The sequence below is a fragment of the Elephas maximus genome, chromosome 7, assembly GCF_024166365.1.
Source record: "Elephas maximus indicus isolate mEleMax1 chromosome 7, mEleMax1 primary haplotype, whole genome shotgun sequence".
Classification (NCBI taxonomy): Eukaryota; Metazoa; Chordata; class Mammalia; order Proboscidea; family Elephantidae; genus Elephas; species Elephas maximus.
The window spans coordinates 136,099,093-136,169,798 of record NC_064825.1 but is presented as its reverse complement, the minus strand read 5'-3'; the positions used below and the strand labels follow the sequence as shown (position 1 = coordinate 136,169,798).

General features: G+C 51.6%; 2 protein-coding genes across 2 annotated transcripts; both read right to left on the bottom strand.

The window, feature by feature from the left end:
- Positions 1–24,789: 24,789 nt before the first annotated feature.
- On the bottom strand, positions 24,790–44,767 carry IFITM10 (interferon induced transmembrane protein 10). The gene is made up of 4 exons (XM_049891882.1): positions 44,644–44,767; positions 44,291–44,526; positions 43,090–43,542; positions 24,790–25,166 (listed from the first exon to the last, which is right to left on the bottom strand). Exons 1-4 carry the CDS (start codon positions 44,765–44,767, stop codon positions 25,017–25,019), a joined length of 963 nt encoding a protein of 320 aa, XP_049747839.1. The 3' UTR covers positions 24,790–25,016.
- Positions 44,768–49,556: 4,789 nt separating this feature from the next.
- Positions 49,557–59,983, bottom strand: CTSD (cathepsin D). Its single transcript, XM_049892881.1, has 9 exons — positions 59,822–59,983; positions 57,230–57,389; positions 55,443–55,566; positions 54,865–54,983; positions 53,189–53,418; positions 51,340–51,462; positions 50,808–50,952; positions 50,520–50,618; positions 49,557–50,342 (listed from the first exon to the last, which is right to left on the bottom strand). Exons 1-9 carry the CDS (start codon positions 59,887–59,889, stop codon positions 50,175–50,177), a joined length of 1,236 nt encoding a protein of 411 aa, XP_049748838.1. The 5' UTR covers positions 59,890–59,983; the 3' UTR covers positions 49,557–50,174.
- Between the last annotated feature and the right edge of the window lie 10,723 nt (positions 59,984–70,706).

Below are 70,706 nucleotides of genomic sequence, written 5' to 3'. Positions count from 1 at the left end.
GTCCCAGAGCAGGCTCTGCAGACCCCTGGGCCCCCGGGGTGGGGGCCGACGCAGATGTTTACCTGATGTCCCGGCTGGAGTCTGGTTTGCGTTGGGAAATCAGACTGTTTACAGGACACACATCTCCCCCCACCCCCTGCACTCTCGGGTGACGCTCCGCAGGTCCCCTCAGATCCCTGTGGGACATCTGCCACGTCACGCGAGCCACGCCACCCCCAGCCCCATCTGGGGGACATGCCAACTCAGGGCTGACCACCTGGGGGGATGTGGAGGGTCTGGAGTCCCTGGGCGGGTAGCTGGGAAACACCCAGGCCCTGGTGCAGGGCAGGCGGCCCTCCATGCCTGAAAATGGATGCAGGGCCCATTTTGTGGAAGTTTCTGGAAGCAGAGGCTGAGTGTGAGCTCTGCGGACAGGAGTGTCTGTGGTTGCCCAGAAGCCCCATTTGCACAGACCCTCCCGCCCGCCTCAGTGCAGAGGCCCAATGTAGGGGGACAGTGAGAGCTGGAGGGGGTTGGGGGTGGGCAAAGCCATGGTTTGGGCAGGGACAGGAACACACGGGGGGCCGCAGCTGGACACCCCCCCCCCACTACCTGCTCCTCTGACCTAACCTACCCTTAACCCTACAGAATCAGGGGCTAAGCCCTTGCAATGGGGCTGTTCTGGAGCCTGGAGGGTCTGCTGCTCCCACAGAAGAACTTTACCCGGGCCAAGGGGAGGTGGCCCCCGTCTCTGCCGTGGCTCTGAGCTGGTTCTGTCGGGTTCCTTCCAGCTCATGCTTGGCAGCCTCACAGACCCAGGGTTTTTACTGGTGGAAACCTGTCCCGGGGTCAGGAGCTCCCCCACTTGAGGTGCCCCCTCACAGGCGCATCCTAGCTTACCTCTGACCTGGCCACAGCCCCTCCCACCATCTGGTAGTGTCAGGGAGCACAGCGGGCGGGAGTAGGGTCACCTGCAGAAGGAAAATAGAGGGAAAACAAGCGGGGGAGCTAGCTCTTCCAGCCTCCAGGAGAAGGTCATCTCTGTGGCCTGGCCCCAGTGACCCGGTCCCAGTGACTGAGCTCTGGCCTGACCCCACTGCACAGCCACCTTCAGCTCCAGCCCCCCACCCCATGTACTCTGCAGCCCCCACATTGGGCCCAGGATTCCTGGGACAGGCGCTCCCCTCTTGTTCTTGCCTGCACCCGTTCCTCCCAGGCTCTGCATACAACAGGTACTACATAATGGTGGATGGAAGAAGGGATGAGCCCTGGGGGTGAGCAAGGTGCCTGTGGTTCTCGGGGCTCCAAAGGGGGATCCCTGCAGGCCACATGCGTCACCACAGTTACCGCTGCCGAGGTCAGGAACTGGGGTGCCTGCCCTGGACGCCTTGATGCCACATCCCTGCCCAGGGCCCCTAAACTCGCTGCGGCTTCACCCCTCAGCCCTGGGGCCCTGCAACTGCTGCTGAAGGACATATGGGGTCCCCAGTCTTCCTGGACCCCAGAGGTCGTGGGGCCATAGTGGGGGGAGTAGGGAGGACGTCGGGTATCCCCAGGAACTGCCCAGGAGGTGGGGCAGAGGTGTGGGACACCTGGCCTCTAGCCAGCTCTGTTTCTAGGACGCGAGTGGGGTGCCTGGCCTACCTCGGGGTGCCCGCACTGCTCTGGGCTGATGGGGCGGGGGCGGGGGAGTCCTATGGGTTTGTTCTGCCCCTACTGGTGTGCTTGGAGCAAGTGCTCAGGGAGAGTGTGGCCAGACCCTGAGCCCAGACAGAGACCCCAGGAGAGGAGGCAGAGGCGCTGAGGGAGCCCCGTGGAGAGCTGGGGTGGGGGGTGGAGCTTGGAATCTGTCCACAGAGAATGTGTGCTGCCTTCACCACGGACCTGCTGGGTGCCGGCTCTCACCTCCCAAAAGAAGGAAGCGTAAACCCCACTCACCCAACAGGAACGTGACACCAGGGGCCCAGGCCACTTGCTGGGTGTCACCTGAACTCTGTCATCTGGGTTCTTCTCTGTCCTTGGGTGTGGCCAGAAGCTTCCAGGGGGACTAACTTGGGGGTCAAGTCCTCAGTGCCCTGAACAGTCTGGACAGATCGGGGAGTGTCCTTCCTCCCCAGTGCCTCTCCCAGATCCTGCCCCAAGGAGGGGGCTTCTGAGAGGACTCTCGGAAGAGCCCCAAGCAGGCATTTAGAAGGGGCCAGAGGAAAACTCCCCCATGGTGCTCAGACCAGCAGTCAGAGCCACAAGGCAGATACAGGGTGCCCGGGGCAGGCAGCAGGCTGAAGCCCTAGGGGCAGGGGCGGGGGCTGGGGCTGAAGGGCCAGGGGCTGGGGCTGAAGGGCCAGGGGCTGGGGCTGAAGGGCCAGGGGCTGAGGGTTCCCCTGGGAATGCCGTGGCTTTGGCCAGCCTCCCTGATGGAGACCCCCACGCTAAATGCTCTCCTGATACCCACTTCCCAAGACCCCCATTCTGCATGCTCTACCTCTCTGAGGGGCTCGTGGGGTACCAGGCTCAGCGTGCAGCCCTGACGCCCTGAGGCCCTCCCTGCTGCTCTACAGGCCAAGGCCTGGGAAGGTGGGGGCAGAGGTCTCCACCCTTGTCACCACAGGGTCTGAAGCTAATCGCTGTCTTACGGAAGAAAGGTGAGGGCCAGAGCCATCCTAAGGAATACCAGTCATACAACAGAATATAAGCCAGGATTCTGTCTAGGGGGTGGGGATATAGGTGCTGCCAGAAGAAATTCTAGCTGAGCCGAAGCTGGAATTCAGAATTCACCCCCTCTGCTCCAGTCGTGGGCTGGCAGCTGACCCTCACCCCAGGTACCTAGTGGCACGTGTGGCAGGTTGGGGGTCAGTGCTGGGGGAACAGACAGGGTGAAACCTACTCTGCACCCCAGGAAGAGGAGCCCACAAACACAAAGTTTTGAGGACGTATCGTCTTGTCTTTTTAAAGAGCTGCAAGGTAATCAGGACCGAGAGACAGGAACCTCAGTGTATATGTTTGACTCGTGGCTCCCCATTGTTAGGATGCCTTGGAGAGGAGAACCCTGATCTCTTCAGGGCTTCCAGGTGTTTTAGTGGACTTCCAGGAGTCTGACCAGCTTGGGACAAGGACCCCGGAGAGCCAGCGGGCTCCTGCAGACCACGGAGCCTGGGGCAGCTTGTGGGCTTTGGGGCTTAGGAAAACCTTTTCCTTTCTGCCCTCAGGCCTCCGCTGTGCACGTTTGCTGCCACCAGGTGGCGCCCTCTCCATGTGAGCCCATCTGCTGCTGCGCTGATGCCAGGGGCCGAGCCCGGGGTGCACTTTGCCCACACAGTTGTCTCATTAATGGCGTGCGGGGGCGGGGGGTTATTATTGTGACACCCACTTTACAGGTGAGGACTGAAGTAACCTGGCAAACTTCATGGTGTGGGTCAGGGCCTAATCAGGACACAGAAACTCAGGTTCAGAAACAGGAACAGGGACCTTAGCACTGGGACTCGGGAAGTACCCAGACTCCAGGGAGCTGGACCTAGGTCCCAGGATCAGGACGGGACCCAGGATCAGGACGGGAGCCAGGACCGGGACAGACCCAGGTCAGGGCAGGCCCAGGTCAGGACAGGACTTAGGGAACAGTGAGGCCACTAGACAGCAGAAATGTCAGGGCCTCAGGGTGAGTTCCATTACTGCTCAGAGCCTGGTGAACCTGTGTGCCACTGGCCAGGAGCTGGGGCTACAGGGAAGGGGGGCTGACTGATGCGGGGATGCCTGTGGGGAGGCCCAGAGGGAAGGGCACGGGCCTGAGGCCAACAGGTCTTGCACCCACTGACGGGGGTCCGATTCCAAGGCCCTTGCTCTTACCCCGAACCCTGCCGCGTTTCATTACTTCCTTCCTACAGAGAGGGTCCTGTATTGAGGGGAGGAGAGGGAGAGGCCGTCCCATAGGAGGCCAGGCCAAGAGGGGATTCTTGGAGCACCCAGTCCCGAAGAGGTCACTCTGCTGCCCTTTCCTCTGTGGGGAGCACGCAGCCCAGGTTCCTGCAGCACCCCAGATCTTGGCTTTGGCCCTGGAAAAGCGCGTTTCCTTTTCCTGCCACCAGGTGGCGGCCAAGACATTCCCAGCGGGTGTGCGGCCCCAGCACCGGGTTTCTCCCTGCTCAGCCTGCTCTTCAGGGATTTCTTCCCTGGGCCCTTAGGCCTGAAGCATGGCCCTGATGGGAGCCATGGCCTGATTGGTAAAGGACTGTGCCTGAAATAATCGAGGAGCAGCTGGGAGACCACCTGAGGGAGAGCCCCAGGCCCAGGGGCTGAGAACAAAGCATGAAAAGGACAGCTCTGCTCTCCCGGAGCCCATCGAGGCCAGCTGCTTCATTCTCAGGACCTGATCTTAGAGGTAGCCCATTTTATAGATGAAGGAACTGAGGGCCAGTGCACCATGTCACACCACTGGGGGAGGAGAGCTGGGTGGGCAACCAGCAGTCGTTCTAGAAAAGACTGCCCTCTGTCACCCCTGAGGCAGGTGGAAGAAGGAGCAGGCAAGCCAGGCAGCTGCTGGCCCATCCTCAGAGGACAGGGACAAGGACAGTCACTGTGGCTTTGCCTGTGGAGGCAGGGCTGGGAGGCAGCCTGAGTGTCTATCACAGGGTGGGGGGGGGGAGGAATCAATGAATGTGGGTCCTGTCCTCATCCTGGGTCCTGTCCTGCTCCTAGGCCTGTCCTAGCCCTGGGTCCTGTCCTGTTCCTGAGTCCTGTCCTCTTCCTTTGGCCCATCCTAGTCCCGAGTCATGTTCTTTGGGTCCTGTCCAGGTCAGAGAGGATGGTTCAGGATGGAATGGCTGGTTCTAGAGTATCTGGTGTGCCTTCTGTGAACACCCCCAGTGCTTTAAGATCTGGGTAGGTTCAGAAGAGGCATCAGGAATGGGATAAGGCAACAAAGACCAGCATGGTCTCAAGGCCGAGGCCCTGCCCCATCTCCTCTGACTGGCAGAAACTTAGACACTCTATTCCTTAGCAGCCAGCATGTGAACAGAGTCATGGACTAAATGGAAAAGTGAAAACTGTGACAACAGCACAGTTATTCTAAGTCAAACAAGTGAACAAACAACATCTCCCTGGGAAAATGGCACAAATAGGAACCAGGAAGAGACCACATGCTCGGTGTGACTTCTGAGTGGAGGATCCAATGCTCCTGCCCCAGGGCCAGAATGCTCACTGGACAGCTCTGCAGGGCGTTCTCTGTTGGCTCGGCACCTAGAGACCCAAAATCTTCAGGGGAAGCAGTTTTCTTCCCCGAGCCCCCAGGTTGCACTCCGTCTCCTGTGGCCTCGGATGGCCTGGGATGCCCTGCTGTGCTCTGCCCAACTGAGGCTCCCGGAGGCTGCTGGTGTCTTGAGGCGGGGTCCAGACTTCTGCTGCGCGCTGTGGGCCAGTGTGGAGCAACGCTCAGGAGGCCCTGGACTGTGGCTAGAACGCTGACCTGGTCATGGCCATAGCTGATCCAACTTGTCATGGATTGAATTGTGTCCCCCCAAAATGGGTGTCAACTTGGCTAGGTCATGAATCCCAGTATTGTGTGGTTGTCCACCACTTTCTCATCTGATGTGATTTTCCTATGTGTTGTAAATCCTACCTCTATGATGTTAATGATATTTGCAATGAAAAAGTTGTTGGTCTTGCAAAATTCAATCATGCAATCTTCAGCATAGTTTCTATCACCAAGGCCATATTTTCCAACTACTGATCCTCCTTTGTTTTCAACTTTCGCATTCCAATCACCAGTAATTATCAATGCATCTTGATCGCATGTTCGATTAATTTCAGACTGCAGAAGTTGGTAAAAATCTTCAGTTTCTTCGTCTTTGGCCTTAGTGGTTGGTGGGTAAATTTGAATAATAGTCGTATTAACTGGTCTTCCTTGTAGGCATTGTACTTCAGGATAGATCTTGAAATGTTCTTTTTTGACAATGAACGCAACACCATTCCTCTTCAAGTTGTCATTCCCGGCATAGTAGACCATAAGGTTGTCTGATTCAAAATGGCCAATAACAGCCCATTTCAGCCCATTAATGCCTAGGATACCAATCTTTATTCATTCCATTTCATTTTTGATGATTTCCAATTTTCCTAGATTCATACGTCATACATTCTAGGTTCTGATTCCATGGACCTCACCAGATGAAATACACAGGAATCAAGCCGACAACATTTGTGGAAAGAGACAATGCAGAAGCTCAATATCATCAGTCTGAACAAGGCCAGGGGCTGACTGCAGATCAGACTATCTATTACTCATATGAAAGTTCAAGTTAAAACTGAAGAAAATTAGAACAAGTCCGCAAGAGCCAAAGTACGACCTTGAGTACATTCCACCCGAATTTAGAGATCTTTGCAAGAATAGATTTGATGTGTTGAACACTTATGAACAAAGACCAGACTAGTTGTGGAATGACATCAAGGGTATCGTACATGAAGAAAGCAAGAGGTCATTAAAAAGACAGGAAAGAAAGAAAAGACCTAACCGGCTGTCAGAAGAGACTCTGAAACTTGCTCTTGAACATCAAGTAGCTAAAGCAAAAGAGAAAAAATGATGACGGTAAAGAGCTGAACGGAAGATTTCAATGGGTGGCTCAAGAAGACAAAGTAAAGTATTACGATAACATGTGCAAAGACCTGGAGACGGAAAACCAAAAGGGAGGAACACACTTAGCATTTCTCAAGTTGAAAGAACTGAAGAAATAACTCAAGCCTTGGGTTGCAATAGTGAAGGATTCTACAGCGAAAATATTAAACAATGCAGAAAGCATCAAAAGAAGATGGAAGGAATATACACACCTCCTATAACAAAAAGAACTGGTCGATGTTCAACCATTTCAGGAGGTGACATATGATCAGGAACTGATGGCACCGAAGGAAGAGGTCCAAGCTGCTCTGAAGGCATTGGCAAAAAACAGATCTCTAGGAACCGACAGAATACCATTGAGATGTTTCAACAAATGGATGCAGCGCTCGAAGCGCTCACCTGTGTATGCCCAGACATTTGGAAAAGAGGTACCTGGCCAACCAACTGGAAGAGATCCATATTTATGCCTATTCTCAAGAAAGGTGATCCAACTGAATGTGGAAATTATTGGACAATATCATGAATATCACATGCAAGCAAAATTTTGCTGAAGATCACTCAAAAGTGCTGCAACAGTATATTGACAGGGAACTGCCAGAAATTCAGGCTGGTTTCAGAAGAGGACGTGGAACCAGCCATATCATTGCTGATGTCAGATGGATCCTGGCTGAAAGCAGAGAATACCAGAAAGATGTTTACCTGTGTTTTATTGACTATGCAAAGGCATTTGACTGTGTGGATCATAACAAATTAAGGATAACATTGCAAAGAATGGGAATTCCAGAGCACTTCATTGTGCTCATGAGGAATCTGTACATAGATCAAGAGGCAGCTGTTTGAACAGAACAGGGGGATATTGATTGGTTTTAAGTCAGGAAAGGTGTGCGTCAGGGTTGTATTCTTTCACCACACCAATTCAATCTGTATGCTGAAAAAATAATCCTAGGAGCTGGACTATATGAAGAAGAACAGGGCATCAGGATTGGAGGAAGACTCATTGACAACCTGCACTATGCAGATGACACAACCTTGCTTGCTGAAAGTATAGAGGACTTGAAGTACTTACTAATGAGGATCAAACATCACAGCCTTCAGTATGGATTGCACCTCAACAAAAAGAAAGCAAAAATCTTCACAACTGGACCAATAAGCAGCATCATGATAAACGGAGAGGAAATTGAGGTTGTCAAGGATTTCATTTTACTTGGATCCACAATCAACACCCATGGAAGCAGCAGTCAAGACACCAAAAGGCGCACTGCATTGCACGAATTGGCTGCAAGAGATCTCTTTGAAGTGTTCAAAGAAAAAGATGTCATCCTGAGGGCTAAGGTGCCCCGACACAAGCCACGGTGTTTTCAATCACCGCATGTGCATGTGAGAGCTGAATAATGAATAAGGAAGACCGAGGGATTGACACCTCTGAATTGTGGAGCTGGTGGAGAATATTGAATATACCATGGACTGCCAAAAGAATGAAAAAATCTGTCTTGGAAGAAGTACAGCCAGAGTGCTCCTTGGAAGGAAAGATGGTGAGACTACATCTTACATACTTTGGACGTGTTGTCAGAAGAGATCAGTCCCTGGAGAAGGACATCATGCTTGGTAAAGTAGAGGGTCAGCAAAAAAGAGGAAGACCCTCAATGAGGTAGATTGACACAGTGGCTGCAACAATGGGCTCAAGCATAACAACGATTGTAAGGATGGCTCAGGACTGGTCAGTGTTTCTTTCTGTTGTACATAGGGTCGGTATGATTTGGAACATATTCGATGGCACCTAACAACTAAAACAACATGATGTTAATGAGTCAGGATTACAGGCAGTTATGTTAATGAGTCAGGACTCGGTTGACAGGATTGGATTTTATCTTGAGCCAATCTCTTTTGAGATATAAAATAGAGAAAGCAAGCAAAAAGGAAGGACTTCATACCACCAAGAAAGAAGAGCCAGAAGCAGAGCACATTGTTTTGACCTGGGGTCCTTGTGTTGAGAAGCTCCTAGACCAGGGGAAGATTGATGACAAGGCCCTTCCTCCAGAGCCCTGATCTCTGACCTGCCTATCTTGGGCTCGCCAGCCTCTGTGGCTGCATGAATCAGGAGAAGCTTCTCTCCTGACCCACCGACTTGGGATGTTCCATTCTCTACAGCTATGTGAGTCATTTCCTTGATAGAAATCTTTCTCTATATATATTTATAAGCTTTACTGGTTTTGCTTCTGTAGAGAACCCAGCCTAAGATAATTAGTATGTTAAAGAAGAATCACATAAAAACATCAATCAATGATGAAAAAATATTTGACAAAATTCCACTCCCATTCATAATCGAAATTCTCAGGAAAAAAATAGGAACAGAGAGGAACTTCTTCAAATTGATAAAATGAATCTTCAAAAGCCTGATAGCTAAAGTTATACTTAATGGCAAATGGCTGAATGTCCTCCCCCTAAGACTGAGAACAAAGCAAGGATGTCCATCCTCACCACTCTTATTTGGCATAGTACTGGGATTTCTAGTTAGTGCAATAAGGCAAGATTACAAGATAAAAGACATACAGATCATAAAGGAAGAAATAAAAATGTCCCTATTTACAAAACAGGAATTCCAGAACACTTAACTGTGCTCATGAGGAGCCTGTACATAGATCAAGAGGCAGTTGTTCGGACAGAACAAGGGGATACTGATTGGTTTAAAGTCAGGAAGGGTGTGCATCAGGGTTGTATCCTTTCACCATACCTATTGAATCTGTATGCTGAGCAAATAATACTAGAAGCTGGACTATATGAAGAAGAACGGGGCATCAGGATTAGAGGAAGACTCATTAACAACCTGCGTTATGCAGATGACACAACATTTCTTGCTGAAAGTGAAGAGGACTTGAAGCGCTTACTAATGAAGATCCAAGACCACAGCCTTCAGTATGGATTGCACCTCAACATAAAGAAAACAAAAATCCTCACAACTGGACCAATGAGTAACATCATGATAAACAGAGAAAAGATTGAAGTTGTCAAGGATTTCATTTTACTTGGATCCACAATCAACAGCCATGGAAGCAGCAGTCAAGAAATCAGAAGATGCATTGCATTGGGCAAATCTGCTGCAAAGGACCTCTTTAAAGTGTTGAAAAGCAAAGATGTCACCCTGAAGACTAAGGTGCGCCTGATCAAAGCCATGGTATTTTTAATAGCATCATATGCATGTGAAAGCTGGACAACAAATAAGGAAGACTGAAGAATTGACGCCTTTGAATTACAGTGCTGGCAAAGAATATTGAATATACCATGGACTGGGAAAAGAATGAACAAATCTGCCTTGGAAGAAGTACAACCAAAATGCTCCTTAGAAGCAAGGATGGCGAGACTGCATCTTACATACTTTGGACATGTTGTCAGGAGGGATCAGTCCCTGGAGAAGGACATCATGCTTGGCAGAGTACAGGGTCAGAGGAAAAGAGGAAGACCCTCAACGAGGTGGACTGACACAGTGGCTGCAACAATGAGCTCAAGCATAACAACGATTGTAAGGATGGCTCAGGACTGGGCAGTGTTTCGTTCTGTTGTGCACAGGGTCGCTATGAGTCGGAACCGACTCAACGGCACCTAACAACAACAACATTTACAGGTAACAGTGTTGTCTACGCAAACAAACAAACAAAAAAACCACAGAATCTACAAAAAAAACTTCTGGCCATTGAAAAGCTTATAAATCACAACTGAGCATTGTCCAACTCGTTTGCTTTGGACATCAGGAGGGATCAATCTCTAGAGGAAGACATCGTGTTTGGTGAAGTAGAGAACCAACAAAAGCAAGGGAGACCTTTGGTGAGATGGATTGGCACAGCAGATGCAATAAAGGGCTCAAACATGCTACTGATTGTGAGGATGACGCAGGACTGGACAGCACTGGATTTTGTTGGACATCGGGTCTCCGTGAGTTGGAGGTGAGTTGATGGCAGCTAACAACAGCAACAATTCTGAATTAACTATGGTGAAAAAACACACACACACAGGATTGAACATGGAAAACATTTTGAACTGAACTCTTAGGCTGGACTATATGAAATGTTTTTTTTTTTTTTACCTGTAAATCAGCAATTTCAAATGGTTTAACCAAATCTAATGGGAAAAAAAAACACATTTGCCGTCCAGTCGATTCCGACTTATAGCAACCCTATAGGACAGACTAGATCTGTTCCCGTAGGGTATCCAGGGTTGTAATCTTGGATATAGACGGCTACATATTTCCGCCATGGAGTGGCTGATAGATTTGAACTGCTGGCTTTTTGGTTAGTAGCCAAACACTCAACCACTGCGCCTAAACACTGCACCAGGGCTCCTAAACAAACAAACAAGAAAAAGAAAAACCCATTGCCATCGAGTCTATTCCGACTCATAGCAATGCTATAGAACAGAGTAGAACTGCCAAGGAAGAGCTGGTGGATTCAAACTGCTGACCTTTTGGTTAGCAGCCAAGCTCTTAACCAGTGCACCACCAGGGCTTCACTAGGGCTCCTGTTGTTGTTGTTAGGTGCCATTGAGTCGGTTTCGACTCATACAACACTATGCACAACAGAACCAAACGCTGTCCAGTCCTGCGCCATCCTCATAACTGTTGTTATGCTTGAGCTAGGGCCGCTAAAACCAAAAAACCCAAACCCATAGCTGTTTAGTTGATTCCAATTCATTGTGAACCTACAGACCCCCCAAAAGCAGAAAAAACAACATTTAGAGCAGCAAGTAATGAAACAAAAAACACGCACTAACTAGAAAGAATTGACAAAACCAAATGTTGTTTGAGATGGCAATGATATTTATAAAAGTTTGGCAAAACTGATCATGAGAAAAATGGAGAAGACACAAATACCCGACATCAGGATTAAAGGATGCAGGTGTCAGCGAAAACTCAGTGGTCCTTAAAAAAGAGAATTGTTGTTGTTAGGTGCCATCTGGTCGGTTCTGACTCATACCGACCCTGTGCACAATAGAACGAAACACTGCCCAGTCCTGCGCCATCCTTACAATCGTTGTTATGCTTGAGCTCATTGTTGCAGCCACTGTGTCAATCCACCTCGTTGAGGGTCTTCCTCTTTTCCTCTGACCCTGTACTCTGCCAAGCATGATGTCCTTCTCCAGGGACTGATCCCTCCTGACAACATGTCCAAAGTATGTAAGACACAGTCTCGCCATCCTTGCTTCCAAGGAGCATTCTGGCTGTACTTCTTCCAAGACAGATTTGTTCATTCTTTTGGCAGTCCAAGGCATATTCAATACTCTTCGCCAACACTACAATTCAAAAATGTGAATTCTTCTTCAGTCTTCCTTATTTACTGTCCAGTTTTTGCATACATATGAGGTGATTGTAAACATCATGGCTTGAGTCAGGTGCACCTTAGTCCTCAGGATGACATCCTTGCTTTTTGACACTTTAAAGAGATCTCTTGCAGCCAATTTGCCCCATGCAACACATTTCTGGATTTCTTGACTGCTGCTTCCATGGGTGTTGATTGTGGATCCAAGTAAAATGAAATCCTTGACAACCTCAATTTCCTTTCCATGTATCATGATGTTGCTTATTGGTCCAGTTGTGAAGATTTTTGTTTTCTTTATGTTGAGGTGTAATCCATATCGAAGGCTGTGGTCTTTGATCTTCATCAGTAAGTGTTTCAAGTCCTCTTCACGTTCAGCAAGCAAGGTTGAGTCATCTGCATAAGGCAGGTTGTTAATGAGTCTTCTTCCAATCCTGATGCCCCGTTCTTCTTCACATAGTCTAGCTTCTCGGATTATTTGCTCAGCGTACAGATTGAATACGTATGGTGAAAAGATAAAACCCTGACGAATACCTTTCCTGACTTTAAACCACACAGTATCCTTTGTTTTGTTCGAACGACTGCCTCTTGATCCATTCATAGATTTCTCATGAGCACAATTAAGTGTTCTGGAATTCCCATTCTTGGCAATGTTATCCATAATTTGTTATGATCCACACAGTCCAATGCCTTTACATGGTCAATAAAACACAGGTAAACATCTTTCTGGTATTCTCTGTTTTCCACCAGGATCCAACTGACATCAGCAATGAAATCCGTGGTTCCACGTCCTCTTCTAAATTTGGCTTGAATTTTTGGCAGTTCCCTCTTGATATATTGTTGCAGCCACTTTTGAATCATATTCGGTAAAATTTTGCCTGCATGTGATAGTAATGATATTGTTTGATAATTTCTGCACTCAGTTGGATCACCTTTCTTGGGAATAGGCATAAATGTGGATCTCTTCCAGTCAGTTGGCCTGGTAACTGTCTTACAAATTTCTTGTCATAGACAAGTGAGCACCTCCAGTGTTGCATCTGTTTGTTGAAACATCTCAGTTGATATTCTATCAGTTCCTGGGCCCTTATTTTTCACCAATGCCTTCAGAGCAGCTTGGACTTCTTCCTTCAGTACCATCGGTTCCTGATCATATGCTACCTCCTGAAATGGTTGAACATCAACTAATTCTTTTTGGTATAATGACTCTGTGTATTCCCTCCATCTTCTTTTGATGCTTCCTGCATCGTTTAATATTTTCCCCATAGAATCCTTCACTATTGCACCTCAAGGCTTGAATTTTTTTTTCAATTCTTTCAGCTTGAGAAATGCTGACCGTGTTCTTCCCTTTTGGTTTTCCGTCTCCAGGTCTCTGCACATGTCATTATAATACTTTACTTTGTCTTCTCGGGCAGCCCTTTGAAATCTTCTGTTCAGCTCTTTTACTTCATCGTTTTTTCCTTTCACTTTAGCTATTTGATGTTCAAGAGCAAGTTTCAGAGTCTCTTCTGATATCCAGTTAGGTCTTTTCTTTCTCTTCTATTTTTTTTAATGATCTCTTGCTTTCTTCCTGTATGATGTCCTTCCACAACTGGTCTTTGGTCATTAGTATTCAATGCATCAAATCTATTCTTGAGACGGTCTCTAAATTCAGATGGAATATACTCAAGCCTGTACTTTGGCTCTCATGGACTTGCTCTAATTTTCTTCAGTTTCAGCTTGAACTTGCATATGAGCAATTGATGGTCTGTTCCACAGTCGGCCCCTGGCCTTGTTCTGACTGATGATATTGAGCTTTTCCATTGTCTTTTTCCACAGATGTAGTTGATTTGATTCCTGTGTATTCCATCTGGCAAGGTCCACGTGTATAGTTGCCGTTTATGTTGGTGAAAAAAATGTATTTGCAATGAAGAAGTTGTTGGTCTTACAAAATTCAATCATGTGATCTCTGGCCTCATTTCTATTCCCAAGGCCATATTTTCCAACTACCAATACTTCTTCCTAGTCTGTCTTAGTCTGGAAGCTCAGCTGAAACCTGTCCATCATGGGTGACCCTGCTGGTATTTGAATACCAGCGGCATAGCTTTCAGCATCACAGCAACACACAAGCCCCCACAGTATGACAAACTGACAGACGTGTGGCAAGGGTGGAGGGGGGAAAAGAATTAGAGAACATTAGGGAAAAAAAACCAGAAACCAAACCCACTGCCGTCAAGTTGATTCTAACCCATAGTGACCATATAAGACAGAGTAGAACTCCCCTAGAGAGTTTCCAAGGAGCAGCTGGTAGATTCGGACTGCCGACCTTTTGGTTAGCAGCCAAGCTCTTAACCACTGCGCCACCAGAGCTCCTAGAAAACATTAGGAACAACTTTAAGCCAATAATCTAACAATGTAGATGAATTCCTAGAAAAATATGTACCAAAACAAAAACAAGAATTAGAAATCTGAATAATTCTGTAACTATGAAAGGAATAGAAGCTAAAATTAAAAACCTTTCTATAAAGAAAACTTTAGGCCCACGTGGCTTCACCAACAGTTATACCAAACATAAAGTAGAAATTAGCACGAATACAAAAACTTTTCTAAATAACATAAGACTAACATAACCTTGATACCAACACCCAAGAACAATGGTGTGACAACGGAATATTACAAGTCTATCACAGTCCTGAATACAGATGCAAAAAAAAAAAAAACGCAGCAAACAGAGCAATGTTTTTAAATATTAACATAAAGTTAACATTTATTAGTAATAGATTTATTCCAGGAGTGCAAGGTTGCTGTAATATTAGAAAAACAATCAAAGAATACCCTTTGATGCATTAATTTATTAATGGAGGAAAATCATATAAACCAAAAGATGCAGAATAAACGAAAACCCACTGCAGCTGAGATGATTCCAACTCATAGCGACCCTATTAGGACAGAGTAGAGCTGCCCCATAGAGTTTCCAAGGAGCGCCTGGCAGATTCGAACTGCTGACCTCATGGTTAGCAGCCATTGCACTTAACCACTACGCCACCAGGGTTTCCAAGATGAGGAATACTCCGTATCACATTCAGTATCAATTTATTAAAATGGAGCCAATTCTGCTACAACGCACACTCATGAATTAGCTTAAATGCAATTGGAAGAAATGAGGAAATATCAGCATTTCAAAATAATTATGCTTATTTAGAAACATTTTTCCTAGCATATTAATGATTTGAAATGATTGAGGTAAGTGTTTCCAAAATTAAATAGAAAGTCATGGATTGAATTGTGTCTCCCCAAAATATCTGTCAACTTGGCTGGGCCATGATTCCCAGTATTGTGTGATTGTTCACCATTTTGTCATCTGATGTGATTTTCCTGTGTGTTGTAAATCCTAACCTCTACGATGTTAATGAGGTGGGATTAGTGGCAGTTATGTTAATGAGACAGGGCTCAATCTATAAGATTAGGTTGTGATTTAAGTCAATCTCTTTTGAGATATGAAAGAGAGAAGTGAGCAGAGAGACATGGGGACCTCATACTACTAAGAAGCAAGAGCTGGGGGAACAGGGTCCCTGTGCTGAGAAGCTCCTAGACCAGGGGAAGATTGATAACAAGGACCTGTCCCCAGAGTGGATGGAGAAAGAAGGCCTTCTCGTGGAGCTGGTGCCCTAGATTGTGAGAGAATAAATTTCTCTTTGTTAAAGCCATCCACTTGTGGTTTTTGTGTTATAATATCACTAGATAACTAAGGCAGTAAATATGAAGACCTTACAGAAAGGCACAAAATGCGGAGGAGGAAACAGCTTTTAACTCAAGAGCATCCAGTCAAGTGCCTTCAAGACTGGTACAATGTCCATCATGTTGAGCTATCTGGGCAAGCTAAGAGTACAAATGAAAAAGCTAGGAAGACATTTTCCTCTGTGTTAAAAAAAAAAAAAAGTGAAAATGCCTATACTCAAGATTAGATGTTTAATGTGATGAAGTTTGAGGTGACAGGTTCTAAGGATCTGCTAGCTGGAACGAGAAGCTCAAGCCAGGGTTGGCTGGGATGCTGGGTGAGAGCGGAGTGGAGGCTGGACTTTGCTGTTGTTTATTATCTGCTCCAGGCACGAAGTTCTACAGGCTGCGAATAGCCTGCCTCCAAAACCAATTTTCCCATTAGCCCTGTAATTTTTAGAATGCTCCTTAGAAGCAAGGGTGGGAGACTGTGTCTCACATACTTTGGACATGTTATCAGAAGGAATCAGCCCCTGGAGAAGGACATCATGCTTGGTAAAGTCCAGCATAGAGGGAGACCCTCAAGGAGATGGATGGACACGGTGGCTGCAAACGGGCTCAAGCATAATAGCGATTACGAGGATTGTGCAGGCCTGGGCGCTGTATCGTTCTGTAGTATGTGGGGTCACTATGAGTCAGAGCCAACTCGACAGCACCTAGCAAAAATGATGCATATTATAAAGGAGCCTTGGTGGCACAGTGGTTAAGTGCTTGGCTGCTAACTGGAATGTTGGCGGCTTAAACTCACTAGGTGCTCCATGGGAGGAAGATGTAGCAATCTACTTCCGTATAGATCATTGTTGCTTGTAGGTGCCATCGGGTTGGTTCTGACTCATAGCCACCCTATGTGTAATAGAACAAAACATTGCCTGGTCCTGCACCGTCCTCGCAATCATCGTTATGCCTGAGTCCATTGTTGCAGCCTTGCATTACAGCCTTGGAAACCCTACGGGGCAGTTCTACCCTGTCTTATAGGGTTGCTATGAGCCAGAATCAACTCGGCAGCAGCAGGTTTTATACCCAGCATAGGGAAGCTGCAAAATACCAAACACAAAGAGGGAAAACAACAGACAAACAAACAAACAGACAAACAGAGCAGCCAGGAAAGAGGGAGGTACCTTCAAAGCAGCAACAGTCAGACTGACAGAGGACTTTTCACCAAAAATTATTGAATATCTTCATGATCAGTGGGAAATAAAAGCTTTCTTAGAAATAAAACTTTTAAATGTAAAATGTAACACTCAAGAAAGCGCCAAACAACAACAACAAAAGTACAGTTCAATGGATTGTCACAAAGCCAACACCCATAAAACTACCACCAGCGTCAAGACGGAGCGCTCTGTCGATACGCCCGAAGTCCCCGAGCGGCCCCTTCCATCGCACTCTCCTCTCCTGAGAGGAGCCCCCCATCTTGACCAACCTGAGGATCACATCCGTGTTTTCCTGTACGTTTTTAGCACCTAAGCACGCACCCTCTGTTGCTGTTCTTAGCTGGCACCAAGTCAGCTCTGGATCCTGGCCATGTTACGTACAACAGAACGAAACATTACCTGGTCCTGTGTCACCCTCACAATCACCAGCTTGTTCTAGTCCATCATTTCGGCTATTGTGCCAATTCGTCTCGCCAAGGGTCTCCCATGCCCTTGCTGGCCGTCTACTTTATCCAACGTGATGTCCTCCTCCATCGACCAATCCCTCCTGATGACATGACCAAAGCAAGTGAGTTGGATAATGTTTTATTGTGATTTGCAAGGTTTTCATTAGCTGATTTTTGGAAGTTGATTGCCAGGCTTTTCTTCCTAGTCTGCCTTAGTCTGGAAGCTCTGTTGAAACCTGTCTGCCACGCGTGACCCTGCCAGTGTTTGAAATACCAGTGGCATAGCTTCCAGCATCACAGCAATGTGCAAGCCACCAGAGTATGACAGACCCACAGATGAGTGATGGATGCCTTCCTTAGCACCATCATATAGCATGTAATCACGTATGCCTGGCTTCTTTTACTGTGAGATTTGTCCATATTGTTGTGTGTAGACATGGTTCATGGAATTTCATTGCATGAATATATCTCAATTTATTTATTCTTTTTACTGTTAACAGGCATTGGGGTAGTTTTCTGCTTTTTGTATTTATGGATGATATTTCTATGAACATTCTTTTCATGTCTCTTGGAGTGCGTGTGCACTTGTTTCTCTTGGGCATATACTTAGGAGTGGAATTGCTGGAGAATAAGGTCCACAAATCTTTTGCTTCAGTAAGGAATGCCAAAGAGTTTTCCAAAGTGGCTGTACTGTCCCTCCTATCAACAACGTGTATTTACCCACGTATTTATCCTTTTTAGTGGTCCACATCCTTTTCTGTTGTTCCAGGTTCCATCCCCACACATCTGTCAGTTTGTCCTACTGTACAGGCTTTCATCTTTCATGTTGCTGTGATGCTGGAAGCTATGCCACCCGTATTCAGATACCAACAGGGTCACCCATGGAGGACAGGTTTCAGCTGAGCTTCTAGACTAAGACAGACTAGGAAGAAGGACCCGGCAGTCTACTTCTGAAAAGCATTAGCCAGTGAAAACCTTATGAATAGCAGCGGAACATTGTCTGATATAGTGCTGGAAGATGAGCACCCCAGGTTGGAAGGCACTCAAAAGATGACTGGGGAAGAGCTGCCTCCTCAAAGTAGAGTCGACCTTAATGACGTGGATGGAGTAAAGCTTTCGGGACCCTCATTCGGTGATGTGGCATGACTCAAAATGAGAAGAAACAGCTGCAAACATCCATTAATAACCGGAACCTGGAATGTACGAAGTATGGATCTAGGAAAATTGGAAATTGTCAAAAATGGAACACATAAACATCGATATCCTAGGCATTAGTGGGCTAAAATGAACTGGTATTGGTCATTCTGAATTGGACAATCATATAGTCTACTGTGCCAGGAATGACAAATTGAAGTGGAATGGTGTTGCATTCATTGCCAAAATGAACGTTTCAAGATCTATCCTGAAGTACAGCGCTGTCAATGATAGGATAATATCCATATGCCTACAAGGAAGACCAGTTAATACGACTATTATTCAAAATCTACCCACCAACCACTAGGGCCAAAGATGAAGAAACTGAAGATTTTTACCAACTCCTGCAGTTTGAAATTGATCAAACATGTAATCAAGATGCATTGATAATTACTGGCAATTGGAATGCAAAGTTGGAAACAAAGAAGAAAGATCAGTAGTTGGAAAATACGGCCTTGGTGATAGAAACAATGCCGGAGATCGAATGATAGAATTTTGCAAGACCAACAACTTCTTCCTTGCAGATACTGTTTTTCACCAACATAAACGTTGACTATACACATGGACCTCTCCAGATACAACACACAGGAATCAAACTGACTACATCTGTGGAAAGAGACGGTGGAGAAGCTCAATATCATCAGTCAGAACAAGGCCAGGGCTGACTGAGAAACAGACCATCAGTTGCTCATATCGTTGTTTATTTATCGTTCCTTCTATTGTTTGGACATATTTGTCTTCTTGAGTTTGTGGACTGATGTGTTCCACCGGTGGTGGGAACTTGTCAAACATTATCTATACCCATCACTTCTGCTGCTTCTATTCTTAGCCTTTCTGGAGAATACATTTTCTGTTCTGGTTATAAACCATCACTCTGGAACCTACAAGGGACGAGAGAAGATGCTTGCCCTTTTTCTGTCTCAGAGAAGTGTCTTCTCCTCCCCAGTTCCTCTTACTCTGACATAAAGCGGAATCAGGAAAGCGTCAGTGGGCCCTGTGATTTGCTGGGTGTCAGGGACGTGCCCCCACCCATCTGCGCTAGTTGTCTCAACTCTGTGAGGACAGAAGGACTCCAGGGAGCACAAGTCCCAGACCTCTGCACCCCTTGGTGCAGCTGAGAACACACAATTAAGGGGGATCGTTTCCAATGCCTGGAGAAGGGGCACCAGGCTCCATTACTTGGCTGGAGTGGACAGTGGGTTTGGCAAATGTATGGGTTTTTGATTGAGGCTTAATTCTCTGGAGAACTCTGGGCCTCTATGGGCAAGGTAAGAGAGGCTAGGGGCTAAATCTATAGCAACCCGACTCCCCAACAACACATTCACACACACCCCCCACACCACTCATTCCCTCACACTCACACAAATGACTCACACATACACACTTATGATCACACTCACACACACCACCACACTCTCACACTCACAATCACACACACACACAATCTTACCCACACTCACACACTCACAGCCACTCTCAGCCTTTAGCCCCACTTGGCTTCACTCCTTCTAAACTGGACCATGGACTGGAGGCCAAACTAGCAGTGGCCAGGGCCCACCCGGACATGGCAAAGGGGATGAAAAACCCCCAAACCCACCTCTGTCAAGTCGATTCCGACTCATAGTGACCCCATAGGGTTTCCGAGGCTATAAATCTTCATGGAAGCAGACTGCCACATCTTTCTCCCACGGAGCTGCTGGTGGTTTCGAATCGCTGACCTTTCTCTTAGCAGCTGAGCGATTTAACCACTGTGCCACTGAGGGGTGAGGACAGGGAACATCATCTGACCCCAAAAAGAGACAGAGGAATGCACGCAGAGAAAAGGACAGAAAGACAGCGAGCAGGGCCATCCATTCATTCCTTCATACTAGTATTTATTGAACCCCAAACACGTGCCAGGCACCGTGCAAAAAAAAAAAAAATGGCGTGTGGGGTGCACAGTGAGCCCAGAGAGGCAAAGACGGAGCGTGAAGCTGCCACCTGCTGAGCATGAGAGCCGGGGGATGCCAGTCTGACCCCACCAGGGACACCGCCCATCTGGGGCTGGTCTCTCTGCTTCCGGATGCTGTGGAAGCTGGGGGCCCCCATGTCCCACGCTGCTCAGGATTAGAGACAAACATCTCCACGGCTGAGGTGCCTTTCCCAGCTGGAAGGTGACGGCACCATTTTTCTCACAGCGGCCCAGACAGCTTTGGCCAGGTACAGGCACGTCCCAGGGAAGTGGAGGGGCTTGCTTAATGACAGAACCGGTCCTCCTGACCCCGTCCCAGGCTGTGGGCATTGAAGCTTTAAGGAAAACAAGCAAAGACATCATTCTCCCCTCTACTTTCTTTCCCCCCTACCCAAAAACAAAAAACCAAACCCATTGCCATGGAGTCGATTCTGACTCATAGCGACCCTATAGGACTGAGTAGAACTGCCCCATAGAGTTTCCAAGGAGCGCCTGGTAGATTTGAACTGCTGACCTTTTGGTTAGTGGCTGTAGCACTTAACCACTGTGCCACCAGAGTCCTGCTTGAACGCATCATGGCCTGCGCAGGCCTCCTGCCCCGGACACTGGGGGCCGGAAGTCAGGCCCCTCCTCCGAAGCCCGGCAGCCCCTCCCCATCTAATCTTTTTGTTCTGTTTTTGACGTCTGATTTGCCAGGCCTTTCTTTTGAGGTGTTTCTCGATGGACTCGAACCTCCAGCCTTTGGGTTAGTAGCCAAGTGCTTAACATTTTGTGCCACCCAGGGCCCTCCTATATTCCAACTCTGGCTCCTCCAGGAAGCCTCTGGGTGCCCGGGCCCTGGGAAGACGCGGGGTGGTGCGAGCCCCCCGGGCCTGAACCTCTGGCTCCAGGCCTCAGCAGACATGAGGCACCCCCGTTCCTCCTCTCCTGTCAGCTCTCCTGGCCCCAGGTCTCCAGGGGGCGGTGGCCCCTGGGAAAGCTCGCGGCTCCCCTCCGTGAGACGGTGAGGATGCGGCCAGCTCCCGGCAACCTTGCAGCAGCCCCCTCCCCATGCCTGCCTGCCTTGCATGCCCCCCCGCCACCCAGTGTCAGCTCTCCAGCTTCCTTCACACCCAGCCCTGGGCTCTGTGCTTCTGCTCCTGCTGCCCTGACTCCCAGCCCTCCTGCCTCGGCGGAAACCCTGCTCTCCTTTGCAGAGGTCTGGGGCCACGCCGCCGGCATCCCGGGGTCCCAAAGCATAGCCCCTGTCCCACTCTTGTCGCCAAAGCCCTGGGGATGCAGCAGTGAAGAGCTCAGCTGCTGGTCAAAAGGTCGGCAGCTCGCACCCACCAGCCGCCCCTTGGGAGCCCACGGGGCAGCTCCACTGTCCTACGGGGTCCCCGTGAGTTGGCATTGACTGCATAGCAACGGGTGTGGGTTTACCCTTTTCACCACTGTGTCCCCAGCCACCAGGCCCTTCCTGGCATTCAAGGCAAGTTTTGGTACCCAGCCCGAGGTTTCCCTCTCCACTCCAAACCCTGGGTCAGTGTCCACATGGGTGGCACCCAACATCTCGTTTCTTGACACTCTCCTCTTAAAAGCACTTTCCCAGGCTTCCCCCAAAAAACCAAATTTGTTGCCGCCAAGTCGATTCTGACTCATGGCGACCCCGTGTGTTATAGAGCAGAACTGTCTGATAGGGTATTCTAGGCTGTAATCTTTATGGAAGCAAATTGCCAGGCCTTTCGTCCGCAGCACCAACAGGTGGGTTAGAACCACTGACCTTTGGGTTGGTAGTTGTGTACACACTGTTTGTGCCACCCAGGAACCTTTTCCAGACCCAGGGGTCCACAGTCACCCAGCTCCACTGCCTGTGAAATCCCTGACTGCCCTCACCCACTCCCACATAGGTCACTCCAGGTCCTCACCACACAGCGTGTGTGGCCCCCTGGACCCCAGTCCCTGGGCCCCTCTGCTTTCTTCAGACCGCTCAGCCTCCTCCTGTCTGTCTCCAGTGCCCACCCCCTGGCTGACCAGTCTCCTTGGCTCCTTTGCCCAGCCTCCACACAGATTTCCCGCCACCAAACGCCTACAGGCAGCTGAGTGCAGCTTGAGAGAACCACGCACTGCTAGAGAATCACAGCCACCCAGCTCGGTAGGCGCTGCGCACCACCCCAGATCCGCCTGCATGGCCCCAATAACACATGTTCGTTCCCGCTCTCCCCAGGGGTGACCAAGCATCTCACGCTCCCGGTGCCTCTCAGCACAGCCCTGCCTCCTGTTCCCAGGACGCTGCACAAGAGCTCGGAGCGGATCCCCTAGCTCCTGACCCGCAGCCACATACCTCCCTCACCTGCGCCTGCTTCTCTTCTCCTCCATCCCAGGCAGTGGAAGAGGCTCCTCCCCTCCTGCTGAGCCTGACCGTCTCCTCCTGCTCCCCCAAACCTTACTTCATTGTCACCACTTCTCTGTTCTCTGTCTTCACCATTCCCCCATCTGCTTCTTGAGCCCCACAAAACCAGCTGCTGTTAAGTGAAGTCTGACTCCTGGTGACCAGTAGGACCAGGCTCTATGGGGTTTTCTATGGTTGAGTTTTTGGAAGTAGAGTGCCAGGCCTTTCTTCCAATGCACCCCAGATGGACTTGAACCTCCAACCTTGTGGTTAGCAGCTGAGCCCATCCACCGTCTGCACCATGCAGGGGCTCCTGGTTCTTCCCATCACCCCTGAAATACACACTCTACACTTAACACTCTTCTGCGACTATTTCCTGGCTCGTCTCTCTTCACAATCAGCTTTAACACTCACTTCGTTTCCTCCGTCCCCACCTCTTCATCCGCCTATGGCATCTTCCACGCACACCTCTCCCCCAGATTACTTCCACGTGGGCACCAGGCACCTCCACCTCCCCAGGTCCAGCGGGTACTTCTGGCCATGCCCTCTCCAAGCATGACTCCCACGAGCCCTCCATCCCTGGCTCTCCTCCTCCTCCTCCCCTGGGACCTCATTGCATCTCAGGCCTTCCCATCACAGGATGTCCTCTGGTTCCTGGGCAGTCCCCTGTGCTCAGGCCACTCGGCTCCCTGGGGAGCCTGCAAAGCCAGGGCTCTTCTCAGACGTCCCCTCATCTTCTCAGACGTCCACTCAGGGGCCTGGGAGGATCCCACACTCAAAGTCTTCTCCTTCCTGTTTCCATCTCAGCACGTGGCCCTGGCTACCTCCCAGGTGTTCCAGGTGGGGAAGCAGGAGTCTTTTAAACCCATGACACCATCTCTCCCTGCTAAGCATGCTGCGACCCTCAGGTGGTAAAGCTTGTGTGCCTTGATTGGGTTACACTGGGGCTGCTCACAATTTCCTGTCTCCCAGGCAAGCCTCGCAGCCGGCTGTTTGCACAGGCTATCTCTCCTCCCTGACACACTCTGCCCCTCACCTTTGACCGGCATCCTTAGCTGACTTCCCTGACTCCAGCTGAATCAGGACTGCCCACCTGTGTCCCCATGATGCCTGACCACCGCCCCCCCACCTCCCTGCTCTGCGAGCTCCATGGGGTCAGCTCGTCCCTGCTCCCGGGGGCTGGTACTGCCACCACATGTCCATACAAGACTCAGGGCCAGACAGTGGCGTTTTTCCTCCTTGGTCTTCATAGCAACTACGAGGACTGGGAAGGTTGTCTCCCCACTTTCTAGATCAGGAATGGGCTTGAGGGAGATGAGGGAAGCCGCCCCAGGTTCCAAGGGCGCTCCAGGATAGGCAGAAACCGGGCAGGGGCTCTGCCCTCACTGCCTCGGCTCCCCCTGCCCCGACCGGGATGAATCTGGTCTGCTGGCTCTAACTTCCAGCCCAGGTCGGGGCTGGGCTCACGCTGCCCACCCCTACAACCCTCCAAGGAAGCTGCCAGCTGCTTTGGGCACTTGTGTTTGGGACACCCTCTCCCAGCCCCTCCCTTTTACACCTTCCTCCAGCAGCCTCCCAGCCCCTCCCTTGTACAGCAGTCAGAAGACCCCTGGGGCTACAGGGTCAGCTCTCCTCTGTCAAGTTAGCCACGATGCAGCCCTGAGTCCTGGCCCACCAGGCAGTGCCTGAGGAAGGCTTCCATAGCTCTGAATTTCCCTCCGTGCTCTGCCCGGGGCAGGAGACAGAGGCTGGGCTGGATCTGGGCAGGAAGTTTATTGAAAGTTCACAGATACAAGGGCTCTGAGCAAGATCACAGCTTGGGAGGAGACGGGAGGGGTGGGGGGGACACACCGAGTCCCCAGACGCTGGCAGCCCCCCATACTGGGAATCTCCCACATAAGGCCTTCTTACTGGGTGTCAGGGGTTTGGGGGCCCTGGGGGCCTGAGAAGGGGGATGGGGGCAGGGGCAGCCATTGGAAGCCGGGGTCGGGGGGCAGCACAAGAACAGGCCCAAGGACAAGGGACAGAACTAGGAACCCAGGAACAGGCAGGGGCAGAGGGCCAGGGGCAGAGAGGGCAGGCGGGGGAACACTCACTGCCCCCTCGTTGGACTTAGCTTCTGATGGTCTCTCTGTCTGCTTCATAACCTTGGGTTGGCCCCAGAGAGACGCCTGCTCAGTCCCAGCCTCGCTGTATCCTGTGCCTCCTGGGCCCTGAAAACCATCATCTCTCAGGGCTCCGTCTCCATGGCCAGCGGTGCTCCCAGGGCCTCAGTAGTCGGTGAGCGGGTACCGCAGGAAGATGAAGACAAGGATGATGCAGGAGGCGGCCAGGGCGGAGCTGGTGATGTTGAACAGCCGGGCGGTCTTGGCGTCCTCCACAGCCCCATTCAGGTCGTTGAGAAGCTTCTTGTCCCGAACCTGCAGCCGGAGCGGAGGGGTGTGCAAAGGGAGCGGTCGGGAGGGTGCGAGAGCAGAGAGGGTGTTAGATGGCAGTGCCAACCTCCTGAGTGTTTACAGCAGCACTGTGATTCTGCCAGAGAACCCCTTTACCCTGGGGAGATACTCACTGAAATACGCAGGAGCCTGGGGCATTGTGTCTGCTACTGACTCTCAAACAGCTCAGGAAATAAATAACAGGTATTCACAGAGCAAGAAGGAGAAGCAAATATGGTAAACTGTGAACATTTGGGGACATCTAGGTGAAGGTGGGAGTCTCTGGGTGGAGCAAACTGTTAATGCACTCGGCTGCTGACCATAAGGTTGGTGCCTCAGAAGAAAGGCCTGGCAACCTACTTCCAAAAAAGATTCACGGAAAACCCTATGGAGCACAGTTCTACTCTGACCATGAATTGGAGTTGACTTGACGGGAACTAGTGGTAGTGGTGGGTGAAGGGTAGATAGGGATTCTTTGGGTTTTTTTTCTTTTTTTGCAATTTTTCTGTAAGTCAGAAATTATTTAATAAAAAGAAGTTAGCTCTTGGGGTCTTTATGTGATTGGAGGGTGGGGCAACACAAATATGTCCTAATTATGATTAATCCTACCTAGTTTAAAATTTCAAGGGGTGGCTTGAGAAGACAAAGTAAACTATTATAGTGACATGTGCAAAGACCTGGAGAAAGAAAACCAAAAGGGAAGAACACGTTTAGCATTTCTCAAGCTGAAACAACTGAAGAAAAAATTCAAGCCTGGAGTTGCAATACTGAAGGGTTATATGACGGAATACTGAGCAATGCAGGAAGCATCAAAACAAGATGGAAGGAATGCACAGAATCACTGTGTTGTTGTTGTTGTTAGGTGCCGTCGAGTCGGTTCCGACTCATAACGACCCTATGTACAACAGAACGAAACACTGCCCAGTCCTGCGCCATCCTTACAATCGTTGTTATGCTTGAGCCCATTGTTGCAGCCACTGTGTCAATCCACCTCGTTAAGGGTCTTCCTCTTTTCTGCTGACCCTGTACTCTGCCAAGCATGATGTCCTTCTCCAGGGACTGATCCCTCCTGACAACATGTCCAAAGTACGTAAGACACAGTCTCGCCATCCTTGCTTCTAAGGAGCATTCTGGTTGTACTTCTTTGCTTGAAGAGCAAAGATGTCACCTTGAAAACTAAGGTGCGCCTGACCCAAGCTATAGTATTTTCAATCGCATCATATGCATGTGAAAGCTGGACAATGAATAAGGAAGACCGAAGAAGAGTTGACGCCTTTGAATTGCGGTGTTGGTGAAGAATATTGAATATACCATGGAGTGCCAAAGGAACGAACAAATCTGTCTTAGAAGAAGTACAACCAGAGTCACTGTACCAAAAATAATTGGCCGACATTTAACCATTTCAGGAGGTAGCATATGATCAAGAACCAGTAGTTCTAAAGGAAGAAGTCCAAGCTGCACTGAAGACACGGGCGAAAAACAAGGCTCCAGGAATTCATGGAATACCAGTTGAGATGTTTCAACGAACAGATGCAGCACTGGAGGTGCTCACTCGTTATGCCAAGAAATATGGAAGACAGCTTCCTGGCCAAGTGACTGGAAGAGATCCGTATTTATGCCTATTCCCAAGAAAGGTGATCCCACCAAATGTGGAAATTATAGAACAATATCATTCATATCACACGCAAGCAAAATTTTGCTGAAGATCATTCAAAAACGGCTGTAGCAGTATATCGACAGGGAACTGCCAGAAATTCAGGCTGGTTTCAGAAGAGGACGTGGAACCAGGGATATCATTGCTGATGTCAAACGGATCCTGGCTGAAAGCAGAGAATACCAGAAAGATGTTTACCTGTATTTTATTGACTATGCAAAGGCATCTGACTGGGTAGATCATAACAAATCATGGATAACATTGCGAAGAATGGGAATTTCAGGACACTTAACTGTGCTCATGAAGAACCTGTACATAGACCAAGAGACAGTTGTTCGAACAGAACAAGGTGATACTGCATGGTTTAAAGTAAGGAAAGGCATGGGTCAGGGTTGTATCCTTTCACCATACTTATTCAATCTGTTTGCTGAGCAAATAATCTGAAAAGATGGACTATGTGAAGAAAAACGGGCATCAGGATTGGAGGAAAACTCATTAGCAACCTGCATTATGCAGATGACACAAGCTTGCTTGCTGAAAGTGAAGAGGACTTGAAGCACTTACTGATGAAGATCAAAGACTACAGTCTTCAGCATGGATTACACCTCACATAAAGAAAAAAATCCTTACAACTGGACCAATAAAGTGACATCATGGTAAACGGAAAAAATATTGAAGTTGTCGAGGATTTCGTTTTACTTGGATCCACAATTAATGCCCATGGAAGCAGGAGTTAAAATCAAATGACATATTGCATTGGGAAAATCTGCTGCAAAAGATCTCTTTAAAATGTTAAAAAGCAAAGATGTCACTTTGGGAACTAAGATGAGCCTGACTCAAGCCATGGTGTTTTCAATTACCTCATACACATGGGCAAAGCTGTGTGATGAATAAGGAAGACCGAAGAAGAATTGACTCCTTTGAATCATGTTGTTGGCAAAGAATATTGAAGATAACTTGGACTGCCAGAAGCACGAACAAATCTGTCTTGGAAGAAGTAAAGCCAGAATGCTCCTTAGAGGCAAGATTGATGAGACTTTGTTTCACAGAGTTTGGATGTGTTATCAGGAGGGTTCAGTCCCCGGAAAAGGACATCATGCTTGGTAAAGCAGAGGATCAGTGAAAGAGAGGAAGAATCTCAACAAGATGGATTGACACAGTGGGTACAACAATGGGCTCAAGCATAACAATGATTGTGAGGATGGTGCAGGACCAGGCAGCATTTTGGTCTGTTGTACACGGGTCGCTACAAATTGGAACTGACTCAATGGCACCTAACAACAACAGTTTAAAATTACCTGGGGTTCCTTGAGAATGGACAGCTATGAACAAACAGGCCAGGTGGTGGTCTCTGGGGTCTCTGAGAAGGAATATTAAGGTGAAGGGAGTGAGTTGGAGCCCCTGAAGTCGTGGGAAGACAGTGGGCAGTGCTGGATGAGTTTCCCAGCTCCTCTGGTTGCAAAGAGAGGTCCCTGAGGAGCATGCTACCCTCTATCCAGGATGTCTTGGGTTTCCCCTCTCCTCAACCTTTTCCCCTTCCACAAAATCCAAACAAATGCAAAGTCAAAACCAAAACCTAGGGGGAAGAAGAGAAAGAGGAGGGAGAGAGATGAAGAGAGCAAGGAAGAGAGATTCTCTGCACTGATAGATTGGTGGATGGTTGAATGGACAAAAGACCAAGGCTGAGCTAAAGGAAGGAGGGTGGGAAGACAGATGAGTGGACCGCCAGGTGTCTAGACCACTTGATGGGTGGGTTAGGAGTGTGGACAGGAGAGAGGAGGAGGAAGAACGGATGGACAGAAGGAGATATGGGTAGTTACTTTGGTGGGTACATACCTGGGCAGAAGGAAGAGTGCATGAGTGGGTGGATGCATTGTCTTGTGGGCGGATAGACGGGTGAAGCAAAAGGGCAGAATGAACAAAAGGAGAGCTGAGAAGTTGTAGTCGTACAACAGTGGATGGAGGGAGCCAGGAACAGAGAGCTAATGGAGTGGAGTGGAGTGGAGTGGAATGGAGTAACTTGGTGAGTGGGTAACTTGGAAGAAGGATTATACAGACTAGGCAAAGAAGATGGAGAGACAGAGGGAGGAAAGGAAGCAAGGTTGGAAGAAACAGGGGAGGGAAGAAGGAAGGAAGAAAGTCTACGCCCTCATGCAGTTTTTATTCTGGTGAATTTGGACAGGACTGACATCATCACTGAATTTTGTCCTTTCTAAGAAGATGTTCCATTACCCGCTTATCTTATTTGATGTCTTTATTAAATAAAGTATTATAATTTCTCCAGAAAGAGCTACTACATCTTTTATTAGATTTAATCTTATTCTATTTATTTTGGTTGCCATTATATGTAAGTGATATCTATTTTTAAATTACATTTCTAACTGAACTTTAATAGTGTATAAAAATATAATTGCAGATTGATTTTGTATCCAGCTAAACTATCTACTAATTGTGATGACTGACCAATCTTCTACATAATAAATCATATCTACTGTAAATAAAAGCAGTTCTATTACTTCCTTTCGGTCCTCAGTCCTAGACAGTGTAACATATTGGTTAGGAGCACAAATCCTGGAGACACATTGCCTAGGTTTGAATCCCACTCTGCCAATCAACAGCTGTATAGCCTTACACACTTTAACAACCTTTTTGTGCCTCAGTTCTTTACCTGTAACATGGAGGTAATAATACTATTTGCATTATGTGGTTATTCAAAGGACTTAATATGTTGGTAGATATGAAGCATTAGCATTGTGTCTGGCATAAAAAAAGCTCTTATATAATGGAGGCAGATACTTCCAGGAAAATGCTGAATAGAACTGGTAACGAGCAGCCAAGTCTCATTCTTGGCCTTAACAATCGCCACTAACTATGATGTTCATTTTATTACTGAAGTCTATTACTGTGTTGAGAAATCCCCACAGGATAAACATGCAATTCTTCTCTAATTTATTAATTTGGTGATTTTTCTCGTGATAAAACCACCCAGAAATGCTCAAAGAAATCCTTGGTCATGATTTCTTTGTTGGACACCCTGAATGAGGAGAGGAACGATGGAGGGAGGGCAAGTAGTTGGATGGTTAAAGTGATGGATAAATTGGAGGGAAGAAAGCTGGAAGGCAGGTGGGTGAGTGAATGGATTGGGAATGGTGGTTGGGGGTTAAAGAGATAAGGAAAGATGAGGACTGGAGAGCTGCTTTGATTAGGTAGATGCATGGATGATGAAAAGGATGCATGAATGTATACTACATGCATGGGAAAGAGAAATTAACACAGAAATGTGTGCTGTAAGGCAGCGTAATGGATTGAATTATGTCCCCCCAAAATACGTATCAGTTTGGCTGGGCCATGAGTCCCCACATCATGTGGTTGTCCTCTATTTTGTGATTAGAGAGGATTAGGGTGGAATTGTAATTTTATGTTAAAAAGGATTAAGGCGGGATTGTAACACCATTACCAGGTCACCTGCCTGATCCAATGTAAAGGGACTTTCCTTGGGGTGTGGCCTGCACCTTTTATCAAAGGAAAGGGAAGCTAGCAGAGAGTGGGGGCCTCATACCACCACGAAAGCAGCTCTGGGGGCAGAGCATGTCCTTTGAACCTGAGGTTCCTGTGCTGAGATGCTCCCAGACCAAGGGAAGACTGATAACAAGGACCTTCCTCCAGAGCTGACAGAGAGAGAAAGCCTTCCCCTGGAGCTGGTGCCCTGAATTTGGACTTCTAGCCTATTGGACTGTGAGAGAATAAAATTCTCTTTGTTAAACCATCTACTTGTGGTATTTCTGTTATAGCAGCCCTAGATGACTAAGACAGGCAGGATAGGCAGAGAGATGGATAAACGAATGTATGCTGGATGGATCTATCCATGGAATACGTGGATAGAGGAATGTATGTTGGACAGGTAGGTAAGTGGATATATGAATGTATGTTGAACAGAAGGGACAGGTGGGTAGACATATGAATATACAAATACACAGATGTACAAGTACATGCAGGATAGTTGGAACTGGTGGATAGATGGATATAGAAATGTATTCCCGACAGGTTGGGCAGGCAAATAAATAGATATATGACTGTGCTAGATGAGTAGAGAGGTACATAGATGGATAAATATATGTCAAATGGATAGAATGTATGACTGCATGGTGGAGAGGTGGCACAGGTGGGTAGATGGATATATGAATATACGTCCAATGGATGGAACAGACTGCTCTATGGATACAGGAATATATGCTGATGGGCAGGACAAATGGGCGGGCAGATTTATGAATGTATGCTGAATCGTTGGGACAAGCAGAAAGATGCAGCTATGAATTACTTTGGAAGGGTAGAACATGTGGTAAATGGAAAGGAGGAGAGGTGGTTGGATGGATTAATTATAGGGTAGACCAATGGATGGTAGGTGAACAGACAGATTAGCTAACTCATTCAATCAATCGATGTATAAATATTCAGTGTCTGGTCTGAGTAGCTGCTGTTCTAGGTCTTGGTTATAAAAAAAGTGAAAACAAAGTCCCTGTCCTCAAGGACCTTACATTCTAAGGAGAAAACAATGAGCAAGTAAAATATGTAATGTGTTGAATGTGCCAAGAAGAAAATTGAAGAGGATAAGGGGAATGAGAAGTGAGGTGGCAGGGAAAATCCTACTGAGAGGGGTTATCTGTGTAAGAACGTGAACAATGTGAGAGACTCAGCTTGTCTGTGGGGAAGTATGCCAGCCAAGTGCAAAGCTCTGAGGTGGGGGGCGCCAGGTGTGGGGAGCAGCCAGGAGGCCAGAGCACACCAGGGAAAGGGAACAAGTTGAGATGAGAGAGGTAAATGTCGAGGAGCAGGTGTGCAGGGTTTGTGAATGACTTTTAGGACTAATTTTGAGAGGAAAACTGACACGACCTAACACGTTCTAACAATGGCAATTCTGGCTGCTGTGGTAAGAACAGATTGAAGAGGGCAAAAGCAGAAGCTGAGCAAAAGCAGAAAATAGGCTAATTTAATAGTCCAGGTGAGTGATCACGGTGGTTTGGACAGGGTGGGATCAGTGAATGTGTTAAGACCGGGTCGGTTTCTGAATGTATTTTGAAGGCAGAGCTGAACGTATTTACTGAGGTCAGATGTGGGGTATGGATTTCACCACCACTGTTCGCCGTCGAGTCAATTCCCACTCATGGCAACCCCACGCGTGTCAGAGTAGAACTGTGCTCCATAGGGTTTTCAATGGCTATTTTTTGGAAGTACCAGGTCTTTCTTTTAGAAGAGTGAGGTTTGAGATAATCTCATGGTGTTTTGGGGAGTAGGTTTGGGGCTAGTTTAGCCATTCTATTTCTGATATGCTAAGTGGGAAATGTCTTCTAGGCATATAGATAGAATTTTTCAATAGGCAGTTTTTATGAATCTGTAGCCTAAACTGGAGATATAAAGATATGCCAGCATACGGATGGTATTTAAAACCATGAGGCTGGAGTGAGTGTGCAAAGAAAAGAAGAGGACCAAGGACTGAGCTCTGGGGTACCCCAATGTTAAAAGATCAGGGATACGAGAAGCAACAGGAAAAGAGCCTGAGTGGTCAGAGAAGCAGAAATAAGACAAAGGGATGGATGATAGTGGTGGTGAGATGAGCAGAACATGGAGGAATGGAGTCCATAGATGGGTTCATGACGGTGCAGGTAAAGAGGAGGATGGCTTGTGTTGGGTGGCTGAAAAAGGAGGAGAAGGGCAAGTGAGTGGGTAGACTTATGGGTGGATAGTTAGGTGAGTCCTTCAAAGCAAGAAAAGGGAGGAAAATGCATGTGCAGATGGATGGACTGATGGGGAGATGGAGGACAGTTATTTTATGAATGTATTTTTTTAATACTTTGATTAGATGGCCATATTGACGAATTGTGAAAGAAAAAGAGGAAGGATGAGCAAAGGGTGATAGCTGAATTGATGCTGGCTCAACAGGTAGCTATATGTATGTATATAATGGATAATTGGAGGAAAGTGACAGAAGAAATAAGAGGGAGGGATAATATATAAATAGATAAACAGGCAACTTGATTTGGAGGTGAATGAATGGGATACATGAATAAATGAAAGAAAGGGAAGAAGGGATGGAGGAATGGGAAATGGATGGATGATGGGATGACTGGACACGCAGTAGAAAGAAGAGAAAAAAGAGAGACAAAGGGTTGATGAATAGAAGTTTTAATGGATGAATGATTAGATATATTGATAGAGGGTTAAGTGGATAGCTAGAAAGAATGGGAAGCAGTAGAAAGGAGTCCCTGGATAGCACAAAGGGTTAATCACTTGACTACCAGCCAAAAGGTTTGGTGGTTCAAACCCACCCAGAGGTGCCCTGGGAGACAGACTTGGCGCTTTGTTTCTGAAAGGTCATAGACTTGAAAACCCCATGGAGCAGATCTACTATGGGGTAGATCTACACATGGGGTCGCAGTGAGTTGGAATTGACTCAACAGCAACTAACGACCACAACAACAGAAAGGATAGATAAATAAATTGGATAAATAAATGGATAAGCTGAGAGACAGAAAGTTCAGGAAAATGGATAAAAAAGAGGAAGGGGGATGAGTGGATGGAAAAATCATAGTGATTAGAAGCAAGGGCTCAAGAAACATGCTTGGGTTCAAGGTTTGGGTCCACTGTTTACTAGGCGGTGACCTCGAGGAGGTTGCTTTGCATCTCTGAGCCTCAGTTTACTCAACTGTAAAATGAATGGCACCTATCTCAGGGTTTTTATTACTAAATGAAATAATGGACGTGCTTGGAGTTCCTGGGTGGTGCAAATAGATGAGCGCTTGACTACAAACTGAAAGACAGGCAGTTCAAACCCACCCAGAGACCCCTTGGAAGAAAGGCCTGGCAATTCACTTCTGAAATGTCACAGCCTTGAAAACTCTGTGGAGCACAGTTCTACTCTGAAACACATGGGGTCACCACAAGTTGAAATTGACTAATGGGAACTCTTTACTTTTTTTAATGAGAACTGCTTAGAATCATGCTTATAACACACTAAGAGGTCAACAAATATTTATTGTTTTGTGGTGATTGTTATCTGTTGGTGTTGTTATCAGTACTATTAATGGGTAAGGGGAAACGCGGATGAAGCCAGGGAGGAGAAAAAAATAGATGATAGCTGGGTGGGTGGATAGATGAATGGAGTAATGTATGAGGTTGATGGGTTAACAGTAGAAGGAGTGGGAGAAGAAAGAGAAGTTGGATGATGCCTAAGTGGAAATATGAATTTAGCTGGTGAATGGCTGAATGAATATAGGGATGACTGAGAGTGTGGAATTGAAATGGTAGAAGGAAAGACGATAAATAGGTGGCTGCAGGCTACATGGGTGGGTAGTTGAAAGGGCTCATGCACTGATGGGTGGACAAGGTGAGTGAAGATATTTCCCCCCACAAAATCAATCCTCCTACGGTCCTCCTCATTTGTATAAATGGCACTTCCATTCTTCCAGTGGGTCAAATGGATATCCTTGGAGTAATCTTTGGATCTTCTCTGTTTGCCCCACTCTACGTCCAATCCATTGGGATAGCCTGCTGGCTTTTTCTTTAAAATATATCACAGACGACCAGTGTTAACCCTCTATTCCTACTCCTGTGCTCCAAGCCTTGACTAACGCAACAGCCTTCGATTTGGACTCTGTTATGGATTGAATTGTGTTCCCCCAAAATGTGTGCCAACTTGGCTAGACCATGATTCCCAGTATTGTGTGACTGTCCACTAGTTTGTCATCTGATGTGATTTTCCTCTATGTGTATGATATTAATGAGGCAGAATTAGAGGCAGTAACGTTGATGAGGCAGGACTCAATCTATAAGACTAAGTTGTATCTTAAATCAATCTTTTGAGATATAAAAGAGAGAAGCCAGCAGAGAGACGTGGGGACCTCATTACCACCAAGCAAGAAGAGCCAGTAGTGCGCGTCCTTTGGACCTGGGGTCCCTGTGCCGAAAAACTCCTAGATTGATAACAAGGACCTTCCCTCAGAGCCGACAGAGAAAGCCTCCACCTGGAGCCGGCACTCTGAATTCAGACTTCTAGCCTCCTAGACTGTGAAAGAATAAATTTCTCTTTGTTAAAGCCATCCACTTAAGGTATTTCTGTTGTTGCAGCACTAGATAACTAAGACAATCTCCACCCTTCCCCACCCCCACCCCCACCCCCAGCCCCTTGTATCCTTACAGTCTATTCTCCACACAGCAGCAAGTGTAAAACCAAACCCATTGCAGTCGAGTCAGTTCTGACTCATTGCAGCAAGGGTAAACTTTTTAAACGTAAGCCACATTAACATTGCTCCATTGTTTAAAACTCTCCAATGGTTTCCCATCTCGCTCAAAGTAAAAGATAAAATCCTTACAAGGATTACGAAATCCTTACACGGCTTAAAGGTCTACGTGGCCTGGTCCCTCAGCTACCTCTGTGGTCTCAACTCCTATGACTTCCCACCACCCATTCCAGCCATACAGGCCATCAAACCTGACTTTGCCTCTGGGTCTTTTCAATATGCTCCCTCTTCCTGGAACACTCTTCCCCAGGCACACTTATGATTGCTTCATGAATTCAGGCTTACGCTCATTTCATCAGAGAGGCCCTCCTTGACAGTCCCAGATAAAATATCACTCCAATCTCCCTGCCCTGCTCCATTTATTCTCATAGCTGATGTCACCACCCAACATGTGTCACCGGGAGTTTTAATACTGTCTGACTCCTCCACTAGGAATATAAGCTCCTTATGGGCAGTGACTGTATATTGCTTGGCATTGATAACTTCTTACTGCCTATGTCATAAACGGATGAGTAGTGGAAGGATGTTGGGGATTTTGGATGAACTGATAATCAGGTGACTGACTAGACAGCTTGATGAATGGGTATGATATTGACGTGTAAGAGAGGGAGGACGAGATGGCAGAAGGACAGGCATGATAATCAAAGTGATGGAAGATGAATGAAGACATAGATGGAGTGTGAGCTGATGGACAGAAAGGTGAATGGGGAGGAAGAGGGAAGAAGAGATTAAACAAATTCAAGACAGGTGTGTGGATAAACTAGATAAACGAGGACGAATGGAGTGGATGGATAGGCGGGAGAGAATTAGAGGAATGGGGTGATGATGTATGCATAAAGTAATAAGAAGAAGGCAAGAGAAATACATACCAAAAAACCAAAAACGCCACTGTTGAATTGATTCCAACTCATAGCAACCCTATAGGGCAGAGTAGAACTGCCCAGTAGGGTTTCCAAGGCTGTTTACAGAAGCAGACTGCCATACCTTTCTCCTGCAGAGTGGTTTAAACCATTGATCTTCTCCTGGTGGGTTTAAACCATTGATCTTTTGGTTAGCAGCCAAGCGCTTAATCAATGTACCACCAGAGCTCCTTAGAGGAATACATAGGTTGGACAAATGAGTGGAAGAAATGAAAAAAGAGAAAAGACGGATGGATGGATGGGTGGATGGATGGATGGATGGATGGATGGATGGATGGATGGATGGATGGATGGATGGATGGATGGATGGATGGATGGATGGATGGATGGATGGATGGATGGATGGATGGATGGATGGATGGATGGATGGATGGATGGATGGATGGATGGATGGATGGATGGATGGATGGGTGGGTGGGTGGGTGGGTGGGTGGGTGGGTGGGTGGATGGATGGGTGGATGGATGGATGGGTGGATGAATAAAAGGATAAATAGATGGATGGCTGGATGGATAACTGAATTAACTGATAAATAGGGCCACCACCTGTCTGTCAGTTTCTCATAGTGCAGTGGCTTACATGTTGCTAAGATACTGGAAGCTATGCTGCCGGCATCAGGGTCACCCATAGTGGACAGGTTTCAGTGGAGCTTCCAGACTAAGACAAATGAGAAAGAAAGGCCTGGTGATATACTTCCAAAGATTAGCCAAGAAAACCTGGATTACAACAGAACATTATCCAACTTGCTTGCTTGTTTTGAACACATCATCAAGAAAGACCAATCACTGAAGGAGGACATTGTGTTTGGGGAAGCAGAGGACCAATGATGGCAAGGGAGACCTTTGGTGAGATGGACTAGCACAACAGCCACCATGATGGACTTGAACATTCCAGCAATTATGAGAACGATGCAGGATCAGGCAACGTTTCGTTCTTTTGTACATAAGATCGCCATGAGTCAGAGGCAACCTGATGACAACTAACAACAATAAACAGGGTACATCTATGGATAAAAGTGAAGGAGGGAAGGATAACTGATGGGCAGACGCAGTGTAACATGAGGCACGTGGTGTGAGTATGAGACGGAAATGACCAAGTTGGGAAGAGGGTGGGTGAGTACATCCGCATCACTATGCTCTGAAGGCATTGATGAAAAACAAGGCTCCAGGAAGTGACGGAATATCAATCAAGGTGTTTCAACACACAGGTGCAGCGCTGGAGGTGCTCCCTCGTTATGCCAAGAAATATGGAAGACAGCTTCCTGGCCAACTGACTGGAAGAGATCCATATTTATGCCCATTCCCAAGAAAGATGATTCAACCGAATGCAGAAATTATAGAACAATATCATTAATATCACACGTAAGCAAAATTTTGCTGAAGATCATTCAAAAACGGCTGCAGCAGTATATCGACAGGGAAGTGCCAGAAATTCAGGCCGGTTTCAGGAGAGGACGTGGAACCAGGGATATCATTGCTGATGTCAGATGGATCCTGGCTGAAAGCAGAGAACACCAGAAGGATGTTTACCTGTGTTTTATTGATTATGCAAAGGCATTCAACTGTGTGGATCATAACAAACTATGGATAACACTGCGAAGAATGGGAATTCCAGAACACTTAATTGTGCTCATGAGGAACCTTTACATAGATCAAGAGGCAGTTGTTCGGAAAGAACAAGGGGATACTGATTGGTTTAAAGTCAGGAAAGGTGTGCATCAGAGTTGTATCCTTTCACCATACCTATTGAATCTGTATGCTGAGCAAATAATACTAGAAGCTGGACTATATGAAGAAGAACGGGGCATCAGGATTGGAGAAAGACTCATTAACAACCTGCGTTATGACACAACATTTCTTGCTGAAAGTGAAGAGGACTTGAAGCGCTTACTAATGAAGATCAAAGACCACAGCCTTCAGTATGGATTACACCTCAACATGAAGAAAATAAAAATCCTCACAACTGGACCAACAAGCAACATCATGGTAAACGGAGAAAAGATTGAAGTTGTCAAGGATTTCATTTTACTTGGATCCACAATCAACAGCCACGGAAGCAGCAGTCAAGAAATCAAAAGATGCATTGCATTGGGTAAATCTGCTGCAAAGAACCTCTTTAAAGTGTTGAAGAGCAAAGATGTCACTTTGAGGACTACGGTGCTCCTGACCCAAGCCATGGTATTTTCAATCACATCACATGCATGTGAAAGCTGGACAATGAATAAGGAAGACCGAAGAGGAATTGACACCTTTGAATTGTGGTGTTGGCGAAGGATATTGAGTATACCACGGACTGCCAAAAGAATGAACAAATCTGTCTTGGAAGAAGTACAACCAGATTGCTCCTTAGAAGCAAGGATGGCGAGACTGCGTCTTACATACTTTGGACATGTTGTCAGGAGGGATCAGTCCCTGGAGAAGGACATCTTGCTTGGCAGAATACAGGGTCAGCGGAAAAGAGGAAGACCCTCATTGAGGTGGGTTGACACAGTGGCTGCAACAATGAGCTCAAGCATAACACCGGTTGTAAGGATGGCTCAGGACCGGGCAATGTTTCGTTCTGTTGTGCATAGGGTCGCTATGGGTCGGAACCAACCCGACAGCACCTAACAACAAGAACATGTGGATGAATAAATCAATGGGTGAGAAAAAAAAAATTTTTTTTTTTTTAGACAAGTAAAAGTGAGGAAGGGAGGCAAGAAGAGAGGGAAGAGGAAATAGAAGGAGGAAGATGGTCAAAGGGACATATAGCTGAGAAAAAACAGATATTTGAGGGAAGTTGATGGATGTCTGAATGACTGTATAAAATCATAGACAGGGTAGGTGAATGGCTAGAGGGGATGAAGGGAGGAACGGAGAATGAGAATGTAATAATCATAACAAAAGAATTTACTGTGTGTATGGTACTGTGCTAATGGCATTACTGTCTTGACCCAGTTAATTCTCTCTGCTAATCCTCAGTTGAGTCCCTCAACAACACTCTGAGGAAGGTACACCCCCTTTTTTACAGAAGAACAAACTGAGGCACAGATAGATGTAGCTACTTAACTTAAGGTTCCACTGCTAGCATGCGGTGAGGCCAGGACTCAAACCCATGATCTAAATCAGAGCCACCATGAACGATTGGGTACATGGCTATGCAGGACACCCGGAAAATGGAAGAGATGGGTAGAAGGAGGACAGAAGTATGGATGAACAGATAGTAGGTGGGTGGAGTGGAAAAACTCAAAGAAAATAGGAAGAAGGGAAGAAGGACAGATTGTGTATGAAAAGATGAATGGGTCTGTGGATGGATGTGTTGGAATGGACAAATAATTTGGCAAATTAATTTATGGTATTCAGGGATGAATTGAAGCAGCAAAGGAAATCAGGAGGGAGGGAAGAAAGGAAGGAAAATGGATAGATGGTTGGAAAGACAGATGAATGTATGGATGGATTCACGATGAATGAACGTTCAGTATGTGGACGGGTATGTAATGGATGAGTGAAATCCATGGACATAGTGAACACAGATGAACCGATGCAAGAATGTATGTATGGACAGATAGATGGATGGGCAAACTAATGAATTCAGCATTTGGGGTGGAAGACAGGGAGGAAGGTAAAGGAATAAAGGGAGGGAAAACAATAATGTGGATAAATGAATGCATTGATAGACGAACGGATAGATGAGGTTGGCTGATATTTGGAAGGAAAGAAAATGAAGAAAAAATGATATTGGATTGATTATATGAATGGATGAGTTGAAGGATAAAAGGGTGGGAATGGGGAAAGACAAGTATGAAAGAGAGTACAGGATGGATGGATGGATGGTGGCGATATTCAGAACAGAAGGAGTGGGCAAATATGTATATTCAAAACCTGATACAGCACCCTCCCCCCAATCAATTCTTTCTGACCCCCCATCACTGGCATTCTCAGGGTCTCCTGGCTCCTATCAAGCAGCTGCCATGTCCTGGATACATCTGCACCTCCCCTCCTGCCCACTACCCCTACCCTCCTCCAAGCCACATGCTCTCTCACCTGGACCCCTCACCAGTACCCTGCCTCCTCTTCACCTCTAGACTCCTCTTCTCTCTTCCTCGCACTGGCTACAGATCACACTGTTCCCTTCCATGTTTCCCTTACTGTGAAATCCAAATCGCTCACAATGGTTTTCCAGCTCCTTCCCTACACGGCCTCAGCCTGCCTTCCCAGGACTATCTTCTACTGGCCCCCACAGAGAACAGGGGGGCTTGTCATTACCCCCAAACTGCCCACCCCCATGTCTTCATTCATGCTATTTTCTCATCTGGTTGCCTGTCCATTTGTCCGTCCTCGAGAGCCCAGTGAAAATGCTGACTCCTCCTGGAGTCTCCTCTAGCTGCTCCTCCACTTCGCCCTAAACTGGGGGAGAGCTCTTCCTTTTCTGAAGCCCTTGGCGTTCATCCATCTTGCCACGTGTCCTTGCCCACTCACGCACTCGGCAGACATTCTTCCAGCCCCTGCTTTGGTCAGCCCTGCCCCTGCTGCGAGGAAGGGACAAGTCTGGTGGAGTGGGCGGACGTGACCAGCACAGGGAGAGCTGTACCCCGGGCGAGGAGTCTCCGGGGGGCAGGGGGAATCAGCCTGAGGGAGTCAGTGAAGGTGTCACAGAAAAGAGACCCGGGTCTCACAAAAGTTCTGCAGGCTGAGGGAACAGCTCTTGCAAACCCAGGTACACACATCCCGCACACAAGTCCACAGGATGCCTGGGCAGCAGGTGTTGAGTGGAGAGGGGAGGGCAGGACAAGGGTTGAAGGGGCCTTGAATATTGAGATAAGGAGTCTGGACTTTGTCCAGCCAACAACAGGAACCAGTGGCCACTATGAGGCTGGGGAATGGAGCTGCTTCTGGTGGCTGCAATGAATGGAGAATTGGCTTTTTGTGTCTCTGCCTCCCCGGGCACGCGGCTGAGTGGACCAGGTCTCCCATCTGCCTTCCAGACTCAGCCAGCAGAGCCTGAGTTGGCCACAGGGGTGTACAGTGGGAGGGCCAATGGCTTAATGGGTGGATGGATGGACCGGAGGCCAGCAGGGACATGACGTCCAGTTTCCGTCCACTGGTTCTCGGCCTCTGCCCGCGTCATGTGTGCCTACTTCAATGCTAGTTTGTTTCGATTTGTTTTCAAGCAGATAAGGGAGCAGGGGCTTGGGAAGGGGAGGAGGTGGACCAAGGCTTCCCTGCTCTTAAGAGACTGAGCTGGGGTTTGAGCCAAGGCCTCTGACCCCGAGCTCGCCTGGTGCCCTTGCAAGTGCCCACAACTGGCTGCAGATGGTGGCAGGCCCAGCAGGCTCAGGGACAGGCAGCTGGAGGGGCAGGTGGACAATTCCCAGGTGCAAAAGTCCGAGCCAGCCAGTTCCCTCCAACTCTCTGCCCGAGGTGGAGGCGGGCTCACCTTGCCCCTGCCCCCAGGAAAGCTCCAAAGTTGGTCTGCCCTCGCTGCCCCCCAGGCTGCCCTGCACAGGAGGGCAGCCCCAATGTGTTGGCGTGGTGAGCTCTCTCCTGCTCCTCAGAAGCTCCAGCCTCACTCCACCCCCCATCACAGACCCTGCCATTCAGGGCCTGTGACCTACCTACAACCCTGCCTGCCAGGCAACCACCCGCCAGCCCTGCCAGATGGGCCTGCCCCGTGCCAGCCGGCCGGCCACAGCCAGAGCCAAGGGGAGGAGGGGATGGCTTCTGGGCAGGAGCCACAAAGCCAGACCCATGTCTGCAGGCCGCTGGCAGGACACGGTGAGAGGGGACCAGGGGCAGTGCCCCTCGCTGGCCCCGCCACTGTGCCCTCTACTCAACACAGGCCTGGGGAGCCAGGTGACAGGCTGGCCGGGTCTGCTCCCCAGCTTCAGGGTCCTCTTCCCTGTGCTGCATCCTCAGAGCACACACGTACATGGGCACGTGCACACACATGCATGCACACACACACACACACACACACACACACACACACACACAGCTCCTGGCGGCAGAGTCCAGGGCCGGGTCCTCAGGCCTGAAGACGGAGGTGTGAGTGATGGCAACAGGGGTGAAGGATGAGCCAGGAGGAGGAGGACAGGGAAGCCAGGTGGCTCGGCGTGTGACGCTGGGGCAGGGCGCAGCTGAGCCTTTCTGTGCAGCCCCTCCTCCCTCCATGTCTGTACCCCACCCCCATCGCCTCCACCTCGAGGGTGGCTGCAATCAGGGAAACGCATCCAGCCTTGGACGCTGGAATCTAGGCTCCAGGGAACGTGATGATGTGGTCGAACGTGAACCAAACTCTCCAGAGTCACAGGGGAGGGGCGCTGAGCCCAAGCATTGCCCCCATCCCCTGCTGGTTGGACCCACAGGGCTGGGATTCCCCCCGGATGTGGACGCACCCCAGCCTCCCTCTGGCCAGCTCTGGTCATTCTCTCTACTTTGCCCTGCGGGCTGGGGGATCAGCGCTATGGGCCCTACCCTGCTCCCAGTCAGCCTCTTGTGGAGGCGAAGGGTGCGGGGCGGGGGAGGGGGTGTCACACTCACACAACTCTTCCCCAAGGCTCCCCTGCTGCTGGGGTGGGTCGTCTAGAAGTGGTGTATGAGAGAGAACCCTGGCTGGGATTCCCACTCAGTCTGCCTGGGGCTCCATGAAATCACCAGCCAGGTTGCGTCAGTGCTGGCACCGGCCTCCCCACAGTCTCCAGGCGGAGGGATTCCAGGCCCTCTCCCCTCCCCCAGACTCAATTCCATCTGTCCTGGGGAAGGGGCTGTCCAGAGGACAGGACTCTCGGTCTGTACCCCGTCCCCAAAGGCTCTGCTAATCCAGCGGTACAGGGAGCCTGGCCCTGACCCCACACCCTGGGAGCTCAGGCTGGCTCAGGCCCGGACAGGGCAGCCCCTCCCTGGACCTACCAGCCGGCACCTGGATCCTGCAGGCAGGTCCCTTCTTTTCCCCTTTCATACCCCTCAGCCCCTTGGCTGCACCTGCTCCCCCATGGGCTCCCTGGGGAGCAAGGAGAGCAGGGTAGTGAGCCATGACCCTGCCTCCCACCCAGGTGGGGGCTCACTTTGAGGGAGTAGGCCAGGGCGATGAAGCCCAGGCAGCAGAAGTTGAGGTAGACGAAGTTGAAGATGGACCACAGGTAGTAGTCGTTCACCTCCGTGGTGTCGGGGTAGATCTCGATGACAGTTGTGGGGTTCGTCATGGTCTTCTTCTCAGCCAAGTGCTTGCAGGCCTGGGGGCCGCCCGTGGCCCGCACGCTGTCTGTCTTGCTGCTCTTGGACTCCATGGGGAACAGGGTGGGCGCCATGGGGGGCGAGGCCAAGGGCTCAGGGGCCGGGGCGGCGGGAGCCTGCAGGGCGGGGGGCTTGGACACGCAGGCGAAGCAGCCTTTGGGAGACCCAGCCGGGGGCCTCGGGATCCAGAAGGCCCCGTCCAGGGGGACTCGGGCTTCCTGGGTGCCGTCCGTGGTGCTGGCTGGGCCTCCCAGCGGGGCTGGGCACGGGCGGGGGCCCTGGGCCTGGAGGGAGGGTGAGAGTAAGCAGGAGGTGGGCCCTGCCTCCCCTGCACCGCCCACCCTTGCACCCTGCAGCATCGCCCCACTGGGCCGCGGATAGCCCTGAAGGAGATGGAAGTCCCCCAGGCAGCCAGCTGCCAGCCTGCCACCTGCAACCCTCACCCACCCCTGGTGCTGCCACCGCCTGCCACCCGCTGCTGATGCCAAAGTCCTTTGCAGTAGCCTTGGCAGGAACACCAGGGGCTTTTCATCGCCTTGCCATCTGCGCACAAACATTCACCCACAGACACGCACAACACAAACCCCCACGCCCAGCCGACACTGACTGGCACACTGTTGCAATAAACAGCACCCCAGTGCCCCCAACGTCCTGTGCCACACCGGGGACGCACACACACAGTGACACTGCCCCAGCCACTAGCTGCAAACTGAGAAGAGCTCTCCAAGTCACCTGCCGGCAGACACACGCTGACATGCTTCTACACAAACACCTTCATCACCTGCCGGCTCCCAGACCCTGGGCACACCCCGCCCCCGCGCTCAGAGGCATAGTCAGGTAAACAACTCCCCACTGTGACGCGCAGCGTGGACACACTGCTCAGACACTGTTGCCCGAGGATGAGCACAGCTGCGGGGCTCCTAGCGCGCGCGTCCCCCGCACCGATCCCGGCCCAGAGAAGTGCTCAGACCCCAAGCGCGCACACTCTCAGGGATCCACTCACCGGTGCCACCAACAGACGCACAATGACACTCTGCGAAGCAAACACTTCTCCAAAAAGGCACTAAGGCGCCCGCGCCCCCCCGGCGCCCCGGGGTCCCCACTGCCCGACGCGCCCCAAGGCGGGCCAGGGGTCTGCGGCCGAGGCCCCGCGCCCCCGGAGCCCGGCCCGGTGCCGCAGCCGCGCAGGGCGCTCTCACCTACTGGCGGTTCCGCTGCGGCCGGCCCCTGCGCCTCTGGCTGCGCGTCCTTTTGTCGTTCCGCGGCCGCTGTCCGTCAGCCCAGGCTGGTCCAGGCTCAACCTTGGGGAGGGCCGGACGCGGGATCGGCGCCTCCGCTCCTCAGCGCAGGCCGGCCGCCGCGGTGCAGCCCAGAGCCTGACTCACAGGCGGCGGCGGGCGCGCTGATCCCCGCCTCCTCCGCCGGCCGCGCCGCCGCGAGGGAGGGCGGGGGCCGGGTGCCCAGGCCGGAAGCTGGACCCTCGACAGCGCAGGGCTTGAGCGCCCCCATCGCCCCATGCCCGCCGCGCCCCGGCATACCACTGAGCGTCCCCACCAGCCTTCCGGAGCCCCCTCTCCTCTCCCAGCCCTATCCTCCCTGCGCACCACCCCAGCTCCCTTGTCCTGCTGCAAGGACCTGCTTTTTCTGAGCCCTATTCCCCCAGCCCCTTTCAGAGCCCTTGCCCCTCCCATGGAGTCCCAGCCCCTGGTCTCTTGACAGTCACCAAGCCCCCCTGCACACACAAAGTCCAGGTGCCCCAGAGCCTCTCCGTCCCCTCACCAAGCCCTGTCCTCATTCCAAGCCCCGCCATACCCAGACTTTTGTCCCTAACCCAAACCTAACCTAGCCCTCACCTCCCTGCCCTGTCGCCTTGCAACTCCCAGTCCCCCAGTGGCAGGCCCTCTCCAGGGGGGTCAGCTTACCAGGTCCCTACCCAAGCTCCATCTCTGAATAGCCCTGTCCCTAACCACAGCTCCAGTAGGAAAGCCTGCTGTAGCCCCCCTGAGCCAAGTCCAGGTCCTTCCTTCACCCTGCTGGCTTCTCCTCTCCAGCACCTCCTCGCCAAATCTGACCTCACTGAGCCCCATCCTGGTTCATCTGAGCCCAGTCCCACTAAACTGTCTCACAGGTTCCAGGCTCAGAGCTTTGGTCCTTCACCGGCTTTGCACTCAGTAAACCCCCATCTGCCCAGGGCCCAGGTGGCTTTCAAGCCCATCTTTCCTTAAGGCCTTGTCCACCACCAGCTCTGCCAGCCCCTGCCCAGTCTCCCAGGGCTCCAGTCCACTAATGATGCTCTGCCCCTCTCCGAAGTCACCTCCACCTACCCTGCCACACTCCTATCTCCTCTGAGATGGGAGACCAGCCCCAACTGAACTCCAGCCCCACCCACACCCTGTTAAAGCCCTCAATCCCACGAAGACGCTAGCCTGCCTTCCTTCCCTCTCTCCTGCCGAGTCTCCCACCTCCACAAGCTCCCAGGCCCGGGGCACCCAATGCCCTCTCTGAGCTGGTCCTCCTCACCATTAGGCAGCCCCTCGCTGTGCCCCGGCCCCTCGGAGACCCCTCTGGAAGCCGGGCTGCAGCCTGGCAGCCCTGTGTTTGCTTGCTTGTCCTCTGTCCAAGCCCCATCCTCTGCTCAGAGCCCCTCTTCCTGTGAAGCGCCCCCTCCTTGAACACTTTCATCTCGAGCTGCCCCTTCCTTTCGTGATGTCCCTCCTCTCCCTCCCTCTCTCTGAGCCCCCGGCCCTCTCTGAAACTCCTTCTCTCCCAATCCTCTACTCTGAGCCCCGTCCCTGGCACAAGCTCCCACACTCCAACCCCTCCTCTTCCCAGCCTAACCCCACCCCGGGCCCTGGCATAGCCTCACCCGTGCGCGCCAGGATCCCAAAGCTGAAGTCCATCTTCAATGATGCTAATAAAGGCCTCCGCAGTGGGGGATTCCCAAGCTGGAGGAGACCCCCCCACTCCTCCTTGGACACCCTGGCTTTGCCCTCGGGCCTGCCAGGGAACCAGAATTCCATTCTCCCTCCCCAACTCCCACCTCCTGCTTCCCAAGGGCCTGGCACAGGGATGGATTACTCAATACGCAAGGTACCCTGTTTACTGTATACAGTGCTGTCTTAGTCATCTAGTGCTGCCATAACAGAAATACCACAAGAGGATGGCTTTAACAAAGAGAAATTTATTTTCTCATAGTCTAGTAGGCTATAAGTCCAAATTCAGTGTGTCGGCTCCAGGGGAAGGCTTTCTCTCTCTGTGGGCTCTGGGGGAAGGTCCTTGTCCTCAATCTTCCCCTGGTCAAGGAGCTTCTCAGGTGCAGGGACCTCGGGTCCAAAGGATGTGCTCTGCTGCTGGTGCTGCTCTCTTGGTGGTATGAGGGCCCCCACTCTCTGCTTGCTTCCCTTTCCTTTTCACTCTTGAGAGGTAAAAGGTGGTGCAGGCCACACCCCAGGAAACTCCCTTTACCTTGGATCGAGGAGGTGACCTGAGTAAGGGTGGGGTTACAATCCCACCCTAATCCTCTCGACATTAAATTACAATCACAAAATGGAGGGCAACCACACAGCACTGGGAATCATGACCTAACCAAGTTGATACACACATTTTTGGAAGGACATAATTCAATCCGTGACAAGTGCATACTGGCCTATCTGCCCCCAGGTAAGGGGGTGCAGACCTGGTGCCCATGGGCTGAGCCTGGTCTAAGGGCGCCCTCCCCATCTGCAGGGGGGTCTGCGCTGGGCTCCCCGGGGCAGGCATAGCCTCCACATGGCCCTCACCTGCTCCTGGCCCTGCCCCCTGCTCTGGGCAGACAGGCTGCGCTGGGCACCCAGCAGGCCCTGAGGATCCAGGGAAAGCAGAGCAAGAGGGCACCAGGGCTGGGGACCAGCATCTGCTCAAGCTCACAGCAAAGGGAAGGTGGGGTCAGGCCCCTCTCCTGCACCAAGCGCCTGTCTCTGAGGACCCCTGCCTGTAAGGTGGCGAGATGGGAGCTGGACCCAAATAGGCCTGGGAGTTAGTCTGCATCAGGATGTGACTTCAGGCAAGGGGGTGATGGCTGGGGAGGGCAGGAAACACCCAGCCAGGCTCCTGGGGGCTGGAAAGCAGGGCCCCCGAGGAGGCAGGGGGAGGAGAAGCCCTTGCAGGAAGCCCTTCCTGCTCTGTGTTAGATGTCAGAGCCACCTTCTACAGAGCACAGAACAGGCTCAGTCCTGAGCAAACTGCCACAGCTAACTCAGCTAGAAAACCTGGGGGCTGGATCTGAACCCGGGCTGGCTGGCTAGCATCCTCCTGGGACAGCTGTGCTGTACCAGCCACAGGCTCCAGTAAGGTGCGGCAGTGCCCTGACCCACCCTGGAACACCAGCCACAGGCTCCAGTAAGGTGCGGCAGTGCCCTGACCCACCCTGGAACAAGGGCTGAGGGGCACTCAGCAGGTCTGCCGAGTCGGCCTCACCCAGCCTGTCTCTTGTCCTGGAAATGCGGACAAACACAGCACTGTCCCCCCTCCCCAGACCCTGAGTGGGCTAGCACAGGTCTGTCCCCCTAGGTGCTGAGAGGGGCCAGCCGCAGTGTGGGCACAGCTGGCAGAGCAGGCGAGACCACCCCAGAGTTCAGTGTGCCACAGGGCTCAGGGCAGCTCCCGACTCAGACGACCGAGAGGTGAGGGGTGGCGGGGAACTGAAGCCGAGGCAGTGTCTGGGAAGAGCAGCCACAGGCCTGCGCGAAGAGGCTGCCTAGTCGGGCCAGCTGTACTCAGGGCCTGGTGGTGCACAGACTTAGATGACACTAGTCCCAGAAGCCCTGCCAGCCCTGCAGAGCACACACCGGCTCCCTGCTCAGGTTTCAGACGCAGAGAACACAGGGCCCTCGCCAGGGATCTTCCTCCCAATTCCGGGTACATGCTCCCAAGACGTTCTCCCAAGATAGCATCCACGGGACTCTGCAGTCCTGGAGCCCTGGGGCCAGGGGTCCATGGCAGCCACTGTCTGGCAGGCTGAAAGGGCTTGCCTTGTCCCCTGCTCTGGCCAGGGTTGGTCTCTGAGTGTCATGGATTGAACTGTCCCTCAAAAATGTATCAGCTTGGTTAGGCCACAATTCCCAGTATTGTGTGGTTGTTCTCCATTTTGAGATTGTAACTTTATGTTAAAGAGGGTTACAGTGGGATTTTAACACCTTTACATGGGGGCAGTTCTACTCTGTCCTATAGGGTCGCTATGAGTCGGAATTGACTCAATGGCAGTGGGTGGTGGTGTGGTGGACTAAGGTCACATCCCTGAGCCAATGTAAAGGGAGTTTTCCTGGGGTGTGGCCTGCACCACCTTTTCTCTCGTGAGATGAAAAGGGAAGCGAGCAAATAAGGGGGACCTCAAAAAAAAAAATTTTTTTTTTCATAGCCCCAAAAAAGCAGCACTGGGAGCAGGGCGCATCCTTTGGACCTGGAGTCCCTTCATGGAGAAGCTCCTAGTCCAGTGGAACACTGATGAGAAAGCTGACAGAGGAAGCCTTTCCCTGGAGCTGAAGCCCTGAATTTGGACTTTTAGCCTACTTTACCGTGGGGAAATAAACTTCTCTTTGTTAAAGCCATCCACTTGTATTTGTTATAACAGCCCTGTATGACTAAGACACCATACACTTGTATTTGTTATAGCAGCACTAGGTGACTAAGACACCGAGCAAGGACTGAGCTCCCAATCTCTGGGACTCCTGCCTCCCACCGAGTGCTCACAAACTCCTACTCATCCTGTAAAACCCCACTGCCACTGCATTTCCTCCAGCAGGCACTCACACCCTGGGCATGGCCACAGTGCTGCAGCCCGAGGCAGTGAGGGGGGGCTGTGCCCTTCCTGACCCCTACAGCCCTGGGGGACTACTTTAACACCTGGCTTGGCTGGTATAAGAGCAGCTGCATCAAGATCCCGCCAGGAAGGAGCCCCCCATCCTGACCTCAAGTGAGGGGCGGGAGGTAGCAGGAGGCCCACTGCTGGTGTCTCCTGAGAGAAGGAACCTTCTCCACTAAGTGATCTTCCTGGACACCCCCAAAACAGGGCCCCAGCGCAGGGCCCACTTGGGACAGAGGCGGGTTTGCCCTTCCTGAGAAGCCATGCTGGGCCTTCCCTGCTGGCTCCACTGGCCCTGCTGCTGCCATGAGGCCAGCCAGCCAGGTCTTCGGGGCAGTGGCTGTCAGCCAGGCTGGGTACCCACAGTGCTCTCCCCAACCCGGCAGTGAGTCAGCCAACCCAGGAACAGCAGCCCGATTTAGGACCCGCCACCCACTGGGCACAAAACACACCAACACAGAGAAGGGCCCAACAGCTGTATTTTCTCTTCCACGTTGGCTTAGCCACTTGAGAGGGTGACCACAGAGGAAGGCCAGCGCCAGCAGCCAGCCTTCCCAGTCCCACCTCATGGGTCAGGCCCTGACCCCAAGGTCTCCTTGCTGGCTCCATCTCCTTCACACCCTTCCTGCCCACTCCCAGGCCTTAGCAGGCCCCTTTCTTGGTGAGGCTGGGATAAACAGATGGTGGGACAGCGGGGGTGGCAGAGCCGGCCTCCAAGCCCCATACTGGGGTGAGGCAGCCCCAGGAAGGGCAAGTTTCTGGGGAGGAGCAGGAGGACAACCTGGGGGCCCTGCCCTGGCAGCTGCACCTCCAACAGCAGCAGGGGGCTGTGGGGGAGGGTGGGGGCGCCCTCGCTGCTGAGCCCCAGCTGCTCCAACTTAGTCAGACAGATCCATGCCACAGTCCCTGTATCAGACAAACAGAGGACAGACAGGCAGGCAGGCAGGCAGCATTTCTGAAAACAGGGTGGTGGGCGCCGTAAGTATGTGCACACGTGAGGACGGAGAGGCAGGGTGGGCAGGGAGGACTGGCAGCCGTCCTTCCAACACCACGTCTTTCTGCCTTAGTGCGGAACAACTAGATCTTGGCGGCCTCAGCAAAGCCCACGGTGTTGTTGTCCCGGTCGAACACCGTGTAGTAACGGCCGATGAAGACGTCACCCAGGATCCAGAGTGGCCCCCCAGGCGGGGGGATGTCCATGCCCATGAAACCACTCAGGCAGACGCTCCTCCCGGCCTGCGACACCTGCACGGCCAAGGCGGTCAACCCCGCCACCTGACACCCCCACCCCCCATGTCAGCCCTGCTTCCCACCCCCACCATCAGCCCCACTGCCCCCACCCTGGTCAGTCCCGCTGCCCACCCCCAGCCACCCCATGGGTGTCCAGGCCCCACGATCCCAGCCACTGCCAGTTGTCCTCACCTTGAGAACGTAGTCCTCTGATGAGAGTGTGTAGCTCCTGCCCCCCAGCTGCAGGGAGACGGGGGGCAGACTGGACACCTTCTCACAGGGGATCATGTACTGTGGGGAGAAGGAAGCAGGTGGTGGGTGGGTGGCCCCCGGGGTGGGCACTCCACCCCCTGCCTGTCCACTGCTCTCCGGCGCCCACCCTGTGCCTGTCTGCCTGCTGCCTGGTGACCACTCCCCACCCAGGGCCCACCCCCTGCCTGTCCACTGCCACCCGGCACCTATCCCCCACCCGGTGCTCACCTCGCCCTGGATCAACGGAATAGCACCCAGGGCCTTCTGCAGCTCGGTGATCTCCTCCACCGGGCCCACCATCAGGGAGGTGCCCGTGTCCACAATGGCTTCGCAGCCACCCTTGCACAGGGTTAGCCCATTGCCCACATCCACCCTGCGGGGGAGCGGGAGGAGAGGGGTGAGTTCTCGCCTGGACTGGGCCCCAGGAGCCCTGCCCCTCCAGCCCTTCTCAAGATGTCTTTACCCACTAGCAGATCAGTGCAGGGCTGGGGGAAAGGGGAGTAACGGGAGATTGGGGGCGAGGACTCAGGGACAAGGGGGTGTAGGGATGCAGAATCTGCAAGGGCAGGTGTGGAGCCTGACCTGGCCACCAGGTGTGTAGCCAAGGGGAGAAGGGGCCTCAGAACACAGGTCCCAAGGAACCCAGAGCTCGGCCGGGGCAGGTCTGCTGATGAATGGCTTGCAGGTGCTCAGGGCCAGGTACCAGTGCCCCCAAAGGCCGCCCCAGCACAGCCCTGAGGGTCCACAGCACCCCACTCACCTGTCCATGTGGATCTGCCAGTAAGCCTCACGGGTGACCTTGTTAAAGTTCAAGGTGCCCGTGTAGTACTTGGAGTCTATACCACCCAGCATCAGCTCTCCCCCAGGCTGTGCCGTCGGGTCCCTGCAGGGGAGGAAGCAAGCGGTCAGGCCCGCAGCCAGGGTACGAGGTCAGAAGTCAGATACATGTGCAGCAATCATGGGGGCTTCCTGGAGGAGAGCCCCTTCTGCACTGGCTGGGGTGGGAGGGCCCCAAGGGCCCTGAAGGGAGGAGAGTGGGAGAACAACTTCCTTCTTCCCTGGGGCAGGGCTTGGTCACCAAACTATTTGTGACCCCACTCCCACCACGAGAGCCTGCTCGGGCCTGCTGGTGCCCTGGTCAGCTCAGACACTGAGGTGTCAGCAAAGGACAACCAGGGCCAGGCCCCCCCAGGCAGGCGGAGATGAGAGCCAAGGGCCTGGAACTTTGGCAGGCTCTGGGGAGGTGGGAGCCATCTGACCCTGGGAAGTTGAGAGGATGTGTTCCTACCCCATGGCCTTTGCACATCAGAGAGATGTGGTGAAGCCCTAAACCTGTGTCTGCGGCCCTGTTTGGACACACAGTCTTTGCCGGTATAATTACCCAGCATGAAGTCACCTGGGAGGAGGAAGGTCCTCATCTCAAGGCTAGCATCCTTACAAGAGAAGAGACAAGACAGAGAGAGGAAGGATGGCCACCTGGGGGTTCATCTACACGCCAAGGGATGCCCAGGGCTGCCAGAAGCCGGGACAAGGGAAGGACCCTCCTTGAGAGCATTCAGAGAGCGTGGCCCAGCCAACACCCTGACTTCAGACTATGGCGCCCAGAACTGTAAGAGAATCTCTGCTGTTTGCACCCACCCACTTGGTGTCACTATGCCAGGGCCTCTGACCTAATACAGCCTCCAAGGAGAGGCCAGGCCAGGAGCAGGGAATGGGGAGGACAAGGAGCCTGGGCTGGGGTGGTGGTAGTGGTGGTGGTGGGGAATCCTGGAGACCTGGCAGAGAGGGGACCTACCCAAGGCAGCCCAGGGTTACCCCAGGCTCCAGGTGGGAGACAACAGGAAGTGAGCAGCTAGGATGCAGGGGCAGCTGGGGTACAGGGGTGGCCAGGAGCAGTTAGGGCAGTGGACTCGCTTGTGAAGGTGGCAGCTGCTGACACTGCAGCCTGGCCCCCACCTGGAAGCACAGCCTGGCAGCCCCGGCCACCCCATCCCACAGCAGTACCAACAGATGGTACCCCGACAAATTACAAGGTGCTCACGCACTGGGCGTGCATGCAGACCCTTCCCACCCTGAGAGGAAACCTAGGCCAGAGGTGGGAACGCCTTTCTCAAGGTCACCTCCAGCCACGGGCCACCACTTGCCATTCTGTGCCACAGCCTGGCATGGGCTTCCTGCCCTGGCAGGAGGGCACTGCAGCCGGTGTGTGGTGACAGGGGCCAATCTTCCCAAGCAGCAACGGCCCTGTGCCCTCTACTCAACACCCGGCTCTCATGACCCACCTCGGGCACCTCCCGAGAGGCCCCTAGGCCCACCTGTCCACCGGAAACGGTCATGGATCAGGGCCACATTTGAGCACCCACAGACCCAGGGTACCAAACCTGGAGAAGGTACCACCACGCCCCCGACTCTGGCCAGTCCCTGCCTCCTCCCTGAGGCCCCTTCTCTGTCTGTAACAAGGGCAGCTGAGCCTGCCCCCAGGGACACCCCAAGGCCACAAGTCTGGGCTGCAAAGTGTCCTGAGGCCAGATGGGGGTGAGGCTGGACGCCCTTGGGGAGCTGAGCCAGGATGGTGCTGGGAGGAGGCAGAGGTGGGTGCCAGGCCCCACCTGTTGAGGTAGAAAGAAAACATGTTCTTTTCCACCAGCTTCTGCGCCATGAGGTTGTCAAAGACGGGCACCACCTTGTTGACGGAGATGCGGGGGTAGGCCATGCCCAAGATGCCGTCGAACTTGGCTGCGATGAACGTGATGCCCGGTTGCTTGGTGGCCTCCCCGAAGGTCTGCCGCTCTACCCTGACACCTCCCAGGGCTGAGGCTGAGGCTGAGCTGCAAGGCACCTGTGGACCATGGGGGGTCAGTGGGGTGCACCAGTAGTCAGAGGCGACAGTGGGGGTCGGTGGGCCATGGTGAGGTCAGCAGGTTATGTGCCAAGTCAGTGGGTCACGCAAAGGGTCAGAAGACCATGAGGAGGGTGAGTGGACCACACTGGGCCTATAGGTCATGGCAGGAGTCAGAGGACACAGTAGGGGGTCAGCAGGCCAGGAAAGCTAGCTGAGCTCTGGACACTTGGGATGGGCACAGGGACGTGGGGCCTGTGTGTCCTGCAGGCCTGCCAGGGCCTCGTTCTTGTATGGGGTGAGCACTGGGGGCAGAGAACAGACCCTCGTCCCCCAGACTTGCCCCGCCCCCGGGATCCATGACAAGCAGCTGGCGGCCCGAGGCCACGCCGCTCCCCCAGCTCAGGGCTGTGGTTGCAAATAAGGATGTGGGGGCGGGATGTGGGAGAGATGGCCGTTTGGTGCTGAAACCCCAGTGACGAGGTGTTGGGCAACACCCTGCCTCTAGCAGAGACCCGAGAAGACAACACGCCGCAGACACCCCTGGCAGCAGATGGGGAGGGGACAGCGCAAGAGACCAGGGAGTGGAGGGGCCACACCAGGGACAGACCCCGCTGGTGCCCACAGCTGTAGCACAGGGCACTGCCACCACAGCCGGACCCCTGTGCCCAACCCATGCTCCGGACAGGGGAAGCAGGACGCCAGCCCGGGCCCTGCCCCACCCAGCGGTGTCTGTGGGGGACGGCCTCACGCCAAGAACTAAATGGGCCAGGGGCAGTGGTGGTGCTGCACACTCCGGACACACGGGGGTCCTGAACACCCTCTACCCTAGGCAGGGTCTCTGGTGCCCAGCCCACGAAAACCCCGTTCTTTCTGTATGGCCCCTTAGCCAGCAGCCTCACACGGGGCTCCTGGCTCGCCTCAGCCTCTCCCCGGCCCCCATCTCCTCGGCCGGCTGCAGGGAACCTGGACACCCCAGGCTGGCCCTGACCACCCCCTGCTGGCTCCTCAAATCCCAGGCATCCAGGAACCCCGCCCTCCATGGGTTCCCCCTCTGGGAACAGGCCTTTCCACCCCAGGTCTGGAGCCAGCCTTGGGGGCTAATCACTCAGGTGTCAAAGCTGGGCCTCTTTATTGCCCCCTCATGACCCCTGGGAATCCCAGGCCATCCTCAACCTCCACCTGCACCCAAGTCTTCCCAGACTAGGGTCCCCACCCCACTCCCTCCCTCCTCCAAGCTCTCACCTCCAGCTCCCCCCAGCCCCCTCCCCACCCTAGCTGACTGCTACAGCTCACCCCACAGCATCCCTTCAGAGTGCTGGGGTCATCCCCCTCGCCCTGCCCTGGGGTAAGGGTCCCCTGGCACCAAGCCCTCTCACTTGGCTACACACGCACAGAGGGTGACCTGGCCCTGCCCATAGCAAGCGCACCCCAGGTAGGGCTCACCGACACAGTGTCCTGGCTCAGGTACCCGGAGAGGCTGCCCGAGCCGTAGTGGATGTCGAAGGTGGTGCCGTTCTTCACGTAGGTGCTGGACTTGGCGCTGTTGTATTTGTGGTGGATCCCTGGGGGGAGGGGGGAGGACTGTCAGCCTGCTGCCCGCAGCCCCGGGTTCCCCTCGATTCCAACCCCAGGACTGGGACAACCCAGGCCCCAGGCTCATCCACTGGGCCCACAACAGGATCCACCCTGGGCAGAAGGTCTGGAATAAACAGGTTCCCTGCGGAGCGGCTGCCGTGAGCTGGGGCGGAAGGGTGGACATCCAGTGCGGCCAGGTGGTGGGAGCGGTGCTGCCCCAGAGGGGCCTGGGATGGGCCTCGGCTGCTGAGGCCTGCCTCCCCCTAGTGCCCAAGGGAGTGTGGGTGCAAGTGTGTGGGGGCAGGGGTCAGCACACCCTGCTCCATGTGGCCTTCACCCTGCCTGCTCCTACAGCCTGCCACTCCTGCATAGGCTGGCCCCCTGAAGTGGGTGGGCACTGAATGGGCCCCAGGGTCCCCCCGCAAGAGACAGATAGGGGGACTCACAGCAGGCTATGTCCAGCAGTTTGCAGTGGACTGAGGGGACCCACAGGTTGGAGGAGCCAGTGTCAAAGACGACCGTGAAGCACTGTGGGGGCGTCCCAATGCCGATTTCCCCGTAGTACTGGGCCTGGGTAGAGGGGATGCCGTCATGGGGGCTGGGGTGCTGTCACACTGCCCACCCCTGCCCTGCCTGGCTTTGGCCCCTCCCCAAGCACCCCACCTCCAGGTATCAGGCCCCCAGCCGGCCCTCCCACCCACAGGTACTCGGACCCCTCTGAATAACCACTGCTCCTATCTGATACCCCGGGGGCCCATGAGGAGGGGGCAGGGCTGTCCCCAGTGGTGGAGACCGCCTAGGCAGCCCCTTGCCTCGCACAGGGGCCATGCTTATCTGGAAGCCCCCTCTGCTGTTCAGAGGCCCAGGGCACCAGGGAGAGGCTGCTTTCCCAGAATGGGGCCAGGCCAGGGCCAACTCTCGTGCTGCAGTTCTGGCCCTGCCCCCACCCCACAGAGCTCCCAGGAAAGCGGTCCAGCCAGCGGAGCAGGAGGGGTGCCTTAGAGACTGGCAGCCCTGGATTTTGAGTCACTCACCAGCTGAGCGACTCAGCCTTAACTGTCCTGGGCCTCAGTTTCCCCAGCCGGGCAAACAGGTAAGGGGAAGCCTGGGGTGCTCCCTGAAAATTAGGTGTTTGCAATCACCAGCTTTGGAGTTTTGAAAGAAAACTCCATCCTTCACCCTCTCATAGGACAGTCTATGTGGGGGGGTCCTTGACTCGGGATTATCTGGTCCCCCTGGGAACCTCAGCCACTGGTCAGCGCAGGATTTGGGCTCCAATCCCACCCATGTCTCTTGGGCTTGGCCCAGGGAGCCACAGCAGCTGCTGAGACAGAAGCCAGCAGAAGTGCCCAGGCTGACGGAGGGCGGATGACTCAGCAGGTCTCCCGCTAACCACATCCAGGGGACCAGGACTCAGTCAGTCGGCTGGCAGACAGCTCCCTGCCCTGTACCACCAGCCCAGTCACATGCCCATGAGGCTCGAGCTTCCCATTATGGCCAGAGCTCGGGCCAAGCTGGACAAGAGGTGCGCCGTCTGTTGCCCCCAGCAGACCACAGGGGCCAGGGCTGGAGAAGCAGCGAGGGGCTTCCCGAGACTGGGGACGGGGTTCAGAAAGGAAGGTACTGAACAGCCCAGATGCCCCAGGCTCTGGCCCAGGACTTGTTCCCACAGAGCTGAGGCCAAGCCAAGCAGATGCAAGCCTTCCAGAATGTTCAATCTTGGAGCATGTTTGGCCCTCAAGGAGCAGTGGGCTCAATAATCGATGCTGACCAAACAGGAACTGAGTCAGGTCCGAGTTGGGCTCCCTGCCCCACTGTGTGTCCTTAGCAAGGGGCTAGGCTTTAGGCCCAGCTCCCTGTCTGAGGCTCAGACACCTGTCCTGAGCTGATGGTCAGCCCTCGTATCAGGGCTCAGGATGAGACTGTTGGCATTCCTGGCTGTCCCCAAACCACCCACTTAACCCTCGAGCCGGACCACGACCAGCTGTACAGCTCACCCTGGGAGCTCAGAGCCTGCACCCCAGCTCAGGCAGGGGGGCTCCAGGGTGTAAAGGGAGAGAAGGTCAGGGCCTTGTCCAGGAAGTGCTCCAACCCCCCTTCAATTGAATAGGCAAATACTCAAAACCACATGCTTCTGAGAACAAAAATAGAGAACAGATTACTAAATGTACCCCAGTTCACACAGACAGAAAAGCAGGCTTGTCATCACCCCCAACAACCACCCCACACTCACATCCATGTAGTTCCTGAGGATCTCTGGTACCGGACCCCCGGCCACAGCAGGACCCCCTTGGGTGTATTTGGAGATAGGGGTCTTGGAGATCAGGTTTTCCACGGAACCGCCTGCCTCAGACAGTGTCCGGCGGATGGATGGGAACTTGTGCAGGGGGATCCTATGGGGAAGAGGGTCAGAGCTGGTCAACTAGGGCTGAGGCCACCCCTTCCCTGGACTCACAGCCTGCCTGGCCCCCACACAGTACCTCCAAGGGGTTGTCCGCAGCACGCCAACTCAGCATGCTCACACCAAGCGCCTGCATTCCACTTGAACTGCTCAATGGCTAACCATCAACGTCCACCCAGCTGCCCAGGCCAACTCAGGGAGCCCCTCACACACCCCACTCTCTCACACCCGGCATCCGACCTGAGCCTGAGTCTCTTCCCCTTCTCCTCTGCTACCAGTGCTCCCAGTCACGTGGTCAGCCAGGCTACCAGCTGCCATGGAGCCGGACCTGACTCATGGAGACCCCACATGTGTCTGAGCAGAACTGGGCTCCCAATGGCTGATCTTTCTGAAAGGAGATCACCAGGCTTTTCTTCTGAGGCACCTCTGGGTGGACTCAAACCTCTGACCTTTTGGTTAGCAGCCGTGCACATTCGCTGTTGCAAAACCTGGGGACTCCCAGCCACAGCAGGGGCCCCGAAAGCCTCCTGGTGGGTACGCTGTCCCCACTCCCTATCCAGCTCTGGCCTCTTCTCCAGATGGCATCCAATGGGTTCTTCTTTAGGGCACCAGGCAGGACCCATTAACTGGTCCTAAGCCCTCCAAGGCTTCCGCTGCACTGGGCCCACCACCCACACCTGCTGTTCTCCATCGAGACCCCAATATGCTGACATGGGCCCCGCCTCCAGGCCAGCTGTTGGCCTCAATCATGCCCCCTCCCCATCCTCTGGCACGGGAAGGGGGCTGGTCTTCACCATCAGATGGGACTCCAACGTTGTCTCCTCAGAGAAGCCCTCCGTGACCCCCTCGGCGACCCTTCACTTCACCCTCTTCCTTCCCAGTGCCCTCACCATGCACAGCCAGGAAATCCAACATCACTGCTCACTGGCCCCTCTCCCACCTGATACAGGTGGCAAGGCTGCATCTGGAGGCCCGCCTGCCTGCACACACCTCAGAGTGGGAGACAGGCCACCCCCACTCAAGGCGCCCTCTGAAGGAGCCCTGCTTCCAGTGCAGCAGCCTCAAACTGAAGTTGGGATTCTGGGAGCTGACACCCAGGTTGGCTCTACCGTCCAAAAACTGGGGTGTAGGGGTCTGCCCCCCTGGGGACTTCATGGCTGTCTGAGTTTGCCCCGTGCCCCATCACAAAACAGCCAAGACAGCATGCTGTGCACTCAGCCATCTGGGTGGAAAGGCTCCCGGCCGGCCGAGGGATTTACGAGATCGAGATCAAGGTCACCACCGGCTTTCCTGGTGCGCCAAGGGCATGTTCCAGGATAATGGGATTCTTGCCTAAGAGGTATAGGCTGGGAAGAGCCCAAGGCTCTCGCCTGGGGGTGGGACACAAGATAACCATGATGTGATCAGTCACAAGACCCAGGACTCCCCCACTGCTTCTCTTCTTCCAGGAGCAGGAGGCCGTGTGGGCTGGCTGGCCAGCCAGGGCAGGTTCAGGCCTGCAGCTGCCCACGGCCGCAGCCCACGGCCGCAGCCCACGGGAACCCACGCAGGCCGGCCCTCCTGCAGGGTTCATCCAGCCCCCAGCCGGCGGCCAGCTCCTCGGCTCCCGCAGGCAGGGCTGCCTTATGACCTCATCCACTGGTCCACAGGCTGCAGACGTGGAGAAAGGTGCAGGCCTGGCAGAAAGGCCCAGACCAAAGCTGGGGTAGGGGCAGGGCAGAATGGGGTGGGCCTACTGCTCTCCCCCCATCCTGGGGGAGTAGGCTACGGAAGTCGGGGGGGGAGAGGTCTCCTCGGCCTGGCTGGCACTGCCCCTGTCCCAGGCCGACAGTCAGTGCCCCCCTTGGCACACAGGACAGGACTCCTAGACCCCAAGTGGGCGTGGTCTTCGTTGAGGTGGGTGGTGAGCGGGAAGCCTGATCCAGGCCTGGACCAGCTGGGCTGCCCACGCCCCTCCCCCTCCAGCACCCGTGTTAAGATCCCGTGGAGCTGACTAAGCTAAACGACGCCCCGGCTCACAGCTGCCAAGGGGACCCCCAAGAGATGAAGACTCGCCCAGGTTAAGGGAGGCCTGTACCTGGTCTCCAGGTTCCTACACGTGGGCCCCGAGCAGATACACCAACCCCACCTGTCGCGAATCAGCATCTCCCACCCCGCGCCTCGGGACCTGGGCCCCTGGAAGCCTGGGCTCATCCTGCGCCACCGCCGTCCTCCTGCCTCCCGTGACCTCCAGGCCGACCCCATGGCGGCGGGGGGCACTCTGGCGCCTCTGTCCTGAGTCGCCCTGCACCCCCCGAGCTCCAGGCGCCCGTGCGAGGCGGGCCTGCGGGAGGCTGCGCGGGGGGCGAGCGGCATTCCAGCCGGGCGGGGCGGGGGGCCGGGGGCGCGGGGACGGGGCGCCCCGAGGAGGGGGACGGGGCTCACCGGATGAGCGCGGCAGCGGGGCCGAGCAGCAGGCCGAGGGCGAGCAGCAGGAGCCGGGGGGTCTGCATGGCGGCTGCGGCAGCAGGTCGCAGCGGAGCAGAACCGAGCCGGGAGCCGAGGCCGCGCGCTCAGAGCCGGAATGACTGCGCAGTACCCGGTCAGCTGACCCGCCTGTTTGCGCCGGGCGGTCACGTGGGGCGCGGAGGCGAGGCCGGGGCGGGGCCGGGGCGTGGGGGCGTCGGGACAGCCACCGCGCCGAGGCCGAGGCGACCGAGCCTCCACCCCGACACCGGAGGCGCAGGTGCTGGGCGCGCCCCCCCGGGCTCCCACTCCTTCCTCCTCCTCCAGACGGTGCAGGGATTACCCCCGCCTGGGAGTGTCATCTACGCCACCACTGGCCTGCCGTGTGCCTGACACCCGGACACACAGGCCCACGGGCTGCGCGCCACGGGGGCCCCCGCAGCCGTCCTGGGGCCACGGCAGGTGCCAGGAGGCGGAGGCCGAAGGCAGGGCGGTGCAGTGGGACCTCCCGGCTCCAGGCCCCACCCCCCAGCCTCGCCCCATTGTACCTACTGCGCTGCCCCGCCTTCCTTGTCTTTGAGCCTCCCAGGCACCCTCTCTGGAAGCCACCCCATCCCCCTCCCGCTCCAATATCCGTGTCTCTGGCCCAACACCCGCTCCACCTCGCCAGACCTGAGCCTGGCCTGGCCCTGCGTGCGCCACCTGGGCCCTTCTCCCTCGGGGCCCTCCCCACCCATCTGTGACGCGGGCACAGTCCCTTGGTCCCCTCCATGGATGCTGAACTGTGGGAAGGCTCAGGAACTAGGTTTGGCAGGCACAAGGCCGTCCTCAAGGACTTATTGTCAGGAGCCTGCTGGGCAGGCCTACTCAGCCGTGCTGAGGCTGGGTCACAGGCTGCTCCCCAGTGCCCATGTCACTCTCATACCTGCACGCCCAGCTTGGTGCCAGTGGGTGCTGTTCATCAAGAGGGGTCAGGTCCCCACCCTCATTCCTCAAGCCCCCTCACCTCCGCCGGTGGGAGGTAGGAGGGGCACGCATTCTGCCGAAAAGTACCCAGAAAAAATCCAAACCCATTGCAGGTCGACTGGATTCTGACTTATAGTGACCCTATAGGACAGAGTAGAACCGCCGCATAGGGTTTCCAAGGAGCGCCTGGTGGATTCCAACTGCCAAACTTTTGGTTAGCAGTGGAGCTCTTAACCCTTTCACCACCAGAGCTCCAAATGACCCAGAGAGGGGCCTGCCATCAGCTGAGAGCTTTCTGGGAAGGGACAACTGTCAGGCCAGACTCTGAGAAAGTGGCACTCAAACAGGAATGATGAGGAGACACCCCAAGCTGCTGTCCCTCAGGACTGGGTTCTCCCCGTGACCTCTTGGCTGGACGGGCCGCTGCCCCATTTTACGGAGGGGCAACCCAAGGCTGTGTGGCTCACAGCAGGCAGGGTGGGAATCTGTCTTCTCTGTAACTGAGACCAATGAGTTAGAGCGAGGTCTTAGCCACCAAGTAAATCACGGCCTGGCCCAGGCTGAGAGCCAATCCTGGTCAGCCTGATGGTCACAGGACAGCGGCCACCACCTGGGCCCTGCCTCCATATCCAGCTGTTTAACAGGTGTTTACTGGGGTCACCTGGCACAGCTCTGGATGTGAGGACTGAGGCACTGGGCAGAATAGAAGAACATGCTTGCTCTCTGCATTGGCCCCAGGGCTGTCCACAGCTCAGGCCCAGACCTACCACAGGCCAGTATCTTGGAGGGGTCAGCAGGGCCCTGGGTGGGCAGCTTTGGGTACGGGGTGTCAGGTGGTCGCAGCTGGTGCCTGGGGTCCCTGTGCATTCATAGGGCACTGAGACACAGGCCCGTGGGAGACAGGCTTTTAGGGAGTCACAGGTTCCTTGACCACAGGAGCCTTTCCAAGGAGGCCCGCAGGGCGGAGGCCGTGGGTAGGAAAGGCAACCGCACAGGCCTGGCTGTTTTTAGAGGGATCAAAGGCCACAGTCCCTGTGTCTGGCTGGGGCTGTTGAAACAGGTGCCACGCCCTGCAGGCCCGGTGCTGGACCCCTTCCAAGGATGACAGGGAGCCTCTAAAAGGTCCCCTCTGGCCCAAACAGTGGAGAGGCCCCAACTCCTCTACAGAGACCCTCCACCGGCAGCCACAGGCTGGCACGGCCATTTCCGAAGCTCTGATTCCGGACTGGACCGGGGTTCATGACTCCCCCCAGAGCCTGCCCAGCAGACTCTGGAGGCCCTGTTGCTGCCGGGCCTGCCTCGGGGGCCCCCTGGCACCCTGCACCCTTGTGTTTGTCACACCCACGGCCTTTGTTCCAGAGGGTGCCTTTTCCTGGCCTTGCCCACATTTGACAGGGCGCACGGGACAGGGCCCACACACACTGTACCAGGGGTTGACTCAGATGGAGCTACTGCCTTGGAGGGGCCTTTCAGCCTGTGACAGGGCAGAGGCCTCTCAGGAACTGGGATGGAGGAGCAGGCTTTCTGGGAGAGCCTGGGCCTGCAGCCACAGGGGACGGGGCAGACGCAGGCCGGCCCAGCCTGGATTCAAGCAACTGCGGTCACACTGCCCATGGGTAGGGGATGCTGGGGAAACCCTGAGCTCCCTGTCCACCCCAAGACTCTCCTGGCTGTTTGGAAAGGCAGGATCAGAGGGTCTTGGAGTGCTCCATAGGGAAGGGGCAGAGAAGAAGGGAGCTGGGAGCTGCTGGCCCCCACTTGGTGAAGCATCTTCTTTGATGCAGACAGGCAAGGGTTCCAGAGACAGTTGGCCCAATCTCAGGTGTCTCTAGGTGGGACAGCGGAGGCTCAGATGCACTGGGATCAGAGGGCGAGAGGAGGTTAGAAGCCAAGTCCCGGATCCCCACTTACGTGCCCTAGGGTCACACCCGTGCATCCGTTTACCCCACAGTTAATTACCGAGCCCTGACCTCTGCTCCAGTTGAGACAGTGCGAACAAAACCGAGTCCCCTGCCTGCTTGGTTTTCTAGAGAGGGACCAGTTAACCGGCCGCTGTGGAGTCGATCCCGACCTGCGGCCCCCACGTGTGTCAGAGAGGGACCAGTTAACCGGCCGCTGTGGGGTCGATCCCAACTTGCGGCCCCCACGTGTGTCAGAGTAGAACTGTGCTCCACGGGGTGTCCGAGAGCTGGTATTTGGAAGTAGACCCCAGGCCTCTCTTTTGAGGCTCCTCTGGGTGGACTTGAATCTCCAGCTTTTCAGTTAGCAGCTGAGCACTTAACAGTTTGAACCATCCAGGGGTTTCCTCTAGAGAGGAGGATAGACATGAAATAAAGGAGTTACTGGGCGCAGCAGTTAAAGCACTCGACTGCTAACCGAAAGGTCGGTGGTTCGAAACCACCAGTAGCTCTGCGGGAGAGCGATGTGGCAGTCTGCTTCGGCAGAGGTTTATGGCCTTGGGGCGCTATGACTTGGATCTGACTCAACAGCAGCGAGTTTGGTTTTCTTGGGTTTAGAAGGTGATACAGTCGGGGGAATCAGAGCAGGGAAGAGAGAGGGAGTAGCTGGGCAGAAGGTGCTTCAGTTGCCATCTGCTAGTCAGAGGAACCCCAAGGAGGCGGTGGGGACAACTGGGGCAGGGGCTCTTGGAAGCAGACCCCGCCAGCATCAGCAGGGAGATGGCCAAGCAGAGCACGTGGAGGGAGGGGAGGCAGAGGTGGTCAGAGGTCAGAGAGGAAGTAGCCAGCCAGCCCACTCAGACATCCGGCCACCGGAGGACCTTGGTCAGCCTGTGAGTGAGGTGAGTGGCCGTTGGAGGGTCTGCGCACAGCGGGGGCTGGGCGGGTCTCTGTCTTCACAGCCTCACTCCAACGGCTGTATACGAGGATGAGGGGCAGGGTGAATGTGGGGAGAGCCAGGAGGCAGGTGCAGTCGCGGGGGTGAAGATGTGGGGGCGTGAACCAGGGGGGTCGTGTGTGGGACGCGCCTTTGAGGGAGTGCAGTCGCGGGGGTGAAGATGTGGGGGCGTGAACCGGGAGGTCGTGTGTGGGACGCGCCTTTGAGGGAGGGCCAGTGGGGTTCCCCGACAGATCGCACCCGTGGTGTGCACCGTTGTAGTTAGGTGCTGCGGAGCTGGCCCGACTCGCGACGGCCTCACGTACAACAGAACAAAAGGTCGCCCGGTCCTGTCCATCTTCGTGATCGATCGTCAGTATGTCTGAGGCTGTCGTTGCAGCTGTTGTGCCAATCCATCTCATGGAGGGTTTCCCTCATTTTCAGTATGCTTTGTTACAGGTTGGATCGTGTTCCCAAAGTGTGTAAATCATGACCTCTATGCTCGCGCGGCCATAATCCCACTTGACAATGCATTGTCTTTGTTATGTTAATAAGACAGAATTAGTTTTCAGTGTGTCTTAAGTCAATCTTTCTTGAGATATAAAAGAAATTTAACACATAAACTAAAGGGCAGAGATGGGGAAAGAGAGATGCCACGCCACATGAAGATCGCCCAGAAGCTCCAAGAGACAAGGACCTTCCTTCAGAGCCAACAGAGAGAAAGCCTTCTCCGAGAGCCGGTGCCCCCTAAACAATGAGAAAATAAGCTTCCGTTTGTTAAAGCTACCGACTTGTGGTATTTCTGTTACAACAGCGCTAGGTAACTAAGACACCGTCTATTTTACCAAACGTGATGTCCTTCTCTAGCGATTGGTCTTTCCTGATAAGAGTCAAAACCAAGCCAAAGTCTCACCGTTCTCTCTTCTAAGGAACATTTTGGTTGCATTTCTTCTAAGACTGACTTGTTCGTTCTTCTGGAACTCCAAGGCGTACTCAATATTCTTTGCTAACACCACAGTTAATTGTCCTCACACAGAACCTATATATAGTTGAAGAGGCAATAGTTTGAACAGAACAAGGGCATACTGCGTGGCTTAAAGTCAGGAAAAGTGTGTGTCAGGGTTTTATCCTTTCGCCATACCTATTCAATCTGTGTACTGAGCAAATAATCCAAGAAGCTGTACTATATGAAGAAGAACAGGGCATCAGGATTGGAGGAGGACTCATTAACAACCTGCATCATGCAGATGACACAACCCTGCTTGCTGAAAGTGAAGAGGACTTGAAGCAGTTACTAAGGAAGATCAAAGACCACAGCCTTCAGTATGGACTGCACCTCAACATAAAGAAAACAAAAATCCTCACAACTGGACCAATATTATGATAAAGGGAGAAAAGATTAAAATTTTCAAGGATTTCATTCACTTGGATCTGCAATCAACACCCGTGGAAGTAGCAGTCAAGAAATCAAATGACGCATTGCATTGGACAAATCTGCTGCAAAAGACCTCTTTAAAGTGTTAAAAAGCAAAGATGTCACTTTGAGAACTAACGTGCACCTGACGTAAGCCAGCCATGGTGTTTTCAGTCACTTCATATGCACGTGAAAGCTGGACAGTGAAAAAGGAAGACTGAAGAATTGACGCCTTTGAATTGTGGTGTTGGCGAAGAATACTGAATGTACCATGGACTGCCAAGGGAACAAACAAATCTGTCTTGGAAAAAGTACAGCCAGAATGCTCCTTAGAAGCAAGGATGGTGAGACTTTGTCTCACACACTTTGGACATGTTGTCAGGAGACACCAGTCCCTGGAGAAGGACATTGTACCTGGTAAAGTAGAGGGTCAGCGGAAAAGAGGAAAACAGTCAATGAGATGGATTGGCACAGTGGCTACAACAACGAGCTCAAGGACAACAACGATTGTGACGATGGCGCGGGACTGGGCAGTGTTTCGTTCTGTTGTACGTGGGGTCGCTATGAGTCAGAACCGACCTGACCACACCTAACAACAACATCGCTACCATAGTTTAAGTTCATCAGTTTGTCTTCTGTGTTCCTTTTTTTTTTTTTTTTTAATTTTTATTGTCCTTTAAGTGAAGGTTTACGAATCGAGTCGGTCTCTTGTACAAAAATTTATATACACGTTGCTATATACGCCTAACTGATCTCCCCCTAATGAGACAGCACGCTCCTTCCCACCACTCTCTCTTTTCCTGTCCATTCGGCCAGCTTCTGACCCCCTCAGCCCTCTCATCTCACCTTCAGACAGGAGATGCCAACATAGTCTCATGTGTTTACTTGATCCAAGAAGCTCACTCTTCACCAGTATCGTTTTCTATCCCATAGTCCAGTCCAATCCCTGTCTGAAGAGTTGGCTTTGGGAATGGTTCCCGTCTTGGGCTCACAGAAGGCCTGGGGACCATGACCTCCCAGGTCCTTCTGGTCTCAGTCAGACCATTAAGTCTTGTCTTTTTACGAGAATTCGAGGTCTGCATCCCAGTGCTCTCCTGCTCCCCCAGGGGTTCCCTGTTGTGTTCCCTGTCAGGGCAGTCATGGGTTGTGGCCACGCACCATCTAGTTCTTCTTGTCTCAGGCTGATGTAGTCTCTGGTTTATGTGGTCACTTCTGTCTCTTGGGCTCAAAATTACCTTGTGTCTTTGGTGTTCTTCATTTTCCTTTACTCCAGGTGGATTGAGACCCATCGATGCATCTTAGATGGCCACTTGCTAGTGTTTAAAAGCCCAGAAGCCAATCTCCAAAGTGGGATGCAGAATGTTTTCTTAATGGATTTTATTATGGCAATTGACATAGATGTCCCTTGAAACCATGGTCCCCAAATCCCCGCCCCTGCTATGCTGGACTTCAAGGCATTCAGTTTATTCAGGAAACTTCTTTGCTTTTAGTTTAGTCCAGTTGTGCTGACTTTGCCTGTATTGTGTTGTCTTTTCCTTCACTTCAAATAACTCTTACCTACTGTCTAATTGGTGAAAACCCCTCTCCCTCCTTCCCTCCCTCCCTCCTGCCTTTCAGAACCATCAAAGAATATTTTCTTCTGTTTAAACTATTTCTCCAGTTATTATAATAGTGGTCTTATACAATATTTGTCCTTTTGCAACTGGCTAATTTCGCTCAGCATAATGCCTTCCAGATTCCTCCATGTTATGAAATATTTCACAGATTCCTCACTGTTTTTTATCGATGCGTAGTATTCCATTCTGTGAATATACCATAATTTATTTATCCATTCATCCATTGATGGGCACCACGGTTGCTTCCGTCTTTTTGCTATTGTAAACAGAGCTGCAATAAACATGGGTGTGCATATATCTGCTCGTGTAAAGGCTCTTATTTCTCTAGGATATATTCTGAGGGGTGGGAATGCTGGATTGTATGGTAGTTCTATTTCTAGCTTTTTAAGGAAGCGCCAAATCGATTTCCAAAGTGGTTGTACCATTTCATATTCCCACCAGTGGTGTGTAAGTGTTCCAGTCTCTCCACAGCCTCTCCAACATTTATTATTTTGTGTTTTTTGGATTAATGCCTGCTTTGTTGGGGTGAGACGGAATGTCATTGTAGTTTTGATTTGCATTTCTCTTTTTTTTTTTTAATGGCTAATGATCCTGAGCATTTCCTCATGTATCTGTTAGCTGCCTGAATGTCTTCTTTAGTGAAGTGTCTGTTCATATCCTTAGCCCAGTTTTTAATTGGGTCGTCTTTTTGTAGTTGAGTTTTTGCAGTATCATGTAGATTTTAGAGATCAGATGCTGATCCAGAATTTCATAGCTAAAAACTTTTTCGCAGTCTGTAGGCAATCTTTTTACCCTTTGGTGAAGTCTTTGGGTGAGCACAGGTGTTTGATTTTTAGGAGCTCCCAGTTATCTAGTTTCTCTTCTGCATTGTTAGTAATGTTTTATGTATTGTGTATGCCATGTATTAGGGCTCCTAACGTTGTCACTATTTTTACTTCCATGATCTTTATCATTTTAGATTTTATGTTTAGGTATTAGATCTATTTTGAGTTAGTGTTCTTGCATGGTGTGAGGAATGGGTCTCGTTTCATTTTTTTGCAGATGGATGTCCAGTTATGCCGGCACCATTTGTTAAACAGGCTATCTTTTCCCCATTTAACTGACTTTGGGCCTTTGTCAAATATCCACTGCTCATAGGTAGGTGGATTTATGTCTGGATTCTCAATTCTGTTCCATTGGTCCATGTATCTGTTGTTGTACCAGTACCAGGCTGTTTTGACTACTGTGGCGGTATAATAGGTCCTAAAATCAGGTAGAGTGAGGCTTCCTGCTTTGTTCTTCTTTTTCAGTAATGCCTTATTTATCCGGGGCCTCTTTGCCTTCCATATGAAACTGGTGATTTGTTTCTCCGTCTCATTAAAAAATGTCGTTGGAATTTGGATTGGAATTGCATTGTATCTATAGATCACTTTTGGTAGAATAAACATTTTTACAGTGTTGTCTTCCTATCCATGAGCAAGGTATGTTTTTCCACTTACATTAAGTCTCTTTTGGCTTCTTCCAGTGGTATCTTGTAGTTTCTTCTGTATAGGTCTTTTACATCTCTGGTAAGATTTATTCCTAAGTATTTTATCTTCTTGGGGGCTACTATAAATGGCATTGATTTGGTGATTTCCTCTTCGATGTTCTTTTTGTTGGTGTAGAGGAATCCAACTGATTTTTGTATGTTTATCTTGTATCCTGATATCCTGCTGACTCTTCTATTAGTTTCAGTAGTTTTCTTGAGGATTCTTTAGGGTTTTCTGTGTATAAGATCATGTCGTCTGCAAATAGAAATACTTTTACTTCTTCCTTGCCAATCTGTATGCCCTTTATTTATCTAGCCTAATTGCTCTGGCTAGGACCTCCAGCACAGTGTTGAATAAGAGTGAGGATAAAGGTCATCCTTGTCTGGTTTCCGATCTCAACGGGAATGCTTTCAGACTCTCTCTATTTAGGAAGATGTTGGTTGTTGGCTTTGTATAAATGCCCTTTATTATGTTGAGGAATTTTCCTTCTATTCCCATTTTGCTGAGAGTTTTTATCATGAATGGGTGTTGAACTTTGTCAAATGCCTTTTCTGCATCAATTGGTAAAATCATGTGATTCTTGTTTTTTATTTATGTGATGGATTACATTAATTGTTTTTCTAATGTTGTTTTCTAATGTTGAACCATCTCTGTATACCCGGTATGAATCCCACTTGGTCATGGTGAATTTTTTTTTAATGATTTTTTTTTTTGTACTTTGGTGGATTCTATTGGCTAGAATTTTGTTGAGGATTTTTGTGTCTAAGTTCATAGGTCTGTAATTTTCTTTTTTTTTGTGGAGTCTTTACCTGGTTTTGGTATCAGGGATATGGTGGCTTCATAGAATGAGTTTGGGAGTATTCCGCCCTTTTCTATGCTCTGAAATACCGTTAGCAGTAGTGGTGTTAACTCTTCTCTGAAAGTTTGGTAGAACTCTGTGGTGAAGCCGTCCCCGGGCCAGGGCTTTTTTTGTTGGGAGTTTTTTGATTACCTTTTCAATCCCTTCTTTTGTTCTGGGTCTATTTAGTTGTTCTACTTCTGTTTGTGTTAGTTAGTTTAGGTAGGTAGTGTGTTGGTAGGAATTCATCCATTTCTTCTAGGCTTTCAAATTTATTAGGGTACAATTTTTCATAGTAATCTGATATGATTCTTTTAATTTCAGTTGGGTTTGTTGTAATATCACCCATCTCATTTCTTATTCGGGTTATTTGCTTCCTCCCCTGCTTTTTTTTTTTTGTCAGTTTGGCCAATGGTTTATCAATTTTGTTAATTTTTTCAAAGAACCAGCCTTCGGTCTTTTTAACTCCTTCAATTGTTTTTCTGTTTTCTATTTCATTTAATTCTGCTCTATTTTTTATTATTTGCTTTCTTCTTGTGCCTGAGGGTTTCTTTTGTTGCTCTTTTTCTATTTGTTGAAGTTGTAGGGATAATTCTTTGATTTTGGCCCTTTCGTCTTTTTGTATCTGTGCATTTGTTGATATAAATTGACCTCTGAGCACTGCTTTCGCTGTGTCCCAAAGGTTCTGATAGGAAGTGTTTTCATTCTCATTTGATTCTGTGAATTTCTTTATTCCATCCTTAATGTCTTCTATAATCCAGTCATTTTTGAACAGGGTATTGTTCAGTTTCTAAGTGTTTGATTTCTTTCCCCATTATTGATTTCTACTTTTATGGCCTTATGATCAGAGAAGATGCTTTGTAATATTTTAATGTTTTGGATTCTGCTAAGGCTTGCTTTATGACCTAATATGAGGTCTATTCTAGAGAATGTTCAATGTGTGTTGGAAAAGAAAGTATACTTGGCTGCCGTTGGGTAGAGTGTTCTCTATATGTCTATGAGGTAAAGTTGATTGACTGTGGCATTTAGATCTTCCATGTCTTTATTAAGCTTCTTTCTGGATGTCCTGACCTTCACTGAAAGTGGTGTTTTGAAATCTCCTACTATTACTGTGGAGCTATCTATCTTACTTTTCAATGCTGTTAGAGTTCATTTCATGTATTTTGGACCCCTGTCATTGGCTGTATAAATATTTAATATGGTTATATCCTCCTGGTATATTGTCCGTTTAATCATAATATAGTGTCCTTCCTTGTCCTTTGTGGTGGATTTAACTTTAAAGTCTATTTTGTTGAAAATTAATATTGCCACTCCTGCTCTTTTTTGATTGTTGTTTGCTTGATGTATTTTTTTCCATCCTTTGAGTTTTAGTTTGTTTGTGTCTCTAAGTCCAAGGTGTGTCTTTTGTAGGCAACCTATTGAAGGATCATGTTTTTTTAATCCATTCTGCCACTCTCTGTCTCTTAATTGGTGCATTTAGCTGATTTATATTCAGCATAATTATAGATAGGTATGAGTTTAGTGCTGTCATTTTGATGTCTTTTTTTGTGTGTTGTTGATGGTTTCTTTTTCCCATTTAATTTTTTGTGTGGAGTAGTTTTTCTTTATATATTGTCTTTTCCTCTTATTCGTTGTTGTTGATTTTGTTTCTGCTGAGTCTCTATTTTTTTTCTTGTATTTTATTTTG

Coding starts and splice junctions, on each gene's coding strand:
- IFITM10 (XM_049891882.1), bottom strand. CDS start 44,767: ATGGGGGCGCTCAAGCCCTGCGCTGTCGAGGGTCCAGCTTCCGGCCTG. Junction 43,543..44,290: donor AGAAGTGTTTGCTTCGCAGA/GTGTCATTGTGC, acceptor CCCTCCCTCCAG/GCCCAGGGCCCCCGCCCGTG. Junction 25,167..43,089: donor CCCTGGCCTACTCCCTCAAA/GTGAGCCCCCAC, acceptor CTCCGGCTGCAG/GTTCGGGACAAGAAGCTTCT.
- CTSD (XM_049892881.1), bottom strand. CDS start 59,889: ATGCAGACCCCCCGGCTCCTGCTGCTCGCCCTCGGCCTGCTGCTCGGC. Junction 57,390..59,821: donor CCCGCTGCCGCGCTCATCCG/GTGAGCCCCGTC, acceptor TCTTCCCCATAG/GATCCCCCTGCACAAGTTCC. Junction 50,619..50,807: donor TTCCGTTGATCCAGGGCGAG/GTGAGCACCGGG, acceptor TTCTCCCCACAG/TACATGATCCCCTGTGAGAA.